A 72,089-nucleotide genomic window follows, 5' to 3' on the forward strand; every position below is an offset into this window, starting at 1 on the left:
TATTTTTTCTCTTCTCCTGCTGGGTTTAGGCTTTCTTTGCTGTTCTTTCTCCAGCTCCTTTGGGTGTAGGGTTAGGTTGTGTATTTGAGACCTTTCTTGTTTTTTGAGAAAGGATTTTATTGCTATATACTTTCCCCTCAAGACTACCTTTGCTGTGTCCCACAGATTTTTGAACCATTGTATTTTCATTATCATTTCTTTTCATGTATTTTTTTTCAATTCTCCTTTAATTTCCTGGCTGACCCATTCATTCCTTAGTCGGGTGCTCTTTTGCTGCCATGTATTTGGGTTCTTTCCAAATTTCCTCTCGTGACTGAGTTCTAGATTCAGAGCATTGTGGTCTGAAAATATGCATGGAATGATCCCAATCTTTTGGTACCAGTGAAACCTGACTTGTGACCCAGAATGTGATCTATTCTGGAGATTGCTCCATGTGCACTAGAAAAGAATGTGTATTCTATTGCACCGGGATAGAATATTCTGAATATATCTGTGATGTCCATCTGGTCCAGTGTGCCATTTAAGAACTTTATTTCCTTGTTGATCTTTTGATTGGATGATCTGCCCATTTCAGTGAGGGGGGTGTTAAATTTCCCTACTATTATTGTATTATTGTTGATGTGTTTCTTTACTTTTGTTATTAATTGGTTTATACAGTTGGGTGCTCCCACGTTAGGGGCAAAGATATTTAAAATTGTTAGATCTTCTTTTGGACAGACCCTTTTACTATGATATAATATCCTTCATCATATCTTATTATAGATTTTGGCTTAAAATCTAATTGATCTGATATAAGGATTGACACCCCAGCTTTCTTTTGATGTCTATTAGCATGGTAAATGATTTTCCACCCCCTCACTTTAAATATGGAGGTGAATTTGTGTCTAAAATGAGTTTCTGTAGACAGCATATTGATGGATTTTGTTTTTTTATCCATTCTCATACTCTGTGTCTTTTGATTGGGGCATTTAGGCCATTTATATTCAGGGTAACTATTGAGAGATATGGATTTAGTGCCATTGTATTGCCTGTAATGTGACTATTACTGTATATTGTCTCTGTTCCTTTCTGGTCTACTGCTTTTAGGCTCTCTCTTTGCTTAGAGGACCCCTTTCAATATTTTCTGTAGAGCTGGTTTGGTATTTACAAATTCTTTCAGTTTTTGTTTGTCCTGGAAGCTTTTTCTCTCTCCTTCTATTTTCAATGATAGCCTAGCTGGATATAGTATTCTTGTCTGCATGTTTTTCTCATTTAGTGCTCTGAATATATCATGCCAGCTCTTTCTGGCCTGCCAGGTCTCTGTGGATAAATCTTCTGCCAATCTAATATTTTTACCATTGTATGTTACAGACATCTTGTCCTGGCCTGATTTCAGGATTTCCTCTTTATCACTAAGACTTGTATATTTTACTCTTAGGGTGTGAACCTATTCTTATTGATCTTAAGGGAGGTTCGCTGTGCTTCCCGGATTATAATGTTTGTTCCCTTTGCCACATTACAGAAATTCTCTACAAAAATTAACTCCAATATACATTCTGCCCCCCCTTTCTCTTATTTCTTCTTCCAGAATCCCAATTATTCTAATATTGTTTCATCTTATGGTTTCACTTATCTCTTGAATTCTCCCCTCATGGTCCAGTAATTGTTTGTCTCTATTTTGGTCAACTTCTTTATTCTTCATCATTTGGTCTATATCACTAATTCTCTCTTTTGTCTCATTTATCCTAACAGTAAGAGTGTCCATTTTTTAATTTTACCTCATTAATAGCTTTTTTGATTTCAGCTTGGTTAGATTTTAGCTCTTTTATTTCTCCAGAAAGAGCTTTTATTTCTCCAGACAGGGTGTCTCTAATATCTTTCATGCCTTTTTTTGAACCCAGATAGCAACTTGGGAATAGTCATTCTGAACTCTAGATCTGACATATTACCAATGTCTGTACTGATTAGGTCCTTAGCCTTTGGTACTGTCTTATGTTCTTTTTTTTTTTTTTTTTTGGTGAGTTTTCCTCCTTGTTATTTTATCCAGATAAGAGTATATGAACAAGAGAATAAAATACTAAAAGGGTGGCAAAAAAAAAAAAAAAAAGTGCACTAACCAAATGAGAAGAGACCCCAAATCATGGGGAGAAGAATGGGGATAAAAAGAAGTTCCAAAAAAATTTTTTTAATTAAAAAAAAACTATATATGACTGGTGAATAGAACAGAGTCACCCACTTGATCACTTGATTTTGGGTTTATTTTGGTTTCTTAGGAAAAACTACTAAAGAAAAACATATATATATATATGTTTTTCTTTAAAAACTATATATATTTATATATAATATAAATATATAAATAATATATATTACATATATACACAAAAATAAGGCTACACATGATGAAGTGATGGAATATGACTGTAAAGCTGAAAATTTTTAAAAATAAATCTAAAAAAGGAGTTGATAAGTTGGATGGGACAAGAAAGAAAAAGTAGAGAGAATTTTCTCAGGCTGGAGACTACAACAAAGCCCTGTGCTAGTTCTAGGGTACATTTTGATCTAATAGAAGAAGTTGTATTCCAAAATTTTTTTGAGGAACAAACCCTAAGTGTATACAAAAAAAAAGTTAGATACAATGGAGGATAAAATATGACTATAATAATGAAGGTACAAAAGATTTTTTTTAAGAAAGGTATTGTTAAGATAAACTAATTAAAAAATGTTAAAAGAAGAAAGAGGAAAAGTTAACAAAAATTAGAATAGGAAAAAAATAAAATTAAAAAAATTTAACTTTGCAAGACTAAAGTGTCATGCGGTGAAAGCCGTAAATTCCATGCTTTGCTTTCCGTTCCTCTGGAATTCCGCTGTTCTCCCTGACTAGTGAACTTGGTCCTGTCTGAATGTTCCTGCTGATCTTCTGGGGGAGGGGCCATTAGTAGGGATTCTCAAGTGTTTTTGCCTGAGGGAGAATTGCACCGCCCTCACCAGGGGCCAGGCTAAGTACTCTGCTCAGGTTTGCTCTCGGAGCTTTTTTTCTCTGAATGCTTTCCATAGAGCTCTGGAGGATGGGAATGAAAATGGCAGCCTCCTAATCTCCAGCCCAGAGGAGCCAAAAGCTCAGGGCCCCACTCCTCAGTGCACCCTAAGAGAAAAGCACTCAATCACTCCCTTCTCTCTGGTCTCTGCTGCTCTCCAAGCTCATCCAGCCTGTGACCAAGCGTTTCTGTCTCTGACACACAGCCCAGTTTAGAGTCTCCAAACCGAGCAGATTTCTGCTGCTCTGCTCTTCCAGGGGCATCTCCACAGATTTACCACTTCTGGGGTCCATGCTCAAAGGGCAGTGGACTGACTGTGTCATGGATCACAGTATAAGGTAACCCTAAGCTCTGAGCTCACTCCTTGGCTCTGTCTCTGTAGCCAGCTTCCCCGCTCTAATACCTGTGAGCTATGCTACACTCAGACACCCCTGATCCTTCTGTGACGCCATGGGACCTGAGGCCACACTGTCCCCACAAGGGCTCAACCCTGCTTAGTGTCTGGAGTGATGTCCCTCAGTGGGGCAGACTTTTAAAAGTTCTGATTTTGTGCTTCTTTGCTCTGCTGCTTAACCAGGATCCAGCCCCTCCCTCTGCAGTCTATCTTCCTGTCACTTCAAATTCACTTCTCTACACGTCCTACCTTTCAGAAAGTGGTCAATTTTCTATTTCTAGAATTGCTGCTCTTCTTCTCTTCAAATCTCCTGTTGGATTTATAGGTGTTCAGAATGGTTTGATAATTATCTAACTGAACTCCTGCAACCTGATGTCATCTCAGCCTGCTACTCCTCCACCATCTTGACCAGATGCTGTATTTTCTAAATACTTTTTTTTTTGCATTGATTGAGAGGATCATATGGTTCTTGTCATTTCTTTTATTAATGTGATGTATGATGCTGATTGATTTGCAAATGTTAAACCGCCCTTGCAGCCCAGGAATAAATTTCTCTTGGTCATGGTGAATTGTCCTTTTAATATACTGTTGGATCCTATTAGCTAATAACTTTGTGAGAATTTTGGCACCCATGTTCATCAGAGATATTTGTCTATGATTCTCCTTTTTTGGTCTTTTTCTGGTTTTGCATCTAAATAATGCTGACCTCATAGAATGAGGTTGGAAGGTTTTCTTCCAATTCCTTTTTTTTTTTTTTTTAATAGCTTCAGAAAAATATGTATTCATTCTTCCTTAAATATTTGGTAGAAATCCCTTGGGAAGCAATCTGGCCCCAAACTCTCTATTTTGGGGGGTGTTTGTGGGGTAGGTTTTTGATTACTGCTTCAATTTTCTTGTTGGTCATGGGTCTGGTGTGGTTTTCTCTTTCTTCCTGTTTCAGTTTTGGTACTCTCTAAGTTTCCAGGAATGCATCCACTTTTTCCAGATGGCCTAACTTGTTGGCATATAGTTTCTCGTAATATGTTCTTAAAATTATTTGTATTTCATTCGTGTTGGTTGTGATCTCTCCTCTTTCATTCATGATTTTATTAATTTAGTTTCTTTCTAATTTTGAGAAGTTTGGTTTTGGGATCTAAATAATGCTGACCTCATAGAATGAGGTTGGAAGGTTTTCTTCCAATTCTTTTTTATTTTTCTTTTTTAAATTTTTTTTCTTTTTTTTTAATGAGTTCATTGATCTTACTAATTATTTCAAAGAACTACCTTCTGGTTTCATTGACCTGTTTAACTGTTTGGGTTTCTATTACATTGATTTGTGCTCTAATGTTTATTTTTTCTCTGCACCTTTTTCATTTAGTCTTTATTTGCTGTTCTTTCCCCAGCTCCTTTAGATGTAATGGTAGCTTGTGTATTTGAGATTTTTCTAATTTTTGGAGAAATATTTGTATTGCAGTGTACTTCCCTCAGAGGATCTCCTCCTCCTTTGAGCAGGCATATTTTCATTTTCATTTGTTTCCATGAATTGTTTAAATATTTCTTCATTTCCTGGATGACCCATTTATTCTTTGGTAGGATGCTCTTTAGCCTCCAAGTGTTTGTGTTACTTTCAACTTTCCTCTTCTGATTGAGTTCAAGTTTCAAAGCATTGTGCTCTGGAAATATGCAGGGATTAATCCTTGTCTTTTGGTAGTGGTTGAAACCTGATTTGTGACCTAGTATATGATCGATTCTGGAGAATACTCCATGTCCACTTGTGAAGAATGTGTATTCTCTTGCATTTGGATAAATACTCTGTCTGTATCTAGGAGTCTATCTGGTCCAGCGTATCATTCAAAGCCCATGTTTCCTTGTTGATCTGCTTTGATGATCTGTCCATTGCTGTGAGTGGAGTGATAAAGTCCCCTACTATTATAGTATTATTATCAATGTTTTCTATATATGGTTATTCATAGGTTTTTATCATTGGATTCTCCCAAGATAGGAGTGTAAATGCTTAAAACTTTTAGATTTTTTTGTTAGAAAGACCCTGAAGTATTACATCATGTTCTTCTTCGTCCCTTGCTATAGTCTTACTATAGTGTTCAGTTTAAAATCCAATTTGTCTGATAAGAGGATTGCTTCCCAAGATTACTTTGAGGTCCATTAGCATGGTAAATAGTTTGCCACCCCCTCACTTTGAATCTGGAGTTGTCTTTGTGTCTAAAGTGAATCTTTCATACACAGCATATGGGTAGGTCTTGTTTTTTTAACGAGTTTGATAAGTTGGTTGAAAAAGGAAAGAAGAAAATTATTTTTTAATTTTTTAAAAAATGAAATAAGAAGATTAAAGTTAAAAGACTAAAGAATCATGTGGGAAAGGCCATGAATTCTATGTGCTATATTCCTCTAGGGCTGGAGTTTTGCAGTTCTTGTTGATTGGTAAACTTGGTCTTGGCTGGAAGTTCTTATTGATTTTCTGGGGGAGGGGCCTGTTGCATTGATTCTCAAATGTCTTTGCACAAAGCTGAATTGCACTGCCCTTGCCAGGGACCAAGCTAAGTAATCTGCTCAGGTTTTCTCTCAGTAGCTTTTGTTTCCTGAAATCTTTCCACCTAGCTTTAGAGCATGGGAATGAAAATGACAGCCTCCCAATCTCTGGCCCCAGAGGACCTGAGAGTTTGGGGCCTCACTGGTCAGAGTAAAGCAGTCACTCCTGTCTCTCTGGTCTCTGGCTGCACTCTGTGCTTCCCAGGCCTGTTATCAAGCCTTCTATCATGGCCCCATTTGGAGTCTCAGTACCCACCAGATTCCTGCAGTGCACTCCCACACCACTCCTCCTGGGGAGGAAAGGGAGTCTCCCATCTCCCTGGACCTGATGCTTGTTAAGTTTCTGCTCAAAGAGCAGTGGCCTCACTGTGTCACGGATCACAGTTTATGGCATCCCTGAGCTGAGATCCCACTCTTCAGCTCACTCTTTGCAGGCAGTATCCCTTCTCCAATACCTGGAAGCTCTGCCACATTCAGGCACCCCTGGCCTTTCTGTGACCCTGAGGATTCTGAACCATACTGTCCTAGCTGGGGTTTCACCTCCTGCTCAGCCACCAGAATGATGTCCTTCAGTGGAGCAGACTTCTAAAAGGTCTGATTTTTGTGCTCCTCTGCTCTATCACCTCCTCCCCGCCCCTGCAATCTATCTTCCCATATATCACCTCAGATTCACTTTTCTGCATATGCTACCTTCCAGAAAGACCTCGCTCTTCTGTTCATAGAGTTGCTGCCATTCTTTTCTTTGCTCTCCATTTGAGTTTACAGGTGTTCAGAATGGTTTGATAGTTATTTAGCCGAATTCCTGGGGCCAGACCAAAATCATATCTCTTATCCCACTGCCATCTTGGGCCTAGTAGTATGTTATCTAACTTCCATGTATTTGTGGTCTTTCCAAATGTTTTTCTTTTAATTGACTTCAAGATTCATACTGTTGTGGTCTGAATATATGCATGGTATTATCTCAATACTGAGATCTGCCTTATGACCTACTATGTGATCTATTCTGGAGAATATCCCATATGCACTTGAAAAGAATGTGTATTTTGCTGCTATACGATGAAATCTTCTAAATATGTATCTCTTAAGTCTGTTGGTCCAGTGTGTCATTCAAAGCCATTGTTGCCTTATTGATTTTCTGCTTAGATAATCTGTCCATTGATGGAAGATGGGTATTAAAGTTCCCGCATATTATTGTGTTATTACCAGTGAGATCCTTTATGTTTGTTCTTAATTGTTTTATATATTTGGGTGCACCCATGTTCGGGGCATAAATATTTACAATTGATAGATCCTCTTTTGGGAAAGTCCCCTTTATTATGATACATTGCCATTCTTCATGCCATATATGCAGTCTTTGATTTAAAGTCTCGTTTGTCTGATATTAGTATTGCTACTCCTGCTTTCTTTTGATATCCATTCACATTATAAAAATTTCTTCATCACCTCACTTTCCTTCCGTAGGTGTCTTTACGTCTAAAATTAGTTTTTTAAAGGCACCACATAAATGGACCTTATTTTTTTATTACATTTTTGATTAGAGCATTTAGTCCCATTTATATTCACAGTAATTATTGGTAGATATGTATTTAGTTCCATTTTATTGTTCTGTTACTGTTTCTGGAGATTTTCTGTTTCTTCCTGGTCTTTGTGACTTTGATCTTTCCTTTCCACTTGAAGAGTTCCCTTTAATAATTTTTGCAGGGGTGGCTTGGTGGTCACGAACTCCTTTAGTTTTTTTTTTTTTTTTTTTTTTAATTTGTTTGGAATATTTTTTATCTCTCCTTTTCTGAATGACCGAATGAAGGTCTTGCTGGATAAAGTATTCTTGGCTACATATTTTTCCCATTCAGCACTTTGAAAATGTCATGCCACGTTCTTCTGGCTTGCCAAGTTTCTGTTGAGAAATCTCCAGCTAGCTTTATGGGTCTTCTCTTGTAAGTTAGGGACTTCTTTTGTCTCGCTGGTTTTAAGATGTTTTTATCACTGTATTTTTCAAATTTAACAACATGTCTTGGTGTTGGCCTGCTTTTGCTAATTTTGATGGGAGCTCCTGTGCTTCCTAAATCTGGAAGTCTGTTTCCTTTCCCAGATTAGGGAAGTTTCAAGCTATTATTTCTTCAAATAAATTTTCTGCCCCCTTTCCTCCCTCTTCTTCCTCTGGGACTCCTAGAATACAAATGTTACTGTATTTGATAGAGTCACTGAGTTCAGTTCCCTAAGTCTGTTTTTGTGTTCTATAATTCTTCCTCTCTTTTGTTCAGCTTTATTATTGTCCATTCTTTTGTCTTTTATATAGAAGTGATATCATTTATTCATTCCTCTGCTTCTTCCAGCCTTGTGTTCATTGCATCAAACCTGTTTCCAATCTCATTTTTTCCACTTTTTATTCCTGTTTCTTAATTATTTTTATCTCTATAGTAAGGCCCTCCCTTAACTCTTACATTTTTTTCTCAAGCCCAGTGAGTATCCTTATGATTGTTGCTTTAAATTCTCCATCCACCATGTTATATCTGTTTCACTGAGATCTCTGGCCATGGCCTTATCTTACTATTTCATTCGGGATGAAAGTTTCCATCTCGGCATTTTGTCTAAGTCTCTGCCTTCCTCTCTGTGTTAGAAAAGCCTGTTATGTTTCCTGCTCTGAGAATAGTGGCTGTATAAAGAAGAGATCATATAGTGTCCAGGAACTGGTGCTTCAGTGAATGTCTCTTATGTGTGCTATATGTGCTTTGCTGTTGTGTTGCAACTGTTCTGTACTTCAGGCCAGTAGTCTAAAGAGGCTCTTCTTGCCTGCTCTGGGAAATGTTGGCCATTGGCCAGAATATGGCAAGTTTTAATGAAGTATGCTCTGGTCTGCTTGTTATCTGAGACTTAATACTACTTCCACTAGAAATGAAGCCCTTCAGAACTCTCTGATCCAGACACATGATGTGGGCAGAGGTTCTGCTGGTCCTATGGGGAAGGAGTAACTGCAGTGGAATTGAGGCAGGCTTCACTGAGAAGGGCAATACGGCCAGAGTACAGGGTGTGCAACCTGGTGTAAAGTAGGTTAGGAAGCCAATTTGGGCTCTCTGTTGCTAACTGCAGCGGAGTCTGTGTCTATTCTGAGGGGCAGGGGAGAGGAATGGTGCTGGGCAGCTCTTTTGTTCAGAGAGATATTTACATGAATGCTGCCTCTCAGGAATACACTCTAAGAGCAAATAATCTCCCTTTTGTGTGCCCTAGGCACTCTTTAAATCGCTATTTCCATACTGTTTCACTGTCTACTCCTGGGTTGTTTGCCTTCTTTCTTTCCATGAGCAGTACAGTACCCACCTGGTTCTATCCCAACCAAGCCTGTTGACTTTTAAAACTCCAGGCTTTAGGGACATGGTTGGGCAGGAACCTGTACTGGTCCTCTGGTGGAGGGTCCTGCTGCACTGGGACTGAAGCAAACTTCATTGAAATTGGCAGTTGTGGCAGAGTGCAAGGGCGTGGGACTGGGTGCAAGTGGGCTGGGCAGCTGGTTTTGGGTCTGAGCTTCCCTGTTCACATGGCTCTGCATTTATGCTGAGGGGCAGGGAAGGAAATGGCACATGGTGGTTCCATTGGTCCCAGAGAGGCATCTCCCTGCATGGTGCCACTCAGGGACACACTCCTAGAAGAGTGAATAATCTCCTATGTGCTCCAGGTGTTCTTCAGATCCCTGTTTCCACACCATCTGCCTCCAGGTCATTTGCCTGCCTTCTTTCTAGGAGTTGGGGAGTGTCCTCAGGGCTCTATCCCAGCCACGCCGATACACATTTAAAACTCTAGTCTCCAAGCTCCACTGGTTGAAAGAACTCACAAAATTTCGTTTTTCCTCAAGTCTCCGCACTTCCTACCTTCTTCAGGGTAGCTTCTCTCCCTTTAGTTATGGAGTCTCTTCTCCCTTTTAGGTTGATCTGTGGTCTGTTTAGGATGATTTGATAGATATTTAGTTATGTTTGTGGGAGGAGCTGAGCCTAGGATCCTTATACTCCTCCACCATCTTCTCTCCCTGCAGTTCTTTATATGTTTTTCAGTATCAACCCCTTATCAGATATATCATTTGAAAATATCTTCTCTCCCTCAGTATTTTTGTGTATGGTATAAGAAGGTGGTCCAGTTTTAATAAAAAAAAAAAAAAAAAAAAAAAAGGTGGTCCAGTTTCATTTGCATGCATGTAGCTGTCCAGTTTTCCCAATACCATTTTTTGAAGAGACTGTCTTGTTTCCATTGTACATTCTTCTCCTTTGTCAAAGATTAATTGACCACATAAGTATGAGTTTATTCCCAGGTTCTCTATTTTGTGCTATTAGTCTATATGTCTATTTCTGTGCCAGTACCATACTGTTTTGATTACTACAGCTTTATAGTATGTCTTTAAATCTGGGATTGTGATACCTCCAGTCTTGTTCTTCTTTTTCAATGCTTTGGCTATTTGGGGTCTTTAGTGGTTTCATAGAAATTATAGGCTCATTTCTTCTACTTCTGTGAAAAAATGATGTTGGTCATTTGATAAGGGTTGCATTAAATATGTGGATTGCTTTGAGTAGTATAGACATTTTAACAATATTTGTTCTTCCAACCCATGAATGTGTAATGTCTTTCCACTTCTTTGTGTTGTCTTCAGTGTCTATCATCAGTGTTTTATAGCTTTCATAGTACAGGTCTTTCACCTGTGTGGTTAAGTTTATTCCTAAGTATTTTATTTTGGGGGGTTCAATTATAAATGGGACTCGTTTCTTAATTTCTCTTTCTGTTGCTTCATTATTATGTATAGGGATGCTAAAGATTTCTGTACATAGCTTTGTATCATTTAACCTTACTGAATTTATTTATCAGTTTTAGTAGTTTTGTTTTGGTTTGGTTTGGTTTTGGTGCCTTTCAGGTTTTCTATATATAATTACCAGGTAATCTGCAAATAGTTAAAGTTTTACTTCTTCCTTACCAGTTTGGGTGCCTTTTATTTCTTTTCCTTATCTGATTGCTGGGGTTAGGACTTCCTCTGTCATGTTGAATAAAAGTGGTGAGTGTGGACATTCCTGTCATGTTTCTGACTATAGAGAAAAAACTCTCAGTGTTTCCCCATTGCGGGGTTTTCATATATGATGTTTATGATGTTGAGCTATATTCTCTCCAACCCTACTTTTTTGAGCATTTCTGTAATGAATGAATGTTGTACCTTGTCAATGCATTATTGATTTGTGAATATTAAACCATACTTATTGTGATGGTTTAAACCTCACATCATATTGTGAATATTAAACATCACAGGAATAAATCCCACTTGATTGTGGTGAATCTTTTTTTAATGCATTGTTGCATTTGGTTTGTTAATATTTTATTGAGAATTTCTGCATCTAACTTCATCAGGGATATTGATCTTAGTTCTTTTTCTGGTGGGGGAACTTTATCTGATTTTAGTAATCCTAGCTCATAGAATCAATATGGACGGTTTGCTTTCTCTTTTGTTTTTTGAATGTTTTGAGGAGAATAGGTATTAACTCTTTTTAAATGTTTGGTAAAATTCACCTGTGAATCCATCTGGTCCTGGACCTTTGTTTTTTGTGAGTTTTTAAATTACTGATTCAATTTCATTGCTAGTAATTGGTCTGTTCAGAATTTCTTTTTTTTTTTTTTCCTGATTCAGTTTTGAGAGGTTATATGTTTCTAAGAATTTGCATGTTTCATCTGGGTGGTCCAGTTTTTTGGCATATAATTTTTCATAATATTCTTTTATAATCCTTTGTCTGTAGTGTCATTTCTGATCTGTCATTTCTGATCTTATTTATGTGGGTTCTCCCTCCCCTTCCCTCTGTGTCTCTCTGTCTCTCTGTCTCTTTTCAGAATGAGTCTGACTAATACTTTACCAATTTGATTGACCTCTTCAGAAAACTAGTTCCTGCCTTTATTTACTAATCCTATTTTTTTTTTGTCTTTGTTTTACTTATTTCTGTTTTAACCTTTCCTTCCTTCTACTCTTTGGGCTTTGTTCTTCTTTTTCTAACTCCTCTAGATGTATATATCCTCTAGATATATACATCCTCTAGATGTATAGTTAGCTTGTTTATTTGAGACTTTTCTTGCTTTTTGAAGTAGGCTTCTATTGCTATAATCTTCCCTTTTAGAACAGCTTTTGCTGCATCCCAATGATATTGGACCATTGTGGTTTGATTTTTATTTTTCTCCATGTCTTTTCTGATATCCCCTTTGATTTTCTGTTTTATCCATTCATTGTTTAGTATCATGTTTTTTAACCTTCATGTATTTGTGTTCTCTCCATATTTTTTCTTATGATTGATTTCTAGTTTCAAAGGTTGTGGTCACAAAATATCCACGATATGAGTTCACTCATTTTTAATTTTTTTGAGGCTTGTTTTGTGGCTTAATATGTGATCTTCTGGAGGCTGTTCTCTGTGCACTTGAAAAGAATACATATTTCACTGTTTTTGGATGGAATGTTCTGAATATTTCTATTAGATCCATTTGGTCCAAGGTGGCATTCAAAGTCCATTGTTTCATTATTGATTTTCTGTCTGGATGATGTAAATGGGGTTTTGAAGTGCCGTGTTATTATTGTATTACTACTGATTTCTTCCTTTATGTCTGTTAATAATTGCTTTATGTATTTGGGTGCTCCCATGTTTGATGCATAAATATTCACAATTGCATCTTCTTCTTGGGTTGTTCTGTTATGATTCTGTAGTGTTCTTCCTTGTCTCATTACATTCTTTGTTTTAGTCTATTTTGTTCAATGTAAATTTTCTTCTTGGTTTCATTTGCAAGTGTGTTTTTATATCCCTTCACTTTCTGTATGCATGTCTCTTTAAATTGTAGATGAATCTTTCATAAGCAACACATACATATGTGTTTTCCTTTTTTAATTATTCAGTCCCCTTGTCTTTTGATTTGAATATTTAGTCCATTATATTCCAAATGACTATTGAAAGATGTATACTTATTTCCATTTCATAACTTATTTTTGCAATTGTTTTTGTAGCTCTTCTCTGTTCCTTTCTTCTTTTGCTCTTTTTCCTTGTGGTGTGCTGGCTTTCTTTAGTGATCTACTTGGATTCATTTGTCTTTATTTTTTTGCATATTTGTTAGAGGTTTTGATTTGTACTTAGCATGAGGCTGATATATAACATCCTATGTCTATAATAGTCTGTATTAGGGTCAAGTTTTGCTTAAATTCAAATCTTTTCTGAAAGTACTAAATTTTATTCCCATGCCATGTTTTATATATATGACATCATACTTTACATCCTTTTATTTTATCAATTCATTGACTGACTTTTTTAGATATAGTTGATTTTATAACTTTCATGCTTTAACCTCTGTATTAGTTTTATAGTGATTAATCTACCACTTTTGTTATATTTTATATGTACTTGTGAAATTGTTTTCCTTTTCTTATGTTCTTACTCAAGATTATGGCTTTTTCTTTCCTCCCCTAGGATTAAATTTAATGTTTCTTGTAAGACTGAGACATTCCTTTAACTTGTGTTTGTCTGGGAAACTGTATCTCTCCTATTCTGAATGACAGCCTTACTAAATAGAATATTCTCGGTTCCAAGGTGGGTTTGTTTTTGTTTTTGTTTTTTGTTTGCTTTTGTTGTTGTTGTTGTTGTTTTCTTTTCACTACTTTGAATTTGTTATGCCACTGCCTCTGGCCTTCAAAGTTTTTGCTGGAAAATCAGCTGATAGCTTTATGGGAATTATCTTCTATGTAACTGTTTTCTTTTCTTTACTGCTTTTCAAATTCTCTCTTTATCAGTATTTTTTGTTATTTTAAGTATTATGTGTCTTGATGTGGACCTCCTTGGGTTGATTTTGTTATGGGTTCTCTGTACCTCTTGGATGGATGTCTGTTCTTTCTGTGGATTAGGAAGTTTTCAGCTATCATTTCTTCAAACAAATTTTCTTCCCCCTTTGCTCTCTCTTTTTCTGGAATCTCTGTAACGTGAATGTTATTAATTTTGACGACATCATTGAGTTCTCTTAATCTTATTTTTTACTTTTTCTTGTTGAGCTTGGTTGCTTACCATTACTCTGTCCTCTAGCTCACCTCTTCTACTTCTTCTAGTTTACTGTTTATTCCTTCCAGTATATTTCTGATTTCAGTTATTGAGTTCTTTATCTCTAGCTGGTTCTTTTTAGATATATTCTATCTCTTTGTTGAAGGTCTTGCTAAAATCCTTCACTTTTTCCTCAAGTCTAGTAAGTAGCTTTACATCAGGCATATCACTTATCTCTGTTTAATTTAGTTCCTATGCTGTGGTTTTGTTCTTGTCTTTCATTTTGGACATATTTCTTCCTCTTTCTTCTCCTTTTGTCTCACTCTCTGCATTAGGAAAATGTACTCTGTATTAGAAAAATCAACTATATTTCCTAATATTCAGCATAGTGGCCTTAGTAGAAGTCGTAGAGTGCCCTATAGTCCATTGTATCCTGTTCACCAGAACCTGGCCCTTCAGGTTTGCCTACTATGTGTTTTGTATGCTATGCTTTCCTATTGTGGTTTAGCCACATTTGCCTTTAGTCCCATTGACTACAATGATCCAGTTTGCCTGTTATGGCCTGGATTTCTTTCTGTGCTGTTAAGGGACCAGTCTGAGGCTGCCTTGGGCTTGCAGTTGGGTCAGACCAGGTGCCTTCCTTCAGCCCCTTTGTGGAACTGTGGTAGCATTCAACTGCAGGGCACTCTACCTATGTTATCCCCTGAGAAGCTTTCATTGGTCGATGGGGTCTGCAGTCAGGACCAATGTCTGCCCCTATTTTGTCTGTTGGGGCTACAGTAACCCCTAACTGTAGAGCTCTCTTCTAATGCTACTTCCTGTGAGATTTTTCTTGGTGGATGAGACTGGCAGATCAAATATCTTCTCCAAGCCCATTCCTGGGCCAGCAGTCAAGCTTGTGTCTATGGTTATTTTCCCCTCTTCCCAAGGCCTGAGTCACTTTGGAGTGGTCCTGGCCATTGCTGGGGTTGCTCACAGAGCCATAAGGGGCCACTTTGGATGGACTCCTGCTGAACAGAATGAGTTCAAAGGGCCACTTATAGGAGACAATGGGAGTTCAGTTCTCAATGTCAGCAAGGTATGTGCCATTGCCTAATAGGGCTGCTTGAAGGATTAGGGCTGGCCAGAGCCACTTGCAGGGGCTCCTGTGAGTGGGTGTGTTAGATGGGGTGGAACTGCAAAAGAACAAGAAGGTGGGGCACATGGTATTAACAAGTTTCATGGGAAGTGTTTTTTCTAATCTCAGCAGGTGTCTGGATCTAGGCTGGGGGAATGGGAAAGAGAAATGGTACCCTTTAGCTCTTTTCTTCTTGGAGAAGATGTCTAAAGATCCCTGCCCCTCTAGCATGCTTTCTGAGATTAGTAAAAAAATAACCTTCCCTATATCCCAGGTACTTTTCAAACTACTACTTCTATGCTGTACCTTGGAGGCATTGTTTGGTATATACTGACTCTTTAAGGACATGGACATAGTTTCCTGTCATCCTCTGGCTCTCCCAGAGGCAGGCGTACTGATTTTTAAAGTTCTTTCTGTTAAGCCCTACTGATTGTAGTAACGTGCAAAGTTAAGCCTCTGGTTTTCAAAGCCAAAAGTTATGGGGACTAGTCTTCTCAGTGCAGGTCACCCAAGTCTAGGGTGCTTGGTGTTGAGTCTTTCCCTCTCTCTTCTCTATCCTTGTGGTGTCCCTCTCTCTCATGGTTAGTGTCACTGTTCAGTTTTGTTCCTGACCAGGGCTCTGCCCTTCCTAGCATATTTAGATGTGACCACCTCTCTGTGAACTGTGAAGAGTCTATTCTAGCAGTCTTCAGTTCATTTCCTGGATTAGTTACACTGATGTGGCTGCTACGTAGGTGTATCTCTGGGAGAAGGTAAGCTTAGGATCCTCTTATTCTGCCATTTCCCCAGGATCCTCCCTGTAACTTGTTCTTCGAGTGACATTGGACTAAATTTTCCCTTATTATATCATACTTGTAAAATTCTGGAAATGAGGTTATTCTGGCTCCATTGAATGAGTGGAGGAATGTTCTTCCAATAAGGGTAAAAGGAGCTGACTCTGTTTTCAGATGGCACTCTTATGCATGAGAGGAGTAACAAATTATCTACTTATTTATGACTTGCCTTAACAAAGTCTTCATGGGGATTCTATTTCCTAGAGTTCATGATGCCCAACATAAACATGTCAAATTGTGTGCTTGAGAATAAGGAGATAAATTACTCAAGAGAAGGACCCCCTAGAAGTAAAACTACTGGATCTTGAATATAAGCATATTTTGGTAAAGATACCAAATTGCTTTCTAAAAATTGTTCAGTAATTTTTGACCAAATAGAACTTCTATATTTCCAAATTTTCAGTACTATTTAGTATTATTCTTTTACCCTTACAGTGTAATAGGGGATATGGCACATCTCTCTAGTCTTAATTCATATTTTATTACCTGTTAGATTGAGTATTTTTTCTGTTTATGTTTGCCATTTGTATATTTTTCTTTTTTAAAAGATTGTTATTTATTTATTTGAGAGAGAAAGAGAGCATGAGTGGGGGGACTGGGACAGAGGGGGAGAGAGAAAATCAGACTCCCCACTGAGCAAGGAGCCTGATGGAGGGCTTGATCCCAGGATCATGACCTGAGCCAAAAGCAGACACTTAACTGACTGAGCCACCCAGGCATCCCTGTGTATTTTTCTTTAAATTTGCTTGTGATATTTGACTCTTAACCTTTTAGATAATGAAATAAGGTTGTCATTTGAGAGTTAAGTTCTCTAAGCACACATAATGGATAGGAAAACATATGCCAGCTCTTGATTAGAATGATTCCTGGAATGGTATGTCTTAATTTTAAACTGGTGAGAAACAAACACACCTACAAAAAGATTGTATGTAGTCCTGAATGTATAGATAAATAAGAGGAGCCACTAAGACAATTCATTAAGTTAATGTCAATTGTGAGGTGTTTTCGTGACTGGCCAGCTAAATCTCCTATCCTAGCTGTATCATTCTATAACCCTTATACAGAATAAGTCCTTTGTCATTCAAAACTTCTGTGGACCTCTGCTTTGTTAATATTCAGTCATTTCCATGAGGCTGGAAATGTTCCTTAATCTTTATGTGTCCATAATACCTGGCATACTTAATTTAAAAAATTGCAGGGGGATGCTTTAAGTTATACAAAACTGAACTGAACTTTAACACACTGAGATTAACTCAGTATATTTTTATGTCTGTTATATCCTACTTGCCTTTATTACCTAATTGCTAACAAACATTTTTATAGCTATCTTGATTGATCTGAAAGCTTTTATTGAACATGGGATTATGACTTTTGCCTCTTTTGTAATACCTGTAACCACTTATTTTAATATTCTTACAAACTGTTTTTGATTAGTGTCAGTTTATTTAGGTAACATCCAATGAAGTAACCTCAAACATGGAAAACTAAATATGAAAACTACAGAGTACAAGGACTCATAAAAATCTGAGACCTAGATCTGGACCATCTAGTTTTCCACTGGCTTCCTATTCTATCCTCCAAATTGCCTTCTTTGTATGAAACAACAGTAGAATTTACCTGGAGATTAATGCTCTGTGTGCTTGTATTCTCCTTAGGGCACTTACTGCATATGCTAGCCTGTTAAATTTTTGGCAAATGGACACATATGGTAAGAACTAGAACAATAATGGTCTGTTACAATCTGTTCTAACTCGTAAAAACAAAACCATAATCATATCTTCACTTCAAAAACCACAGATTTGAACTTAAAGCTGACATAAATTGAGTAAACTCCTCATGGCATGGAATCAGTGATGCAGTGATGATTCTGTGACTAATAATGGACTGAATCAATCATGCTCACCTTCTTTCTCCTATTCTTTCCATGATATGGTAGGATCCTCCTCAAGTTGCATTTAAAATTTGAGGAAAAATAAGTGCTACAGGATGCTTTTTAAAATAATGCCTAAATAAGGGGGAAAAAACTACTTAGGAATTTTAATATATATAGTTGATTGTTTCAGGGAAGAAGAGATGAGCCTTAGAGTATTAGAACTAGTATCATATGAGATTTTGCACTGCATTTACCAGCTTTAGATCACCACATGAAGGTCCTCTAGTAGCAAAAGACTAATTGTGACAGAAACACAATAATAAAAGCATACACGCTTTGCAAAGGACATTAAGTATGGATTTGTGTTACAGCTTCACAGTTGTCTAAAAGACTTCCTTGGAACCCACATGTCAGTTCCTTAGCTTTTTCATGGCTTCCTTTACATCTTTATTCCTCAATGTGTAGATCATGGGGTTAAGGATAGGAGTAAAGACAATAAAAAAACACAGAAATAAATTTATCAGTTGGGAAGCTTTCAAAGGGCCAAATATAAATGAAGATTAATGGACCAAAGAACAGAACCAAAACAGTAATGTGGGCAGACAGGATGGAAAACGCCTTGGACATGCCACCAGAGGCTTGGTGGTGGACAGTAGCAAGGATAATAATGTAAGAAATGAGCAAAAGGAGGAAGCAGATAAGCGAGAGCAGGCCACTATTGGTGAGCACCAGGATCTCTAAAACATATGTGTCTAAGCAGGCAAGCTTGATCACAAGGGGAAGGTCACAAAAGAAATTATCTACCTTATTGGGTGCACAGAAAGGAAGATTGACAGTGAATGCCAGTGGTCCAGGAGACCCCCATTAAAATAGTGCACACCCTTGGGCTCATGATGGTCATGTAGTGCAGAGGTTTGCATATAGCAATGTATCTATCACAGGCCATGGCAACAAGAAGCACCATCTCACTACCCCCAAAAATATGCAAGAAAAATATTTGTGACATGCATCCCTGGAAGGTGATGGTCTTGTGTTCATTGAGGAAGTCTGCAATCATTTTGGGAGTGGCAAATGTAGCCGCATCAATAAAGGAGAGATTGCTAAGAAGAAAATACATTGGCCGGTGTGGGGGGGTGGCGCCTGGGTGGTTCAGTGGGTTAAGCCCCTGCCTTCAGCTCACATCGTGATCTCTGGGTTCTGGGATCGAGACCCACATCGGGCTCTCTGCTTGGAAGCCTGCTTCCCCCTCTCTCTCTGCCTGCCTCTCTGCCTACTTGTGATCTCTGTCTGTCAAATAAATAAATAAAATCTTTTACAAAAAAATACATTGGGGAATGTAAGCGAGAGTCTATAATTACTGTGAGGATGATAAGGATGTTTCCCAACACTGCAGCTCCATAAAACACCGAAAAGTTAAAGAAAAGGAAGAGTTGGATGTCCCGAGAACTAGAAAGCCTCAACAAAATGAATTCAGTAACCACTGATTTATTGCTCCATCCATTAACTGACTCTGGGCTGCTGAAATTATCTGCAAGAAACACAGATAATTAAAAAGGATAAGGAAACATGAAGATTCACAGACCTGTACCCCTGGGGCAAAAAATACATTATGTGTTTATTAAAAAATTTTTAAAAATTAAAAAAAGGATAAGGATAAGCATTTTACAACTTTGCAAATGGAGTAGATGCTTCAGTTCTAATAATTATAAAAATAATATAGTGAGACTATAGGACAATGATTATTCACATTACTATTAGGAATTGTTATTTTCCCTGTGGTCATTTACATAAGTATATGAATTGTTCTTTACTTTTGCACTTAATGAACTGGCATGAGGGGGAGAGAGAGAGGAAGAAGGAGGGAGGATAAAACAGAGATAGTTATCTAACACATAAGTCAAGATGGAAGGAAGGAGGAAGTTGAATATTTTCCTTTGTGTTGTAAAGTGTTTTTGTAGAAGTGTGCAAGATCCCCGTAATACCTTTAAAGACACAAACATTTTACTTATGCATTCAGATTATAAATTGCAGAAAATGAGCCTGGTGTCCTTTACAGAATCGTGAAGGGAGAGAAAAGGTAGGCCAAGTTACTTTAGTAAATGATAACAGAGAAAGGAGTGTGATGTGGCCATGTATTTGAGATATCTGCAGTTATAAGAGAGAAAAAAGTTAATTTGTAACAAGTCAAATTAGTGTGAGCAACAGATTGCATTCACTATTCTATATTAAAACAATTAAGTTTTATAGCAATGAACTTTGTAATTTAGCAGTGAAAAATTATCTTCCCAGAACCTCAGAAGCATAAATTCTTTTAAATCAAAAATAATTATTATTTTTAAAATGGGAAATTGATGCAAACAAGTATCACAGAAGGAGAACTACAAATAGCCAATAACCATTTGAAGAAATGATCAACCTCACTGATAACCAAATAAATAAAATTTCAGTGAAAAAATTATCCATCAACAGAAGAATTGATAAAGAAGATGGTACACACACACACACACACACACACACCACACACAATGGAATATTACTCAACCACAAATAGGATGAAATCATGCCATTTGTGACAATATGCATGGGCATAAGAGGGAATTATGCTATGTGAAATAAATCAGACTGAGAAATAAAAAACAAATGGATAAACAGGCAAACCAATAGTCTTTTAGTATCACAGCTGTACAATTTACTTTTTTCAATGTGATTTTTCTTTTAGAATAGTTTAATTCAGTACTAAAAATAGTCTGACTAGCTACCTGTTCATCAAATATGAGACTGAAAGCAATTTTAATTAGCATGCTTGCTGATTAAATTTATATTTGTACTAATTATGTTTGCTGCTGAATTTATAACCTCTTCTTTCTCTAATGATGTTACTATCACAATAACAAAAGTATTTTTCCAAAGCCTATCTAATAGAGTAATTGATGTAATTAATTCATTCAACAAATACTATAGGTTGCCTTCTCTGTACCGTGAGCTTTTATAGACTCTGGAGACAAAGCAATGAAAAAAGAAAAGAAAAGAAAAAGTGTTCAACCTTCATGTAGCTGGTGTTCTAAAGGGGGTAGAAGGGATGAGAGAAGCTATTAAAAATAAATAACATATACATGTATGTCAGTTAGTGACAAGTGCTATGGAAAAAACTAAGCAGAACAAAGATATATGGAATAACCAGGTGGTCAGAAAAAAGCTTCACTAGGTAGGTTATATTTTCTCAAAGATTGTGGGAAACTAAGAGCAAGCCTTGATACTAAGAGCAGGATAGCAAGAATGTGCAAGAACTTATTTAGATGAAATAAGCATTCTCTTGGGAAATGTCAGTATAATTTTGTCAGTTTTATTAGAAATTAAATGAATGGGACATTGGCTTTTAACTTTATTATGGAATTGACAAATGCATAATTATCTTTTCTACACAATATTCTACTTCATAGGCTTAAATACATCTACAGTTTTCAGGAACTATAAATTCAGTCTTACAATAAGGACATGCATTTTAAACTAAACTTTTTATTTTCTAGAATGAAATGTGGATATTACAAAAATTGCTTTACAAATTTTATATCTTCATATATATGTAATCTATAAGCAGATTTGAAAGGCAGTTTTATATAGTCTTGAATGAATATACTAATTTTATCATTCAAAATAAAATTGAAATGGTCTGTGCTTTCCAGGACAAATCCTTTCAAATGAAGCTCATACCCAAATATCAAGCTGGGAAGACCTCCCTGTGTAACATTTAGTGACAACTAGTCAGATTATTTATTTATTTATTTATGGCATGACTTTCAAATATTGAGTCCATTTAAAATATAAATATAAAAAATAATATAAAACTTGTTAATTACTGTTTTAATAATACCCCCATAGACTCGTATGCCTATTGAAACTTTTCTGTATCATTTCTCTGTGTATAAACACCTGACAAGAGGTTGCCAAGTGAGAAATGTATTAAAATAAAGGGATGCCTGAGTGGCTCAGTTGATTAAGTGGCTGCCTTTTGCTCAGGTCGTGATCCCAGGGTCCTGGGATCAAGCCCTGCATCATGTTCTCTGCTTGGCGGGGAACCTCCTTCTCTCTCTGCCTCTGCCTGCCACTCTGCCTGCTTGTGCGCTCGCTCGCTCTCTCTCTCTCTCTCTCCCTGACAAATAAATAAATAAAATCTTTAAAAATGTATTAAAACAAAGTTTTCTGATCTTAAGCCATCCCTGTTTATGTCTCGTTAGTTGTATTGAATTGACTTGGTTTAGTTCTAGATTTATAGGCAGAATTTCTCTAAAACCATCCTAAAAGGATTTTTTCCATATTAAGAGATAATCATATTTTTATTCACAGTTATGATATCAGCCAGTCTTCATAGGAAGACAGAGTGTGAAAATTTCTACAGTAAAATATTAATAGCACTTGTTTGAGATCAGAAAATCTGGACTTAGTTCCTGGCTCCACACTAACTCTTTGTAATAGTGTTTGTTCATTAATTCTCAATTATTGAGCATGTCAAGCATTGATACATATCAAGCATTCTATAGGCCTGCAGATATAATAATGATCACAACAGAGAGGATTCATGCCTTTGTGCCGTTCACCACAACTCTGAACTTTGTTGCAGCATACATTTAAAAGAGATATGTAAACTATGAAGTGGTAACTTAGTGTTGAGTGGGCATAATATTGTATTAAAAATCAGATAATAAAGTTTTACCTCTACTTGGTAAAGTCAATCTAAACAGAAAAATACCTGGTTCTGAGCAGATTAATAATCTAGGAGATTTTAAAAGACCAAAAAATAATGAGGCATATATCATCATGTGAGATACAAAAGAGCTGATGAAAGACATGGAGGAGAAAGAAGATAACTTCACAATAAATATAACCATATTTATACAAGGAAATTATCTTCTTGTCTCTGTATATAAGTAATTAAATTGGATAAAGGTTTTTGGATATGTCGGAATTGATTTAGTTGCCTTACATTATTACATGACTAATAATTCCATAAATATATACCGTACAAGAGAGTGCAAAAGAATAGAAGCTGGAAAATGTTCTCTCTCTCTCTCTCTCTCTCTCTCTCTCTCTCTATATATATATATATATATATATATATATATATATGGCATTCTGTACTTGTAAAATGCTGGGAAGAAAGAGCATCTGTTAATCATATCAACCAGAATTTTCTTAGTCAACTTCATACAAAGCACCATGCTAAGCACTTCATCCATTATCTCATTTCTTCTTACAACAGTGCTCCAAAGGAAATACTATTATTACCCTACACAGTAGAAACAGCTAAATCCTAGCAGTAAAGTTAGTGTCACAGGGCATAGCCAGACAGCAGGGGTTTGTGTATTCAAAACACACCTGTATGTCACTTAATTAGAGGCCTGATCACTGAGAATCTATCAGAGGAAGTCTGCCTGGTCATTAGAGTGACAGTTTTGTGTCCATTCTATTCTCTATCCTCATCTCTATTCTTTCAGATTTATGTATCAGTATGCTCACCTTACCTGGGCATCCCAATCCATCACCTGTGTTAGTAGTAAAAATAATCAGACGGTTCGATACTGTGTTTGATTTAGAATCTCATAAACAGACTCCAAATTCTTATGCTCAAGAGCCCATGTTCTCTTAATTCTAGTGATCACTTTAACCCAGAATCCCTTTAACTTTCTGAATGATGTCATGTGAACTAAATTTTTTACCTAATGTGATTATCTTCCACATACCAATTATGAGAGAAATTCTAGGGGAGTAATAACAGGTTGAAGAAGGGAAACCTCCAAACATTTTTATAAAGACTGAGTCACAAAGCCTCCAAAACCAAATATTTAAGTATCATACCACACACGCATACATCTTGGATAACCAGTACCATGAATTGCAATAGCTAATTAAAGAACTTCCTTTGTGAAGTGAAATCATCTTGCAGTGGGAGTTATTAACACAATTTCAGTTGCTTTTCCCAAAAACAAAATGGAACGGATTTTTAAAGTGTTGCCCATAATTACACATGAGGCATATATCACAAGGGGGACATTTAGTGATCCAGAAGCTTGCAGCAGCTACATTCACTCTCATTTAATAATCTTTCTCCCTCCATGTGGCTTCCTTTTTCTATACATTTTTTTTTTTCCAGGAAAGAGGGGGTGGGGGTGGGGCAGAGGAAGAAGGAGAGGGAAAGAAAGAATCAAGAGCAGAATCCATGCCAGCATGGAGCCCCCAACATAGCTTGACAGTCATGACCTGACCTGAAACCAGGAGTTGGACACTTAACCAACTGAGCCACCTAGGATCCCCTTTCCATGTGGCTTTCCACTGTTTAGAGTGACTGTGCCCATAAGTACTAGGTCACAAGTTCTGGAAAATGTAAATCTGACAATGGGCCTAAGAGAATTGAAATTTTGTTTTCTCTAATCCTTCACTTCTTTCTTTTCACAGAAATATTTATGATAAAGTTTTTTTTTTAACTCCATGCTATACAGTATGCCACCAAAACCCCCAAATTTTTCAGTTGTCATTGATCAGTATCTAACCATACAATAGAATCAGAAAGAAAGCTTAGTTGGACATAAGTGGGTAGAACTGTACACCTGTCTTCCTTTTGGACACTGTGGAAAGATACCTAAGAGCAGTTAGAAGGGCTGAAAAGGTCTACAGAGAAGAGCAGGTGACAGAAAGAAAATAGTTAATGTTGAGAAACAGAATAAATGCCCAGAAACTTTGATGAGTCTGAAGAGCCTTGACTTCTCTGAGTTCTTGACTAGTAGATTAAATTCCTTCTTGACAGCTTCTCTTTAATGTCTCATAGGTATTTCAGTTTTCTGTTTCCAAACCTATTTGTCCTTTACTCTGCCTCATGCCAGCTAATGGCAATTATGTCCTGTGATTATAGTCAAATATTTAGCTCCTTCCTTTTCCTTATTCCCTTTCTAAACCCTGCTTTACCTTCCCCCCAAATATTCCCAATTTATCGAATTATTTCCATCTTAACTCCCTGTCTAAATCTTTATTTTCTTTTCCCATTAAGTGTCTCAAAGGGCTTCTAATAGTCTCTGCCTTGTACTATTGACATTTTCCAGTCATTCCTCTAGAATGATCTTTAAAAATAAAAACAGAACTGGTCATACAACTTTAAAATGGTGAATGCATTCCATTGCTCTAGAAATAAAATCAGTGCCCTTGCCGAGTGCGTGTCATTTTACATTTCACATGTTAACCTCACCTCATGTTTTCTCACTCTGCTCAGTCACTAAACCTATGCTTTCATTTCCTGGAATACTCCTTTTCATATCAGTGAGTTTTGCTTTCTCTTTCTTCTATCTGAATATTTTTTCTCTGGCTCTTCATGTTCTATATCCTCATTTTTTAAAAAATGTGTATTAATTAGAGAACGTGAGCAAGAGAGCACAAGTGGGGGGCAGCAGAGGGAGAGGGGGAAGCAGGCTCCCCACTGAGCAGGGAGCCCAATATGAGACTCAGTTTCAGGACCCTGAGATCATGATCTGAGTTGAACGCAGACACTTAGCCAACTGAGCCACCCAGGTACCGCTGTGTCCTCATTTTTAAAGTATCAGATGAAATATCATTCTACAGAGCAGATTTATCTGCATACCCTTCCCTCTCTATATACTCCTCCTAATTTTGATTTTTTTTCATCTTGCAACATTATTTGCTACCCTCATAACACTCATTACAGTTTTAATTTTCACTTACGTTTGTTTGTGTACATGTTGCTATTTGTTTGTCCTCTCGACCCCAAGATTATAGGCTCCATGTGTGCAAGAACCAAATCTCTCAGACCACTGTTAAACTTGGCACATAACTTAGCAAATGGTAAATGCCCAAATAATCGTATTGATTCAGTGAGTAGCTGAATAGGTAATTGCCCGTGAGATGGTTACTTTTTATTTTTAAGAACTGCTATAAAGCTTTGTTGTTTTGAGAATATCACATAAATGGGATCATATGTGTTTCCTCTATATGCTGTTTTTTTTTTTAAACCAACATAATGCCTTTGAGATTCATTCCTAAGTCAATAGTTGCTTCCTTTTTATTCTGAGTACTATTCTAAACCAATTCTGGACTTGGCCATGTGTCTTGTTCTGTCCAGGAGGCTGCATTGCATCTCACAAATGAAAGGCCATGTAGAGAAAACTGAGGTGCCTTTGGCTGATAGTCAGATAGCTCCTACTGCCAACTTGCCAACCACCAAATGTGTGAGTGAGGTCATTGTTGATCTTCCAATTTCCAGACTTACCAGACAACATAGCAGAGATTATATATGCTGACCCACACCAGAGAAAGAACCCACTGGGTTTGTGAGCTAATATAAAATGCTTGCTGTTTTATTTGTTTATTTTTAAAATGCTTGTTATTTTCAATCAATAAATTTTGGAACGGTTTGATACCATTTTCTTCTAATTCTTCTTGCCACATCACTAAAATTCTAGCAGTAGTTAGATCCTTGGCTACTCAGTATCCTATTGTCCCCTTTATGGCTCCAGCTCTTACTAGTTTCATCCCCCTCTTTTGTGCTTCAGGCTAAGGGTGGCAAAAGTTCCTGCTGCTAGTTCCTGAATTCCTCATTGAATTCTGCCAGGACTTCTCTATATTGTATGTTATATTAAAAATCTCTGTCAAGTGTGCTTTCTATTTACTTTTGTGACCTTAATTTGTATACTTCTTGACGTATTCTAAAATTATCTCGGATTTCTTCATTCCATTAAAACTATTCCCATTTATCTTTTATTTTAGCTGCCTGCTCAAAACTTAGAAAAACTTGCAGAAAAGTGGCCTGCCAAGGTACTTCACTAAATAAAAGGCCTTTGGTAATTATATCATCCCAATGTGAGAAGAAGGTGCTGGAAATAGTTATGATATTAAATAGGATGTTTTCTCTGTATTGCATATCTGATTACATACTGAGTATATCCACTTCAAGTCCATTATGTACAATACTTAATCGTCATCTTCCCCATATTTTATATATAATGAATATTTTAAAAATTAGTGAATAAACTCCTCTTGAAGTGTATATCTTCCTGCTAGTTCCCTAAGCAAGAAATCTGAGAGTCAATGTTGATTCTCCCTTACCTTCAAATGCCGCCAATCGATAGGCTTATCTTTAAATACCTCTGAATCTGTTCAGTTATATCTGTCCAACCCTCATATCCCATTGCAGGGAATCCATTTTCTCTCTTAAAAAGCAGCATCCTTTACGAGTTTCATTGATATTTCCAAAGGTAATTATAGATAGATAGAGATAATTTATAAAAAACATAAATATATAACATCTCCTACATTTATATCATTAAACACAAATGGTAACACTCTTTGTACATGACTCTACATGCTGATTTTTCTGATAAATAATACTTTGTGGAGATATTTCCTATTTGTACATATATAATGCTGTAGTACTTTCTTTGAAAAAAAATATTGCCATTTGCAACAACATGGATGGATGTAGAGGGTATTGTGCTAAGTGCAATAAAAGAAAGACAAATACTATATGATTTCACTTACAAGTGGAGTCTATAAAAGTAAATGATTAAACAAAAAGCAGAAACATATTAATGAATACAAAGAACAAACTGATGGTTGCCGGAGGCGGATGAGGTGAGGCGATATGCATAATGAGTGAAGGGGTGTAGGAGGTACAGGATTCTGGTTATGGAATGAGTAAGTCATGGGGATAAAAGGTACAGCATCTGTAGTATAGTAAATAGTATTGTAATAGCACTGTATGGTTATAGGGGGTAGCTACACTACTAGTGAGCATACCATAACAGAGTTGTTGACCATGTTGTACACCTGAAGCTAATGTAATATTTTTTGCCAGTTACATTTCAATTAAAAAAATACTTATTATCTTTTATGGTTTCTGTGTGCTAAGAATTCAGTAATGGTTTGACTGGGCAGTTCCAGCTTAGGGTGACTCATTTTCATAAATTTACAATGAAAGGCTTGGCTGGGACTGAATGATACACTTCTCTGGCTGGGAGTTGGTGCTGGAGCTTGGAAAGAGGCCTCCATTCCTCTCCATAGACTTACTTGAGTGTCCCCATGATATAGTAAGTGACTTCATCCAGAGTAAGCAGTGTAAAGACAAAAAAGTTTTCTGTGATCAGATCTCAGAAATACCTCCTTGTGGTTAGTTTTACCATATTCTGTGGGACACACAAGTTGGCTCTAACTTGGTATGGAATGGACAAAAGAAAACATGAAAGCCAGGATATTCAGATCATTGGAGATTGGTTATCACAATTGCAGTATTTAATTTTGGCAGGAATGGGAGGCAATGGGTGCCTTAATATGCTACTGCTGGGTGTATAAATTGGTGTACTTCATTGAGGGGGTGATTTGATAGTGGCTAATAAGATTTAAAATGCACATATCTTTGCATATATTCTATGTCCACTGTAGCAGTGCTTTCAATGACAAAAAGAAAAGGAAAAAATAAATGTCTGTAAATAAGGGAGTAGATCAATAAATTATAGAATACTTTGGAGGATTTAAAAAGATGTGTGCAGATCTATAATTGGCCATAGAAAGATTTCTAAGGCACATTGTTAAGCCACAAACAGAAAGAAAATACTCTTCCATTTACACAAGAAGGAAAAAACACAAAAGCTGATTTTGTATGTTGCATATAAATGAATGGACACAAAAATCCATGGTAAACCTCTTGAAGGATAGTGTAAAAATTTTGGCAGTTACTTCTGAAAATGGTATGGAGTGGAGTGGAGGCAGTACCTTTACTTTGTAATATTTTGTCTTACTTGAATTTTTAACAAAATGTCTTTAACAATTTAAATATTTAAACTTGGTAACAGACTGACAACTTAAGATACCTCTTCTAGTAAAGAATATAGTGTTTAGACTTTACGATATCTATTTTAGCTTTCAGAGCCCCTTTCTGGTTTATAGATTTCTAATTGCTGCTACAATTTTGTTGATCTCAGATCAAGTCTTTAGAAATAATTAAGGGAAGAGGGCAAGGTCTCAACTTCAAGCCTTTTACTTATGTTGTTATAATGCATAGGAAGTGGCTGTTAGGTATACAGATATTAAAATATTGCCTCCCACTTAGCCTCAGTTTTATCATCTATAAAGTATAGATAAAATATAACACTGCCTACCATATAATACTACTGTGATCAAATGTGACACTGACAGTTGTTGGCACTTACTAGACATGCAAAACGTAGCCACTGTTAGTTTAGATCTATTCTACATTTCTTATCAAAACTAAAGCATTGTTTTGGTCAATATGAAGGATGTGACTGAATATATGCTAAGGAGAATGAAACCAATCATGATGGGTGTTGGTTGACTCTTATTCTTCCCCCAAGAGTATTTAAGGGAGGAATACCACCTGGATCAGAGCTATATTAGCTTTTGAGAGTGTATTTTTCTTGGACTATACAATCTAAGCACAAAACACAATCTATTGCATTACAAGGGGAAAAAGTCATTAAACAATCATTACATAAATACTTATGCACCCATATCTAGATATCTGTTATTAAATTGTTTGGAGGTCATTTATATTCTCTGGGCTTGAATTTCCTTAGTGAAAAATAGAGTCTGGGTTAAATTATATCTAACAACACTTCCTATGCCAAAAGTCCATGATGAAGTGCTCTCTAGCCCTCCTTTAATCTGGGCCACTCCTTCCTTTTCCTTATAACTAGAATACAGCATAAGATGGTCTCTAGTTATTTTTAATAGCTGGGCAGCATTCTATTTTATTGATATACCAATAATATATTTTAGAAGTCTAGATTGATTGACATTTAGATTTTTATATTTAGATTTTTAAAATATTTTGTTCTTGGGGCACCTGGGTGGCTCAGCGGGTTAAGCCTCTGCCTTCTGCTCAGGTCATGATCCCGAGGTTCTGGGATCGAGTCCTGCATTGGGCTCTCTGCTCAGCAGGGAGGCTGCTTCCCCCTCTCTCTCTCTGCCTGCATCTCTGCCTGCTTGTGATCTCTCTCTGTCAAATAAATAAATAAAACCTAAAAAATAAATAAAAAATAAAATCTTTTGTTCTTAAAATCAGTGCTTGTAATACATACTAAGTCCATATTTGCTTTTACATGTGTGTGTGTATATCTGTAAGATAAAATGCTAGAAGTATAATTACCAATTCAAAGTTTTAAATTTTAATAGATATTTATATTTTACTTCATATATTTTACCAATTTAGAGATTTAATAACAATACTTGAGGTTTCTTTTTTCTTGGGAGCGTTTGAGATTTGAGGTTTATGTTTTATTGGTCTTGTCTATGTTATACTATCAGACTCTTGGATCTTTGCCAATCACATAGGTAAACAAAAGAATTTTGCTATACTTACACTTGTATTTTTTCATAAGATAGTTTTACTGTTTATTTGTTTATTAATATGTCCAAGAATCATTTTCATTACATTAGTAATTAATTCCCTATTCATATACTTTGCTAATTTCTCACCTGCCTTGTGGGCATGCACTTACTGGCTTCAAAGAGTTCTTTACAAATTAAAAATATAACCCCTACAAGTAATCCTGCTTTTCACATAGTTTTATTTTTAACTTTATAATAGGCTTTTAAAACAACAACAACAAAACAAAACCTCTGTGGAAAATTATGTTGTCAGATTTATCAATCTTTTTTTTGAACTTTATGACTTTAGGGTTTTTTGGTCAAACTTGATGTGATAGGTTATGCCTGATCACCCAAAACCCAAGTAGATCTAATAGCGAAGATTCTGAAAGTGGAAAAATGTGTCTCTGGCAGTACAAAGAATTGAGCAAGTCAAATAGTCACTCATTAAATTCTAATTTCCCTCCTCCTGCTGCTGCTGTTCTTATTCCTCCTCTTCTCCATTTTCCCCTTGTGCCATAACCTTTCTCCCCAGTTGATGATCAGAGCAGCAAAATGACTTGATTTTTTAAGAGTGCTATCAGTACCCCCCATTTTCACCAGCAAGGTAGAGTTAAAAAGAAAAAGATGGTATCAAAAACATCATGACTGCATTAATGTTTATTGTGTATTTTTAAAATTTTTGACACTGTGTAAAAATATACAAAAAGTACTCAAGTATAAAAGATCATTATCATATTTGACATTGTATGAATGAACCAAAAAGTCTGAATTTCTAAGAAACCTAAAGTTTATAAGCATTATCATGGTCTAAAAAGACTGTGTGTCTATATCTGAAACTCTGCACTAGGATTTAGCATGCAGAGTTAAATTCTATGCATATAGCCACTAACTTATGTATTACAAGTGAAATACTGAATCCAGAATGAAGACAATTACGAAATTTCTTTTTTATGTTAAGCAATTATTTTCTTCAGTGTTAGAATACATTTAGTCTTCCTGTTACAAGGCCTTTTTCATGATGTAAATCACAGGGAGACGTACATAAGAAAAATTTGGCTAATGAATGAAATACTAATAAGAGATTTTTAAATATTTATTATTAGATATACACAAATTTTACTTTCCCTCTTCTGGGTTTAAAAAATATGAAAGGATAGATTTCAAATTTGGTCATCAAATAATTTTGGTCACTTTGCGTATCGGCATACTTTAGGTACACATGGAACTTTTAAACTTTTTCTGTGAATAATGAAGAATTCATTATAACCAATTATTTCTACTTAAAATAAGTAAACTTGGAAAAAAGATACATAGACATTTCTCAACTTATGATGGTATGACTTACAACTTTTTTGACTTTTTGATGATGTGAAAGTGATAAGCATTCAGTAGAATCTGTACTTTGAATTTTGATCATGTTCTGGGCTAATGATATGTATGATAATGGTATGATACTGTTGCATGATGCTGGGCACCCACAGTTCCCAGTCAGCCAAATAATATGAGGATAAACAACCAATATACTTACTACCATTTGATATCCATACAAGAATTCTATTGTTCACTTTCAGTAGAGTATTCAATAAATTACTTGAGATTTGAATACTTTATTATGAAATGGGCTTTGTGTTAGATGATTTTTCCCAGTTGTAGGCTAATCCTAAAATGGGCTTTCTGTTAAATGGTTTTTCACAGTTATAGGCTAATGTAAGTGTTCTAAGAATATTTAAGGTAGTCTAGGCTAAGCTATGATGTTCAATAGGTTAGATGTATTAAATGCATTTTCAGCTTACAGTGGGTTTGTCAGGAGGCAACTCCATCGTACTTCAAGAAAGGTCTGCAGATGCTGCTGATAACGATAAATATCTAGAAAATGCTTTATAATGAGTATAAATGCATATTAAATCATCTAGAGGAAAATAGAAAAATTGAGATGAGAAGGATGATACATAACCAAATACACTTGATCCTTGAACAATGCAGATGTTAGAGATACCAACTCTCCACAAAGTAGAAAATAGAAGTATAACTTTCAGCTGTCCCCAAATTTAGCTACTAATAGCCTACTGTTGATTGGAAGCCTTACTGAGAACATGAACAATCAATTAGCACATATTTTATATGTTATATATATATTATATAATATATTCTTAAAGGTCAAGAAAAATATTAAGAAAATCGTTAGGAAGAGAAAAATACACTTACAGTATTATACTGTATTTATTTAAAAAAATCCACATATAAGTGGACCTATAGTTCAAACCCATGTTGTTCAGGCATCAACTATATATATAACCAAATTATAAATTACCAAAATATTCAATACAGAAAGAAAAGATAAGCTAACAAATATATATTAATGAGGTAAAATCTGTGTTGCAAAACACATTTCTTTTTACTATGTCAATATATGGAAAAGTATAATTAAGTTGAAAGTATCAAAAGCTCAGTTTGCTTATACATTTTGAGTGCAAGGTATAAAAATGTCATGTGTTCAGTTGAAGAGAATCACAAGTTTAATAAAATGAGGAGCATTTTATATAGATTAGAATATCATTAGCAAAAGTAATTGGCATGGTGTTATGATCCAGTAGAGGCTCTTTATTCCCATTCAGGATTACCTCATGGTGATCTCTAGATTTTCCAGGAGTTCACATGATGGTTTCTCAGTTTTCGCATGGCTGATTTAACATCTTCATTCCTTAGAGAGTAGATGATCGGATTCAGCAGAGGTGTACAAACAGTGTAGAACACAGAAAGGAACTTATCCACAGAGAGTCTGCTAAAAGGCCATATATAGAAGTAAATGCAAGGCCCAAAGAAAAGAATCACTACTGTAATGTGAGCAGTTAATGTAGAAAGTGCCTTGGATGACCTGCTGGAGGACCGGCGACGAACTGTGATCAAAATGATGGTGTAGGAAATAATTAAAGCCAGAAAACAACCCAGTGATATCAGGCCACTGTTAGTTAGGGTCATAATTTCCATTTCATAAGTATCCATACAAGCCAGCTCTATCACCAGGGGAAGGTCACAAAAGAAGCTGTCTACCTCATTGGGGCCACAGAATGGCAGATCCACTGTAAAAGCCAAGTGACTCACAGAATGAAGAATACCCACAGACCAGGAAATAAACACAAAAATTATACATAGTCTCCGATTCATAATTGTGCTATAGTGTAGGGGCTTACAGATAGCTATAAATCTGTCATATGCCATAGCTACAAGCAACATCATCTCACTCCCAACAAAACTATGAAGAAGGAATATCTGGGCCATGCAGCCTTCAAAGGAGATAGTCTTGTGTTCAACAAAGAAGTCCAAAAGCATCTTGGGAGTGGCAAAATTAGATTGGCAGATATCAATGAAGGAAAGGTTACTGAGCAAGAAGTACATAGGTGAGTTCAAATGGGAGTCAGAGGAAATTATAACAATAATCATGATGTTGCCCAGAACTGATGTCACATATACTAAAGAGAAGATGGCAAAAAAGAAAAGCTGAAGTTCCCAAGATTTAGAAAGTCCCAGAAGCACAAACTCAGATACCACTGATTCATTTGTGTTAGCCATGAAGCCACTCTCCCGTTACCTAAATAAAGGCAAATCAGGAAAGATCACAATGGTGGTACTATATCCAGTATATATACAAAATAAATATGATAAGATTTCAATTAAAAGTCAATTTAGTTTAATGAAATTATATAAGTAATCAATTGTCTAACATCTGTGACTGCAATGAAAAGTAGAAATATGGAAAAAAGGGTATGATATGGATGGTTTCATAATTTAGTAGATATACATACTAAAAAATAAAATATATATATATATATATATTAAATACCAAAAAAGAAAATGTGATACATTAACACCACAAATATTAGTAAGATGAAAGAAATTATGCCAAAATGGTGAGGTAAGGTGTCATGGGATAGCTATTACTTAAGTTAAAACTTCTTAAAAGTTTTGAATTTGCCAGCCAAAACTGAATAGAAATGTCTGATTCAAGCAAAGGGAATAATGGGAAGAAAGATATAAAGGTAGAATGGAAAGATATTTTCACAAAGCCATGGAAGACATTTTCACAAAGCCATTAATTGAAAGGCCTGGCTGGAGGAGGGTATACTAAGGAACAATAAAAATGAAGATGGTAATGACAGATCAGAAGCAAAGCATGGAATAGTTATTAATGCCTTGAAAAAGAAGGCTAAGTAGATTAATATTATTGGAATTGACAATCATAAATTGCTTGACATTGTTTTAAGAGGCTTAATGGAAGCAATTTGCCATATTATGAAAAGAAGAGCCAATGTTGATGCTCTGAAGTTTCTTTAAAGATCAAAAATGTTTCTTTTATCCATGTAACAGTCGTTTACCAGAGTCCACCATCTGTCACATAAAGATTAATTTTGAATGAACCACCCATGTATTTTCAGTGTATTCTCTCTATCTTTTATCTCTTCCTAAACACATCTGATGCACCAGTATTTATCAAAATCTGTGACACCTTTCAGATATGATCCTTTTGGAAATACTCCATATAATTGGTGCATTTGAGTGCATGACAGATTTTCAGAAGAGTGAAGCTTAGTGCTTAAATTGCCTCTTGAATGTTTTTGTTTGTTTGTTTTGTCACTGTGACCATTTGATCCCAGAAAAAAAATCCTACATGACCTCTGGTTGTTCAGGAATCATTTTTGCCTCTAGTCCTAGATACCCACAACATACAGTAGGAATTTATCATTATACTGATTGATTCTGTATGCTGTATTTGGCCATGATTAATATAACTAATATAATAAATATTTAAAACTTTTAAGGTAAAATTGTACAGGTAAACATAAATCAATTAAAAAATGTTATAAGCTTTCATTGTGCTTGTTGAAGCACTAAGTCCTACTCTTTCAAGGGTTCCCATCTTTGCATGTGAATTATGATATCTAGTTTTAAGAAGAGTGCCAAAACTTAAGTGACTTAAGAATATAAACAGATCAGTAAGGCATGAACTGACCTCCATATAAACTTCTATTATGGAATTCTTATCTCCATGAGGAAGAGTTGAGCCAATGCTCGAATGTCTGATCACATATTTACAATGCAAAGGGGAGAGGAGGCAGCAAATAAACATTGAAAAGGAAGATGATTTCTATTTCTAAGATCTAAAGTGCTAAAGGACTACAGTTATGAATTTTTAAAAAGATAAGATTAAACTTTCAAATTTAAGAAGATGCCATGAGGGACTACTTACAGTGTTCAATTTATTGTAAAGCCTGCCAACTGTGGTCACCTAGTAAGATAACACTGAAGAGTGAGAGGAGAAGAGAAGGAGGAAGAGAAGGGGAAGCATAATGGTTAAAACATGTTAGATAAAGTTAGGAGTACTAATACAATTTCAAACAATCATTTTATCTTTGAAAAAAGGATACCCTAAAAATAAAATTTTCTACAAATTCCATCTTTCTAATACCTAATGAATGTTAAGGTTTGTCAGTTTCATTTTTCAAAATACGTGAAGTTAACTAGAAAATCCTTTCCACACTGAATTTCCTGTAATCTCTTAATCCAAGGAGAGTATACCAGGTTCGGTGTTAGATCTCATTTTTTTTTTTAATAATTAAGGTAGGTACCCAATAGAAGAGATACATAATATATACCATTTAGCAGTTATGTGACTGACCTTGGGAGATAGGACTACATTATTTCCAAGGCTGTTTTCATCTCTAAAATTCTAAATGCAGAGGCTGTTATATTATGGAAACATGTGAAGTTTATACAAGTCACTCAATTCCTTGGGCTATGCACAGAACACCCAGAAGTTTCTCCATTAATGGGTCATTTGTGTGTTCATCACTAGACTACTTAGAGATAACAAATGTTTTCAGATCAGAAAATATACTGTAAGAAAATATCCTCTTCCCAATGTAAGACCAAGTCTGATATGTAAAAGTTGATGTTATATCAGTACCCATCTAAAGTATTGCAATAGAACTCTGAAACCATAAACATGCATATTTTTTTCTTTTCATTATTTCATCTTATAATAGTTGATTACCTATAAACCTAGCAATAAAAAGCAAAGATAACCTTTATGACCTACTTGGTGTAGCTACTCCTTCTTTATTCCAGGGAAATAAATGGTCAACAAATATTTGCTTAACAAATGGCTAAATATTCTCGAATAGAAAGCATGAAGGAAGCAAAGAAGGGACAGATGATGGTTCTAGCATACTTCCCTTTGTTTATCAGATGCTGATCCTATTATATCAGAGCCGCCCTAAGCCAGTATAGTGGGAAATCAACAGAGAAGAAGAGAGCCAATTATTTGCCTCTTTTAGGTAGAGCTTCCAGCTTGACTTAGACAACAGTGGCTTTTCCTTTTCGATCTTCTAGTTGCTGATTTTGCATCTAGAGGACAGTTTACAAATTATCTAGTCCAAACACAGTGGTCAAATGCATGTATGTTTACACTTTTAATGATTCCTTCCAGTCCTTCAGTTCTTCCTTATTTTCTCCAAATACGGTGTCCCACAGTTAGTTTCTAAACTCCCCGCTTTTGCTGTGAGTCTTCATGCCTAAAATATTTGTGATATATTCTTGACTTGATGCATTTTAAGTTGGTCTCTGCACGAAGCTGTGCAGAAGCAAGCACCTCAGGTAGTGAGACTCCTCCTTTCCTCCTTACTATACTATCCTAAGGTAAGGTAAGGCAATATAAAGCCTTCATCCTTGTTCTATGGAACAGATTTCACTGGGGAAGTGAGAATTCACTCGGAGATCTGATGTCACCCTACAGTGGGAGTAATTATGTTTTACAGAATTTTCTTTCCAGGAATGGAAAAGAAAAAAGTTTTTTTACCAACTAGTTGGTACATAGGAAAGCAAAATATTACTAGATTTTCACTGACTTCCACTCAGAAAATACTTTTTCAACCACTAACTTTTTATTAAAATAATGAAACCATTCTAAAAATGATCACCTAGCCTCAGGATGGTTTCCTCCATTTGCAAGGAGCTCAGAACTTCCCAAGATAGTTACGTCTATTGTTAAATTGCACAACGGATTCTACCATTAATAGTTTAGTAGAACAAATGTGTTCTCACTTCAGCATGATAGGTTTTCAAACACTTGAAGGTGCTCTTCATTTCTTTTCCATGAAAAATCTTTTATTTCTCTAAACATGTGTCAGCAGTTCTTCCAATACATTATACATAGTAAGTTTTCTGTATTTCCAAAGCTGGTGATGTAGATGTGGGTTTCAAATGATGATCTTTAAAAAAGCAAATTGAAAGTAAGTTTCCTTGTATATGCTCTGTATGTCTGTGTGTGTATATATACTGTAGTAAAATGTTCACATACCCAGCAATGCATGAACATTGATATTGCAGCATTGATTGAAAGAGAGAGCTAATACTGGAAAAACACCTACATATCTATGAATTTGAGAGTGAAGCAATATAATTTTTTAACATGATAGAGTATATTCAATGATTTAAATTATTTTTGTATATTAATTTTTTTTTTAATTTTTATTTTTTATAAACATATATTTTTATCCCCAGGGGTACAGGTCTGTGAATCACCAGGTTTACACACTTCACAGCACTCACCAAAGCACATACCCTCCCCAATGTCCATAATCCCACCCTCTTCTCCCAAACCCCCTCCCCCCAGCAACCCTCAGTTTGTTTTGTGAGATTAAGAGTCACTTATGGTTTGTCTCCCTCCCAATCCCATCTTGTTTCATTTATTCTTCTCCTACCCACTTAAGCCTCCATGTTGCATCACCACTTCATCATATCAGGGAGATCATATGATAGTTGTCTTTCTCTGCTTGACTTATTTCGCTAAGCATGATTCGCTCTAGTTCCATCCATGTTGTCGCAAATGGCAAGATTTCATTTCTTTTGATGGCTGCATAGTATTCCATTGTGTATATATACCACATCTTCTTGATCCATTCATCTGTTGATGGACATCTAGGTTCTTTCCATAGTTTGGCTATTGTATATTAATTTTTTATATGAATTTATGTGTCATTATAAAACATGTCAGGAGAAAGTAATCAGAGACTGATAAAATTATTATGTGTATAGTTTTATAAGCCAAAAAAATGAACAAACTTATGAAAATAATTTTAAAATACCCAGTAATACAGATTCTAAACTGAAATGTAAACAAAAGAAATGGTGTGAAGAAATGTATAAAAGGGACTTAAAGTGAATCTGTAAATATTTTTAGGAGTTTAAGCTACAGCCAAATATACTATATGCATAATTGTAGTAAGTTTAGTAAATAATTTTAATATTTTACTTTCTATATTTTTAATATCTTGACTATTTGGCAAAAGTGTGATCCTCAAAAAAGTTAGAAAAATATATTAAATGAGAAAAACTTTATTAATTTATTTAGGTTTATTTATTTAGCGGGCTCCATGCCCACAGTGGGGCTTGAACTCATGACCTTGAGATGGAGACTTACATACTCTACCGACTAAGCCAATCAGATGCCCCTAATGAGCAACAGTTTATAAAATTACAAAGAAAATACAGTGAAGGACAGTTTCCATTCACAAAGATAAAATATAAAGTATCTGGAAAAAGTTAATCATAAATATACAGGTTGTACATGGAAAATTTTTAAAACAGTGGAAATATGAAAGGAATAAAAAATACAGGGAGGTATTTTTTTTATTTATTTATTTTCAGAAAAACAGCATTCATTATTTTTTCACCACACCCAGTGCTCCATGCTATCGGTGCAATTGGTGCCCTCTATAATACCCACCACCTGGTACCCCACCTCCCACACCCCCGCCACTTCAAACCTCTCAGATTGTTTTTCAAATAGTCTCTCATGATTTAACTCCGCTTCCAATTTCCCTCAACTCCCTTCTCCTCTCTAATACCTCTTGTCCTCCATGATATTTGTTATGCTCCACAAATAAGTGAAACCATATGATAATTGACTCTCTGTGCTTGACTTATTTCACTCAGCATAATCTCTTCCTAGTCCTGTCCATGTTGCTACAAAAGTTGGGTATTCATCCTTTCTGATGGAGGCATAATACTCCATAGTGTATATGGACCACATCTTCCTTATCCATTCATCCGTTGAAGGGCATCTTGGTTCTTTCCACAGTTTGGCCATTGCTGCTATAAACATTGGGGTACAGATGGCCCTTCTTTTCACGACATCTGTATCTTTGGGGTAAATACCCAGGAGTGCAATTGCAGGGTCATAGGGAAGCTCTATTTTTAATTTCTTGAGTAATCTCCACACTGTTCTCCAAAGAGGCTGCACCAACTTGCATTCCCACCAATAGTGGAAGATGGTTCCCTTTTCTCCACATCCTCTCCAACACATGTTGTTCCTGTTTTGTTAATTTTGGCCATTCTAACTGGTGTAAGGTGATATCTCAATGTGGTTTTAATTTGAATCTCCCTGAAGGCTAATGATAATGAACATTTTTTCATGTGTCTGATAGCCATTTGTACGTCTTCATTGGAGAAGTGTCTGTTCATATCTTCTGCCCGTTTTTTGATATGTTTGCCTGTTTCGTGTGTGTTGAGTTTGAGTAGTTCATTACAAATCCTGGATATCAACCTTTTGTTGTACTGTCATTTGCAAATATCTTCTCCCATTCCATGGGTTGCCTCTTTGTTTTCTTGACTGTTTCCTTGGCTGTGCAGAAGCTTTTGGTTTTGATGAAGTCCCAAAAGTTTATTTTCACTTTTGTTTCCTTTGCCTTTGGAGACATATCTTGAAAGAAGTTGCTGTGGCTGATATCGAAGAGATTACTGCCTATGTTCTCCTCTAGGATTCTGATGGATTCCTGTCTCACGTTGAGGTCTTTTATCCATTTTGAGTTTATCTTTGTGTACGGTGTAAGAGAATGGTCGAGTTTCATTCTTCTGCATATAGCTGTCCAGTTTTCCCAGCATCATTTATTGAAGAGACTGTCTTTTTTCCACTGTATATTTTTTCCTGTTTTGTCGAAGATTAATTGACCATAGAGTTCAGGGTCCATATCTGGGCTCTCTATTTCTTTTTTTGATTAGAAAGACTTGGTTTTGCCAAAAATTTAATATCTATAAATCTACGTATAATATAAATTTAATGTAAATTGTTTCAGAAAATATTTATTTTGAGGATACCTGGGTGGCTTAGTCTGTTAAGGGCCTGCCTTTGGCGTAGGTCATGATCCCAGGGTACCAGATGGAGTCCTGCATCAGGCTCCTTACTCAGCAGGGAGCCTGCTTCTTTCTCTGACTGTGCCCTCCCTGATTGTTCATGCTCTTTCTCGCTCACTCTCTGCCTATCTGACCAATAAATAAGTAAAATATTTTTTAAAAGAAAATACTGTTTTTTAAGAAAATATTTATTATTTATTTTTAAGAAGATGTCAAATCTAGAGGCCTAGGATAATGGAGGGGGACAGCAGGCAAGGAAGGAAAACCCATATCTGGAGTAGGAGTCCATCCCAATAAGGATAAATCACTGCCCCCCACATGGAAGAAGGGGTGTGATATATTTGACATGCCACTGAATGGATGTGGTCTCACTGCGGATTAGCATCATATCAGCTTTTCAGGTGCAGTTCCTTCTGCTGATCAAGTGTTCATCAGGAGAAGTAACCAGAACTTAGGAGACTAATCTTAACAAAAGGGATTACATGGCTTTGGTCTCAGATGGACACTGATGTGAGGTATAAAAATCCACACACTTTGTGCCTACCCACATAGACCTGTCCTCATTTTTCTCTGCCACATATTCCAATTTTGATCTTTTAAGACATCTACTAAACTAATAAAAACTGTTTTTCACTGTCCAGGAATTCATATTTACTTCCACATAGGACCAATTTTCCATCCCAAATTTGATAACTGAGTGAAATATTTATGGCTTTTCCCAGTAATAGAATTTTCCCTCACCAGTTCCAATTAGTCATCTGAATGGACAAGAATGCAGCAGTTGTCCATTTTGTGCTTGCATCAAGACAATCAGATCATTTATAGAAACCTTTCTATGAGACCATAAAATTGATCTGAAGTAAGGGTATTAATGCAACAAAAGTAGGTAATATAGAATTCTGGACTACTTAAGGGTGCTGATTACTTGTGATTTTATACCCCTGCTTCAGCCTGGTCCCAGAGAAATCAGGTAATACATATTGGCTTACTGCTGTGACAGCTAGAAATTGTGACTTGTTGATACTTGGTTCATAATGATAAGTGCTAGTCACATAGTCACTTGAAAACCCACTTTCTTTCTGACACTAGAAAACTCAGTCTCTGGTAGGGCCCTGCAGCATCCTAGGATTTGCTTTTCAACCACAGTATAGTTCTCTGCTGCAGGATGCAGGGCTTCTTTTCTAGGATCCGAGGAGTTAGCATGGTCATTCTTCTAAGTGGCTTTGCTAAAGAATCTGCACAGTATTATTAGTTATCATTCCTACCTCTATTTGACTGATTTTCCTGGTTTGTATAGCATGAGTAGTAAGGGCAGCTTGCACTCAAGACTGGACTAGATACAAAAGATTCATTGGAAATTGGAAATCCTGTGTGACTTAACCCAAAATGGCATCAAAGCCATGTTTGCAAGGCAGCTTTATGCTGCTTCCAAGATTCAGTGAGCCTGTAAGCACTGTGTCTCTTTCTCAGTGGTAAGAAGTACAAAACAAAATTACATTTTTGTATGTTCTGAGGGGATTCGGTATCATACCCCACAATATTCAAACCTTTAAAACTTGAATGACTTAACAGATCCCTGAAATGTTAGGGATTATCTCTTACCTCTTTTATGTAATTTCTGCTCAAAGGTCCAATCACTATGTGCTTTCAATGTAGTGGACTAGTATGATGATGTATAGATTACCAGAACCATTAAGTTTACTAAGGACTATATTGTGACAAAGTAGGAGAACCAATATAGAAATGGGTCAACAGCAAATGTTTCAGAGGTGAGGGAGTGACTGATGTGTTTTTTTTTCTTTCTTTAATTGTGAAAACTCTGTCACAAAGTAGAGTTGAGAGATTTTCTTCATTGGTGTTTCAGTTACTTTGTGGCATCCTTCATGTATTTAGTTCTGATATAGTCTGGAATTTCAAGATACTGGAAATACAGCATATTATATGTCCAGATTCTTCTCTAAAGGGGAGTATTTATAATGAAATACAATTTTGTCAAAAAAAAAAGTAAAAATACCTATGATGAAATACTGAATCTTGATGTTATCAGATTCTTCTCTTCAGATGGTCTTCTAAAGACCATCATGATGTGCCTTGTATTCAATGTGTTTCTCCTGGAGGTTTCGGTTACTGTGCACTTTTGGAAATTATACTGCTAATGCTTTGCTTTTACCCTATGGTGAACATGAATCAAATTATTTCCAGTAAGTTTTATTTTAATGGAACTAAAGCTTCGCTTTTTACCCTGAGCTAGCAGCTTGAGGTTACCACTGGCCATATTGTCTCATCTCTCTAGAGTCTGTTCCATCACTTCAGCTCTTCTATTCTCTGAGCTATGCATTGAGTTTCTATTCCTTGTCTGAAGTGTTACTCGTCCACTTAGCTCATACACATAGCAGAAGTAGTTTACATTCTGAGAGCAGAAGGAACAAACAAGTCTGCCCTGGCTTTTGGCTCCATATTTTCTACAAAAAGTCACATTATGAAAAACACTTTCAGGATATGTTCACCTGCCATAGACAAAGTCCCTGTTCTTGTGGAGTTTACTTCCATGAGGGAGAACCATATTACTTAAACGAGGATGTGGGTTAGCGTTGTGATATGAATAGAGAGCCAAGGGCCTTATTAATCAGATTAATGAGGATTGCTTTTCTTTTGCCCTAAAAGGAATGCATTAGGAATTGGAAGATTTTAGGGAGGGGACCTGATCAAAAGCAAGTAATCTGCTCAAGAGCACATAATAATAATATTGTCTGAGCTTGGATTTGACAAGTCTTACAAGAAGCAGTGCAAAAGTTATTTTCAGATTTCTAAAATGTACTTTTATTTCCCCATTTTTCTGCAGTTAAATTTATGTCTCTATAAGTTTCTCAGGGGTTTGAGAAAAGTCCACAGAGATCTGTAAACTGGACAGAAAAAAAAAAGGAATATTTCAAATTATCATTTTAAAATACCTCCATGAAAAAAATGTATTACCAAATTATATTAAGATTTGTTTTAAACAAAATATAACATGGGATTCTACTGCTCTTAGTGTCTCAATTCCAGGTGAAATGTATTGCTAGTTACCTTGAATAGCTGACAGTAAATTAAAATAGCGTTTGTTTTAGTATTATGAATGTCTCTTTGTCTTACTGGAACTAAAGTAATTTGAAATATTTTATGAAAAAGTTTGTTAAAGTCTATGAACTCTTGGCTTTATATTTTGTTTGTTTTTATCATTGCATGTATGACACAAAAATGCATTAACACAGAGTGGTGCTGCTTCAGTCTTGGCGATCGTCTTGACCTGCAGTGTAAAGATAACAAGCAGATTTATCTTTTCAAATGGAAAGCTCTTCAGTAAGGTCTTCTCAGGAAAAGCAGACTGATGATTAAAACTTTAATACAAACTTTAAGGATTCAGTGTTACATACACTTGAATGCTCCATTTTCCCTCATTAAAGCGCACTATACAAGGTTTCCTATCACATTAAAATGAAATCCATGAATGACTGGGGAAAAACGAATGAGCAAAAACCACACCTTTGCTATGGAAATAGTCACACTGGCTTGGAGCAGAGAGTGAAATTTTATTTTTTTTATGTTAGTAAATACCTCATTTGTTGTCTTAGGAGAAAATAAAATACTTGACAAAGGATATCATACACTATGAGTATATAAATAGATGAAAACGCTAACATTTTTTGGTTCAGCCAGCTCTTGAGTTTCCTCATTACGTGTCATATTTTATGAATCACTTTTAGATGCTTCTGGCTTTTCAATATCTTGTAAATACTTAAAAGTTTCGGTATCTGTCAGAGTGCCATCAGGAGACAAAAACTACACTGGTATTTTGAACAAGGAATGTTGAACATGGAGACTTAGGAACTGGTAGTAGTACAAAAAAGGGATGAAAGAGAACTCCAAATAATGTTCTAGGGCTGAAGGACAGAACCAGGGAAGCAATAGACTTTGAAGGGGGACCCCCTCCCCAAGGGTGAGTTTCAGAACTCTCCGGAGAGCTTATGAGTAGGCCTCTGGACAAAGCTGGTCCCCAAATGGAGGGATGAGGAGCAGGAAATGAAAGGCTGAGACTGGCAACAAAACTTGCTGGAGGGTGAGTGCCACTGGGTAGCCCATGGCAGCTGCAGTGTAGAAGAAAGAAATTAAGGACACTGGAAGCGGGAAGAAAGGCCTCTCTTTTCTGTAGTGTTCATCCAACATCCTTTCATGACAAAGGTGAAAGGTTTGAGTCCAGGTCAGATACCACAAACATGCCAATGAAGGGTGGACTTCATGTCAAGAGACAACAAATTGATAATTTATAGAGCTTCCTTGTCAAGAAATACACAAAGGAAAAAAAAAACGTGATTCTTCTCTATTAAATGAAGTATTTTATTTTCAGCAGCTTACCTGCTTTTGTTACTCTTTTGATGAGAGGAAATTCCACACATTATTTTAATTATTGCTCTCTTCCCTGCCATGCATTAGAAGAAATTCTTCTAACAGCTCTGACATTGTGTCTAAGAAAGCTGTCAACTTTGTCAACATTCAAAATGAAGGACTTTGAATATCCAGCTTGTCAAGGGATTATACCAATAATTGAGAATAAAATGTGTGTGTATATGTGTTTTTTATTTCTTTTCAGCGTAACAGAATTCATTGTTTTTGTACCACACCCAATGCTCCATGCAATACATGCCCTCATAATACCCACCACCTGGCTCCCCCCAACCTTCCACCCCCGCCCCTTCAAAAAAAAAAATGTGTGTTTTTCTCTATTACGAGAAAACTTGCTGGCTTTCCAGGCATTCTTTGGAAGAACTTCACTGAAATATAAATACCACTTCATCTTTTCTTGAATGAGAACTTGCAAAAATAGTTTGTAAGGAACATAATCATGCCATGTGGGAAAAAAAAATCCAAAGAATTTGGGAAAATTTGAAGTTCTTTCACTCAAGCATTTCCTCTTCTGTAAATATTAGCTATGAAAGTTCAGACTCCATTTTCTTAACAGATTTATTTATATGAGAGAAGGGGAGAGAGAAAAAAAGCACATGTGATTAGGGAGAGGGAGAGAAACAGACTCCAGGCTGAGTTGGATCTCAGCACTCTGAGATGATGACCTGAGCCAAAATCAAGAAACATGTTATGCTTAACCAGCTGAGCTACCCAAATCCTGCCAGACTCCTTAATACTTACTTTATTTCAAGGATTCCAGTAAAAGTTTAAGATTAATTCAGTATCATAGACAGCATATACTTCCTCTGTTAAAGATCACTCTACAGTCATTTTTTTTTAACTGAAAACCAGAAATCAGTTACTAAAGTAAAATATTAATGTATATCCAGTCTTATGTTTAAGTGTTTATGCTGTTGTTTGGGAAGGATAGCTATGATGTTTATCATATTTTCAAAAGAATCTCATAGTCACAAAATGTTATGAGTGCCTGATTAGCTAATGACTGGTCAAGTTAAGCAGATTACATACATTCTGAATTTCTTAACACATTTATTCTCATTGTTTACCATGGTTAACAAAACATTTTTATAAAATACCTAACAAGAAGGATCTGTTTCATATAATCTAGCATCAAATCATCTATCATGGAATAAAAGAATGAAATTAACAAGCTTTCTAATGAGTTCTGCCACCCTAATACTTTGGTACTATAGGCTGATTAAAAGAAAATCATACAGTACATATAGTCTTTTATTCAAGAAGAAGGGGAATCATAAGGCTGGACCTCATTCCCTGAGTAGAAAAACAAAGCAGCCTGCATGGTTTAGAGTCAGGAAACATTGGTAAGATCTCTTCTTTCTGCTACTGTTTCAGATCTAAGCTGCTGACTTTCCCCTCTCACTACTGATGGAATGATATCCTAAAATTAGAAAGAAATCAATGTGTACACATTCCTGGAAGAAGTAGCTGATGTATTTAAATTTACACTGAAGTGTAAATTACTTTTAAACTACCCTTACTGGAAGGTAAGCTTTGAGAGTAGAAAAGAGCAAAGAATATCAGTTCTCAGAAGAACTAGAAAGCTATGGAGAGAGTAAAAATTGAGTGAGATGGGAGAAGAGGAAATTCCCAAGGTTTTTTCAATATTTTACTTAATGATGCTTTATTACAGTTGGGTTCAGAAAAGATGAGATGGAATTGGGAAGATAAGTAGGCAAACAACAAAAAGCAAAACTCATGTTTTCATCTTTGGAGAGACTAATATTTATGTTTGTCTAATTACCTTTTATGAATTGAGGAGTGTTGGGGGGGAAAGCTTAAAAACTACTAATGAATCATTGAACACTGCATCAAAAACTAATGATGTTCTATCTGTTGGATAATTTAAAAGATAAAAATAAAATAAACTTTGAGAAGCATCCAAAAAAGCCCTTAAAAACAATTATCAACATTAATAAATCTGATAATGGTCCTGAGAGGTTCAGAGTAAAGATCCAGAGGTCTTTCAGGATCCAGGTTGCAGTTAGATTGTATGTTTATCATTTTTTCAGTGTCACTAAGAACTCTGTATTTTGTCTAAATGTAAAGACTCTTGCATAGCTACTTATAGCATAGACAAAAACGTCAGTGTTTTCAGAGGAAACTGAAATTATCTTAACTGATTATAGAAAGACCTTTAATCAAAAAATTTGAAATGCAAGCTCCTGATTCATTTTAAAGCATTGTTATTGGAAAACAATATGGGATAGGCATACTTGATGTTAGGGGAGGGGTTTCATAATTTAAAAATCTCCACTTAAGTTTACACACTTGAATCAGTGGAAAGGCTATCTTCTGGTTGGGAAAATTGACTTTCACATTTTTAAAAACATTATTCATATACATAGATTTTTCAGCATACAAATTAGGAAACTGCTAGGACCATGAAAAATGCCTGAATTTATGCCCACCAAAGAATCAGGTACTCCCTTTTTCCCCCTATCATATTCATGCTGCAACTAAAGCAGCGAAAGCATTAATACTATCCACATATTGTCATTCTGTTCATTTGCAGAACAAGTAATCATGATATACCTTCTCCTATTTTTTTTATATTTAGCTTTTGCTTAGGTGATACTTGGGAAGGGACTAGTTAATAACTATTAGATACTCTCTATATCATCTTCCTCATCACTTCCACCGTAACTGAGATATGCCCCAAGAACACATTGAAAATATTTATAGACAGAGTATCAATTTGAGGAAGTTGAAGGAATTGTGTCTTAATAAAGGGAATTCCTTGCTACTAGTGGAATTTCAGAAATTTTCTTGGGCCTCAGGTAATAGGTCATAATCTTCCTCATGGCAGCCTTCATATCCCTGTTTCTTAGTGTGTAAATAATGGGGTTTAGAATGGGGGTGAAAACGGTGTAAAATATGGCAAGAAGTTTATCCACAGGGTAAGTTGTAAAGGGCCATACATAGATAAAGATGCAAGGTCCAAAGAACAATATTACTACAGTGATATGGGCAGCCAGTGTAGAAAAGGCCTTGGCCATTGCAGCAGAAGACTTAAACCAGACAGTGACAAGAATAATAATGTAAGAGCTAACCAAGAAAGAGAAAGTACTTAGGGAAAGGATTCCACTATTGATTACAATTAGTATTTCAATTATGTAAGAGTCCAGGCAGGCAAGTTTGGTCACTCGAGGAAGGTCACAAAAAAAGCTGTCTACTACATTGGGTCCACAAAAAGGCAGGTTCACGGTAAATGATAACTGGCTTAATGTGTGCACCAAGCCCACAGCCCAGGAGACCATTACCAGGACAGTGCACGTCCTTCGACTCATGATAACTACATAGTGTAGGGGTTTGCATATGGCTACGTATCTGTCATATGCCATGGAGACAAGTAGTACCATCTCTCCTCCAGTAAAAAGGTGGATGAAGAATATCTGTGCAATGCAGCCACTGAAGGAGATGGTCTTATGTTCACTCAGAAAGTCAGCAATCATTTTAGGGGTAGCAAAAGAAGCCTGACAGATGTCCACAAAGGAGAGATTTCCCAGGAGGAAGTACATGGGGGAGTGCAGTCTGTTATCAGAAGTTACTGTGATGATAATGAGAAGGTTTCCCAGCACAATGACCGCATATAACACAGAGAAGAAAACAAAAAAGAAAAGCTGGAGCTCCTGAGAACTAGAGAGTCCCAACAATACAAATTCAGACACCACTGAAGAATTGACCTTATCCATGGATCCAGGCTGCAGATGGTCTCTGCAACAATCCTAGAGGAGGGGAAATAGTAAGGGATCAGAATTCTGAACCACAGACTTTCAAAGCAAAGGATTCTGAGATCCCAGATATAATGTGTACTTGCTGAATAAGAAATGTGGAAGAGATCATGATAATATATGTGGAGGGTAGGAAGGGGCTTAGAACAATATCTAAATAAATAATTTTATCTTCTCATTAGAACCCCTTGAGTTTTGGATAGTCTTAATAATCTATTACATAGTAGTAAACAGGCTTATCCATGAACTTACTTATGATCACAAGGCAAGAGGAATGACTTAAAGCCAGCTCCACAGGCTTTGTAGATTGACAAAAATAATTTACATCTGTTGTTCTTCTGGTCATTTTCCATCATTGATTGTAATATATCTTGAAGTGTAACATTCTCTTTAACTCTCCAAGTGATATACATGGCTTAATATGTGATGTCAAGTCACACTGACTGTTTGACTTTAGACTACTTTTTCTGAGCTTTAATTCCACATTTCAAAAAAGATGGGAAGTGAAAAATGCCTACTTATAGAAGGCTTTGAAGTTTAAAAAAGTTGATGAAATTCTTCTATCAAAGTAATTCTAACACAATAAATGTTCTTAATATATTAAATATTCCCATATTAACAAAACTTTACCTTACTGCTTTTGGAGGAATCCTACACAATTTAGACAATCCCTACTAAAGAGATACTGTTATATATTATCTGGGTCTATAGTCAGACAACCCAGTTTGTCAATTATTCATCTGTATAATTTCTTAAAATATATATTATAACTTTAATTATCTAAAAGTCATTTCTGCTTGATTATTTAGGAAGAGTACCTAAATTTTCTTTATGCATTTTGTTTGCAGATCACATTTAGTTTTAGGCTGTAAAATTGTTTAGAGAATAGATCCTAAAAGTTCTCATCACAAAATGAATTTTTTTCTTTTTATTGTATCTGTATAAGATGTTGGTATAAACTAAACCTATAGTGATAATTATTCAAAATATATTTAAATCAAACCATCGTGCTGTAAAATTACACAGTGATACATGTCAGTTATTTCTCAGTAAAACTGGAAAAAATTATATTTATTAATTTAATTAAATTATATTTAGGCCGATTTATGCTTCCCTGCTTTACTATTATCAATGGCCTTATTAATACACCTTTATAATTGATGAAAGAATAGTTGTTATAGGGGTTTTTGCATAAATAAATAAAAATGATGAGTTATAAATGCCTCATGCTCCTAAAATTATTTTTCAGGGGAACCAGAATAATCTTAATAATCCTAAAAAATAATCCAGCATCAGGGCATCTGGGTGGCTCTGTGGTTTAAAGCTTCTGCCTTCAGCTCAGGTCATGATCCCAGGGTCCTGGGATCAAGCCCTGCATTGGCTCTCTGCTCAGTGGGGAGTCTGCTTCCTCCTCTCTCTCTCTCTCTCTCTCTCTCTCTGCCTGCCTCTCTGCCTACTTGTGATCTCTGTCTGTCAAATAAATAAATAAAATATTTTAAAAATAAATTAATTAAAAAATTAAAAAATAATCTGGCATCTCATTTTTTCCTATAAGGATGCAGTCCTGCTTTATAAGTCTAATTTGATTGAACTAGAAAAGCTTTCAAGAAGTTCTATTTTAGGAAATCATACTATATCTGACAGTTAATTTGAACACAGTTTTAGTAAGGAAACTGAATGTGATGTAATTTTAACCCCATGTTAAGAGCACAGATATATCTTTCATTGCCTGTTTATTTCATACATGAAGCCAGTCTTCCCAACTCCCTAGGGTACACCCCCTAGTCTTTCATTTTCTCCTACCAGTTTTATTGAGTTATAACTGAAAAATAAATCAATGTGATGTTTTGATATACATATACATTGTGCAATGATTATGGTAGTCAAGCTAAGTAACCTATTACCTCACATAGTTTCCTTCCTTCCTCCCTTCCTGCCTGCCTGTCTTCCTTTCTTGCTTCCAGTAAGAACAACTAAGATCCACTCTCTTAGCAAATTTCAAGTATATCATATGGTATTATTAGCTAGTCACCATGCTGTACACGGTCTGCAGAACTTACTCATCTTACATCTGAAACTTTATATCCTTTGATCAACACAGCCGTTCATTTAAATTGATGTTGAAGGGGAGCAGAAAATACTATCCCCAAATATACCACTTTGGCATATTGGTTATTTTGAATTAAAGCTACTTAAAAAACAGTGCAATAAGAATACTCTGAGCATCCTTTGTGCCCCTGAAAGCGGGAGGTAAATCTCCCAGGTGGAAGGTACCCTCCGTGTACCAAGAGGGAGGAAGGCATCCTTATCACCAGATATAAAGAGTTTGGGAGTTTATAGAAGACTATATAAGCAATATTATTATTTCTTCACTAATTTAATACCTCAAGCACAAACCCCTCTATTTTGTCAGTTCTTCACAAACTTACTGTTTCTTTGTCTAAAAGGTACAAAAACTTCCTGTTTTGGTCACTTCTTTGAGTCTCATTTTTTTATGGGATTCCTGTGCAAACAAAATGAAATTCCTCTTTCTCTTATTAATCTGTCATATGTCAATTTAACTACTAGATTAACTAAAGAACCCATAAGGGAAGAAGAGAAAACTAGAAAGTTTCTACCAAGACAACGTGATTAAATTCCATACAGTAAAGCCCTCAAGTACAGAATCATTTCATGTACTCATTAAAATATTCAGAGAAATACATTTAGTCCACATTTCAGATATACTTTTTATGGACTCTGGAGTCAGAGCGAAAAATGAAGATGATTCATAAAAATTAAGTGAATTCATTAGCAATAATGAATCAGTATTTATTATAATAGAGAATAATAATTGAGCAATAATTGAGAAGATTCTGAAATATACTGTAGGTTATATTATCTCTTTATTCTGTGTGATTCTTTTTGTCTCCCCATTTCTAAAATAAAGTTGTTCTTCCTCAGGTTTATGGATTTGTTATGTAAAATGAACTCTACCTAATGAAAATGTTTATTGTATAGATATAATGTCTATAAATTAACAAATGAGATAGATTTTTTAGTGAGTGATAAATAATAATTTTAAAATATAGAAAAGAAAACTTTCCAGGCAGCATCAGTTGAGTTAGATGTTTCTGTTTATGTTGCATCAAGTGATGTGTACAACAGACCTGAGGGGAAGGTATTATTCCAGAGCTATAGAGGAGAAAACCAAGGATCAGGTAAATTTAGTAATCTCCAAGCAATTTATGTAAATTATTTGACTTTTCCCATAATATTACATGGTAAACACAGTCCCATTTTGCAGTAATAAATCAGAGTAACAGAGATGATAAGTAACTTCACTGGAGTTATATACCTGGAAAGTCAGTGAACTAGAACTTGAACTCAGACCTTTAAGTTCAGGGCTAGCTCTCTCTGAGGCTACATTCTCATTTTAGATCTGAATGATGTGAAACCCATACCACTTATACTGGGCTACACTTGAATAGTTCCTCAATATATGCTCTTGGTTCTTCTCTTTCCACCAACTATGAAGTATTAGTTCTTCATTTAAGCCATGTTTCTCAACCTGGGCACTATTGACATTTGGGGTTGGACAATTCTTTGTTAGGAAGAAGTCTTGTGTACTGTAAAATGTTCAGTGGCATCCCTGTTCTTGCCTACTAGATGCCAATAGCACTTACCTCCCTCTTGTGATAATCAAAATGTTTCTAAGACACTGCAGAGTATCAGGGATTACCTTGACTTTAAAATCTCTAAGTTAAGCTATCTTTAGCTTGCATTTTTAGTCTCTCCCACAGTCATTTAAACTTTGCATCTACTGAAAACGGACATAGTCTGACTCATTCAAGAAAGAAGCCAAAAAAAAAAAAAAAACCACGAAAAACAAACAAAAAACTCTTAATTCTTCTACCTTCTTAAGTTGCTTTCCTACTACTCAGACCTTACCATACTCAATTATGCCCTTTGCCATCACAATAAGGAAAACTTTTTTGATCAAAAGTTTTCAAAGACCTGGTTATGATAGGTAATTTTGTTTTAAGTGAAACAACTCCTGGTATACCTCCTTGAAATTTTTATGTTATCTATTTTAATTAATATTATTTAATTATTTATATTATTATTCTTTCACCCACACACTGGCCCTTACGAATAGATTTCCACTGAGGACCTAGCCTAGGTTTCCAGATGTGTCCCTTCCCCTTCTGCATACCTTATACTCTTTCCCTCTGACTTTATGTTCTCATTAGTCTCTCTTCTTCTCTTTGTTCCCTTTCTTCCTTTGGGCATTCCATTCAGCACTGTGTGATGACCTCGAATTTTGCAGCACTACACTCCAGTAATCAAACATTCCATTCAGCACTGTGTGATGACCTCGAATTTTGCAGCACTACACTCCAGTAATCAAACATTCCATTCAGCACTGTGTGATGACCTCGAATTTTCTCACTACACTACAGTAATCAAACATGTTTCTGACAGTTTACTGGATGTGAATATTACACAGCCATCTTATCACATCATCATCTCATCACAATTTCTCTCCTCAGTTCAGCTCCTTTTTGTTTCCCTTTAAACTTTTCTTCACTGTGTAACTTTCCCTCTTATTCTTCCAGATTATATACTTACTTTTTCCTGGATCTCATTCTCCCACTTGTAACATCTCATCCCTCCTTGAAGTAAAATAGTAAAATTTAAAGTCCTTAGCATGATAGCCAAGCATATAATCTTTTTATGGCTTTAATTATACCCCTTGCTATGCTCTAGACAAAACCAGACTATTCAACATTTTATTAAGTTGGGAGACCTTTTCTATTCATTTTCTGATGCCCTTCACAGATAATATATTCCAGTGCAAATGCCATCTCTTCTAAAAGCCTTCCTAGAAGCTTAAGTTGATATTTCTCTTTCCTATTGCCACTGTATCACTTTGCTTGTATGTAGATTATGTGTTCTCCCAAAGTAAGAGTTTTTGTGTATAACTTCTTCCCCTGCCATGTTCGGTGCTCCTTGTATTCTCATGCTTTTATGTACCTTTCATAGGATTTAGTATATAGATGTACATGAGATATTTTTCACAAATGTGTTTCAGTGTTAACTGAAGTATATTCCACTTCATATATGTCATTTATTCAACTTTTCATATTATAATCTAACTATGCACAGAGATCTTCCTAGTGATAGACCTCAAACTCTGCAAACCATAAGCCACTTGCGTAAACTTCATTTCTACATGGAACAAGAATATTTTATCTCATTAATAATACAGGCTAATACTTAAGTCATCAAAATCAGTGCCAGTAATCAAACCAGCCACAGCAAAGGGGACAAAATAATCCTTTTGAATCATAGCATAGAGAAAATGTATTATTTGTTGTATTAAAAGTAAACCATATTTTGTTTACCAGCTTTTTAAAGAGCAATGGAAATTTTCACTCTAATTTTATAAAATTAAGTAAATTTTATCTAATCTACTTTAAATGCAGAGTAAGTAAAATAAACCATTAATGCAAAGATATACGACTACAAGCCTATGACCTGAGCTTGGTATTTAACATTCCCATGAATTTTTAAAATAGCTTTACTGCATAGCCATATGTCCACAAAGAAATATAGAGCCTTGATTTGCATTTTTATTTAGTTTCTTTAGGTGGTAGATAAGCATGTCAAAATGCATTTTATTTTAAAGTACAGAGTTTGTAATAATCTCTAAAGGTAACTCCACCTCTGTACATAATTTCTCACAAATTCTCTAAATCATGCTAAGACGCATGGACATCCTCACCTTGGTTTACTTCCTTTGACTTCTAATACCTTTTTTTCTCCCATTTATAGATCTTCTCTAAGGCTCAGTATAATAATTGAATTGATAGACTGGACACAGTCTATGTCTAATGTATATCTTTTTCAGATATAGCCTACCTGATATGATGCATGTCAGAGATGTAAATTGAATTCTCCAGTTTTTCTGTTGTGGGGTTAATTTCTTTCAAGTAGTGATATTTATAGATGCTTTTTTCTTTTGTCAAATTGGAGTAGTACCATGGTTTTATCTAATTGATCAGTTGAAGCTTTGGTTAGCTAGTAATAGATGTCCAAATTTTATCTTCCAATGGGGATTATTATTAGTCTCCACTACATATTCCTAATGGAACAAAGTAAGTAACATCCACATTATTGACAATTACAAAAAGGACCATAGGGGGAAAAGGCAGGATCATTTAACACTTGGGTGTGTGTAGAGTAAAATATGTTCTGTGTGTGTGGCGCCTGAGTGGCTCAGGTCATGATCTGAGGGTCCTGGGATCGAACCCCACATCAGGCTTTCAAAAGCTCAGCAGGGAGCCTGCTTCCCCGCTCTCTCTGCCTGCCTCTCTGCCTACTTGTGCTCTCTGTCTAATAAATGAATAAAAAATTAAAAAAAATATGTTCTGTGAATTCCATACAGTTGAACTAGCTACACTAAAGGGAATGTATGCGAAAGTACATTCTTCTTGTCTATATGAGAAATGCTTTGGCTTTAATGGAAGAACATGCTGTATCCTTGCTATTTGAACATGTGGTTGATACAGAGGAAAGGGTGACTAATTAGAACTTAGAGGACATGGATTCTTGTTCTCAGTTTTGTCAAAAACTAAGAATAAGGGGACGCCTGGGTGGCTTGGTTGGTTGGGCAGCTGCCTTCGGCTTGGGTCATGGTCCCGGCTTACTGGGATCGAGTCCCACATCTGGCCCCTTGCTCGACAGGGAGCCTGCTTCTCCCTCTGCTTCTGCCTGCCATTCTGTACGCCTGTGCTCGCTCTCTCTCCCTCTCTCTCTGACAAATAAATAAATAAAATCTTTGAAAAAAAAAAAACTAAGAATAAGTTATTTGGACAAAGACTTAACTCTCTGATCTCAGCTTACCCATGTGTAAAATGATTTTAAATATTTCAAGTATATTGAAAATAAAGGAAACTACTAATTTAATGCCTTTGTTTATGGTTCAACTTTGTAAAATTTTAATGTTTTCCCATATTTCCTTTATTTTTGTTAGGAATAAAACACTGTGAAAGGTATTAGAATATGCTACCCCAAAATATGCCACTTTGTTATATGAATCATTTGGGCTGAAGGCAACTGAGAAGAAGCAGATACAAGAAGAGTTCTCTAACTTCTACCTATTAGCCTAAGAGCAGGACATAAATTTATAACAGTGTACCCCCTTGTCCCCTCTCCACCAGGAAGGACAGAAGTTAATCACCAGAGACAAGTTTAGATCCTTTTCAGTCCAGAGAGGGCACCAAAGGAATCAGTAAAACAAAACTTATTAAAAGGCTAGTGACTTCATCTTTTATTAGTTCCTCCAAATATCTGCCTTTCCACAGTTTTCTTGCCCGAGGAACTCAGAGACCTTTCTTTTGTCTTGTCAGTTCTTTAAAATTTATAGTTCTAAACTGAGTGTTGATAGAGGCAGGTGGGCGGGAAATGGACTAAATGAGTGATGAGCATTAAGGAGGACATTTGTTGTGCTGAGCATAGGTATTGTACATAAGTGACAAATCACAGAATTCTACTCCTGAAAACAATATTACACTAGAATTTAAATAAAAATTTGACAAAAAATAGAATATATAGACCTTTTAAAATGCTTTTTAAGACCAAGTTCTAATGACCCTTTTATTTTTTATTTTTTTTAAAGATTTTATTTATTTATTTGACCGAGAGAAATCACAAGTAGATGGAGAGGCAGGCAGAGAGAGAGAGAGAGAGGGAAGCAGGCTCCCCGCTGAGCAGAGAGCCCGGACTCGATCCCAGGACCCTGAGATCATGACCTGAGCCGAAGGCAGCAGTTTAACCCACTGAGCCACCCAGGCGCCCTCTAATGACCCTTTTGAGTTACTTCTTGTGTATGTGCAATGCATATGCTAATAATTCTTACATTATTTTTTTTATCTGTCTCTTGTTAGTTTAATGTACAGGACCCTAGCTAATAAACCTAGAATGGGGGGAGGGAAAATTATTTTTTCCTCTTCTACAGTTGTTAGTTGAAGTATCTTATACAGCAGCACATCCCAGTTTTTCTTTTCTTTTCTTTTTTTTTTAAAGATTTTATTTATTTATTTATTTGACAGAGAGAGAAAGAGAGAGAGCGAGCATAGGCAGGCAGAGTGGCAGCAGAGGCAGAGGGAGAAACAGGCTCCCCGCCAAGCAAGGAGCCCGATATGGGACTCGATTCCAGGACGCTGGGATCCTGACCTGAGCCAAAGGCAGCCGCTTAACCAACTGAGCCACCCACACGTCCCCATCCCAGATTTTCTTAACCTGAGTTTGATATTTAACCTTCCCATGACTTTTTTTAAATAGTTTTACTCACAAGGTTGTATCCACAAAGAAATACATAATAACCTATATTTGCATGTTTATTTAATTCTTTTGCAACTTGTTATTTTCCACTAACTAAGTTATTTGGGACAGTTTATCAATAGTTATGCATATTGTTTTAGTTCATTTTAATGCTATACTTTTCTTACTGTATAATACATTGCTTATCTGTCCTTTTTTGTGTGTGAATAAACACACAACTTGTTTCCAGTTCTTGGTATTATAAACAACGTTAAAATGAACATTTGTGTGAATAAGTACATTCTAGAGGTTTTCCAGAATGTATTTCTAGCAGAATAATTGCTAAATCATAAAGGATACAATTTTCAACATTAATAGATGTTTCCAAATTATCCTACAAAATGGTTTTTCACATTTGCACTTAGTATTATTTTTTTCCATTTATAATGTGTGTTTTATTTTTTTTATAATTTTTTATTTTTTATTAACATATATTTTTATCCCCAGGGGTACAGGTCTGTGTGCTTTGGTGAGAGCTGTGAAGTGTGCACTTAGTATTATTTATCTGTATATTGCTTCTCACCTTTCAATTCATTCTTTTTTATATGTCCCATCATGAGAATTCCTTTAAGTATTTCTCCTTTAAAGGGATCATGACATTAACGTTTCTCAGAGGAGGACCTAGAGACACATTATAAGATGAAAGGGACTCTCCTACCAGTTCAGGCATGGGCTGGGGTCAGTGGTGTGTGAGGACATCCAGTGAAAATCCCAGACACTGACCCAAAATACAGTCCCTCTCTGACCTTGCAGACCCCATTCTGGTGATAACCTTTCCACAGCACTCTCCACACAGAAACCAGGCTCTCCACTCTGAAAGGATTTTGCCCATGCCAGAACTTAAGAGGCCTTGTGTACACACACCCTACCAGTTACTGATTACCTGTTTCCCTGCTAGCACAATGGGTGGAATAGCTTTGCCCAGCAGTTGAATCACCTCTCACCTGGCGAAACCAGTGAACTTCTTTACTAAGCTGTGAGAGAAACCAAACTTTCTCCTTGAGTTTGAGCCCTTTACAGATTGTTCTTCTTTGGGCATACATAAAATATATTAATTTTTCTCCAATTTGGTACATGTTCACAGGTGTATATTTGTGGGTATTTTTGGATTTTCTGTGGTTATTAATGAGTTCTAACTTGTTTCACAAAATAATAATACATGTAGTTTTCTTCAGTGAAATGCCTATATTTTTATTTTATATAATTTTTTAAAAATTTTTATTTCATTAACAGTATTCATTGTTTTTGCACCACACCCAGTGCTCCATGAAATCCGTGCCCTTTCTAATACCCACCACCTGGTTCCCCCAACCTTCCACCCCTCACCCCTTCAAAACTATCAGGCTGTTTTTCAGAGTCCATAGTCTCTCATGGTTTACCTCCCCTTCCAATTACCCTCAACTCCCTTCTCTTCTCCATCTCCCCTTGTCCTCCATGCTATTTGTTATGCTCCACAATAAAGTGAAACCATATGATAAATGACTCTCTCAGCTTGACTTATTTCACTCAGCATAATCTCTTTCAGTCCCCTCCATGTTGCTACAAAAGTTGGGTATTCGTCCTTTCTGATGGAGGCATAATACTCCATAGTGTATATGGACCACATCTTCCTTATTCATCCGTCCATTAAAAGGCATCTTGGTTCTTTCCACAGTTTGGCGACCATGGCCATTGCTGCTATAAACATTGGGTACAGATGGCCCTTCTTTTCACTACGTCTGTATCTTTGGGGTAAATACCCAGTAGTGTAATTGTAGGGTCATAGGGAAGCTCTATTTTTAATTTCTTGAGGAGTCTCCACACTGTTTTCCAATGTGGCTGCACCAACGTGGATTCCCACCAACAGTGTTAAGAGGGTTCCTTTTTCTCCACATCCTCTCCAACACACGTTGTTTCCTATCTTGCTAATGTTGGCTATTCTAACTGGTGTAAGGTGGTATCTCGATGTGGTTTTAATTTTAATCTCCCTGATGGCTAGTGATGATGAACATGTTTTCATGTGTCTGATAGCCATTTGTATGTCTTTATTGGAGAAGGGTCTGTCCATATCTTCTGCCCATTTTTTGATATGATTGTCTGTTTTGTGTGTGTTGAGTTTGAGGAGTTCATTATAGATCCCGGATATCAATCTTTTGTCTGTACTGTCATTTGCAAATATCTTCTCCAATTCCATGGGCTGCCTCTTTGTTTTGTTGACAGTTTCCTTTGCTGTGCAGAAGCTTTGGGTCTCGATGAAGTCCCAAAAGTTCATTTTTGCTTTTGTTTCCTTTGCCTTTGGAGACATATCTTGAAAGAAGTTGCTGTGGCTGATATCGAAGAGGTTACTGCCTATGTTCTCCTCTAGGATTCTGATGGATTCCTGTCTCACGTTGAGGTCTTTTATCCATTTTGAGTTTATCTTTGTGTATGGTGTAAGAGAATGGTCGAGCTTCATTATTCTACATATAGCTGTCCAGTTTTCTCAGCACCATTTGTTGAAGAGACTGTCTTTTTTCCACTGTATATTTTCTTCTGTTTTGTCAAATGTTATTTGACCATAGAGTTGAGGGTCCATATCTGGGCTTTCTACTCTGTTTCTACTCTATGTGTCTGTTTCTATGCCAGTACCATGCTGTCTTGGTAATCACAGCTTTGTAGTAAAGCTTGAAATCAGGTAACATGATGCGGCCAGTTTTATTTTTGTTTTTCAACATTTCCTTAGTGATTCGTGGTCTCTTCTGACTTTATACATATTTTAGGATTATTTGCTCCAGCTCTTTGAGAAATACCGGTAGAATTTTGATTGGAATGGCATTAAAAGTATAGATTGCTCTAGGCAGTATAGACATTTTAACAATGTTTATTCTTCCAATCCAAGAGCATGGAATGGTCTTCCATCTTTTTGTGTCTTCTTCAGTTTCTTTCATGAGTGTTCTGTAGTTCCTTGAGTACAGATCCTTTACCTCTTTGGTTAGGTTTATTCCCAGATATCTTATTGTTCTTGGTGCTACAGTAAATGGAATCGATTCTCTAATTTCCCTTTCTGTATTTTCATTGTTAGTGTATAAGAAAGCCACTGATTTCTGTACATTGACTTTGTATCCTGCCACGTTGCTGAATTGCTGTATGAGTTCTAGTAGTGGAGTCTTCTGGGTTTTCCAGATAAAGAATTGTTTCAACTGCGAGGAGAGAGTGTTTGACTTCTTCATTGCCAATTTGGATATATTTTATTTCTCTTTGTTGTCTGATTGCTCTCGCTAGGACTTCTAATACTATGTTGAACAAGAGTGGTGAGATTGGGCTTCCTTGTCGTGTTCCTGATCTCAAAGGGAAGGCTGCAAGCTTTTTCCCATTGAGGATGATATTGGTTGTGGGTCTTTCATAGATAGATTTTATGAAGTTCAGGAATGTTCCCTCTATCCCTATATTTTGAAGTATTTTATTTAGGAATGGATGCTGGATTTTGTCAAATGCTTTTTCTGCATCGATTGAGAAGACCATGTGGTTCTTCTCTCTTCTCATATAATTTGTTGTATCACATTGATTGATTTGCGAATGTTGAACAATCCTTGTAACCCAGGGATGAATCCCACCTGGTCATGGTGGATAATCTTTTTAATGTGCTGTTGGATCCTGTTTACTAGGATCGTGTTGAAAATCTTAGCATCCATATTCATCAGTGATAAGTCTGAAATTCTTCTTTTTGGTAGGGTCTTTGCCTGGTTTGGGCATCAGGGTAATACTGGCTTCATAGAAAGAGTCTGGAAGCTTTCATTCTGCTTCAATTTTTTGAAACAACTTCAGGAGTATAGGTGCTATTTCTTCTTTGAAAGTTTGATAGAATTCCCCAGGGAATCTGTCAGGTTCTGGGCTCTTGTTTTTTGGGAGGTTTTTGATCACTGCTTCAATCTTGTTACTAGATACCGATCTATACAGGTTGTCGTTTTCTTCCTGGTTCCATTTTGGGAGTTTATAGTTTTCCAGGAATGCATCCATTTCATCTAGGTTGCTAAGCTTATTGGCATATAACTGTTGATAATAACTTCTGATGATTGTTTCTACTTCCTTGGTGTTTGTTGTGATCTCTCCCTTTTCATTCATAATTTTATGAATTTGGGCTTTCTCTCTTTTCTTTTGAATTAGTGTGGCCAATGGTTTATTGATCTTATTGATCTGTTCAAAAAACCATCTTCTAGTTTCATTGATGCATTCTACTGTATCGCTGGTTTCTATTTCATTGATCTCTGCTCTAATTTTGATTATTTCCCTTCTTATGTGTGGAGTTGGTTTGATTTGTTGTTGATTCTCCAGTTCTTTAAGGTGTAGAGAGAGCTGCTGTGTTCTCGATTTCTCAAATTTTTTGAGGGAAGCTTGGATGGCTATTTGTTTCCCTCCTAGGACCACCTTTGCTGTATCCCATAGGTTTTGGACCCAAGTGTCTTCATTCTCATTGGTTTCCATGAATTGTTTCACTTCTTCTTTGATCTCCTGGTTGATCCAAGCATTCTTAAGCAAGGTGGTCTTTAGCTTCCAGGTAGTTGAGTTCCTTCCAAACTTTTCCTTGTGATTGCAGTCCAGTTTCAAAGCATTGTGATCTGAGAATGTGCAGGGAATAATCTCAGTCTTTTGGTATTGGTTGAGTCCTGATTTGTGACCCAGTATGTGGTCTATTCTGGAGAAGGTTCCATGTGCACTTGAGAGGAATGAGTATTCTGTTGCTTTAGGGAGGCATGTTCTGTATATATCTATGAAGTCCATCTGGTCCAATGTGTTATTCAATGCTCTTGTTTCTTTATTGATTTTCTGCTTCAATGATCTATTTCTGAGAGAGGCATGTTAAGATTTCCTCCTATTAATGTATTCATATCAATATGACTCTTTATCTTGATTAACAGTAATCTTGTGTAGTTGGCTACTCCCATATTGGGGGCATAGATATTTACAATTGTTAGATAATTTTGGTGGATAGTTCCTTTAAGAATTATGTAGTGTCCTTCTGTATCTCTGACTGCAGTCTTCAGTTTAAAATCTAATTTATCTGCTATGAGAATCGCTACCCTGGCCTTCTTTTGAGGCCCATTGACATGAAAGATGCTTCTCCATCCCTTCACTTTCAGTCTGGATGTATCTTTAGGTTCAAAATGGGTCTCTTGTAGACAACATATGGATGGGTCCTGTCGTTTTATCCAATCTGCAGCCCTGTGCCATTTGATGGGCGCATTTAGGCCATTCACATTGAGAGTGATTATTGATAGATACGCTTTTATTGACATCATGTTACCTTTGAAGTCTTTCTTTCTGTAGATTGTCTCTATATTTCTGTTCAATTCTATTCTTAAGATTTTTCCTCTTTTATAGAATCCCCCCTTAATATTTCCTGCAGTGTCGGCTTGCTGGTTGCATGGTCTTTTAAGCCTTGCTGGTCTTGGAAACTCTTTATCTCTCCATCCATTAAAGTATTATTGGCTGCGTATTCCTCTCTTTTAGTGCCCTGAGTATATCTTGCCAGCTCTTTCTGGCTTGCCAGGTCTCTGTGGACAGGTCTGACGTTATTCTGATGGGTTTTCTTCGGTAAGTAAGGAGCCTTTTTGTCCTTGCAGCTTTCAAGAGATTATATCTACAATTATGATTCCTCAATTTGACTATCAGGTGCCTTGATGTTTTTTTGGAATCTATAATCTTGGGTGGAGACCATTCAGCCTCTAGTACATGAACGCTGGTTCCATTCACGAGATTGGGAAAATTTTCATGGAGAACCTGCTCCACTATATCTTCTAGGTTTCTTTCTTTCTCTTCCCCTTCAGGGATTCCAATAATTCTGACATTGAAACATTTCATGGCATCATTTATTTCCCTGATTCTGTTTTCATGGCTTCTAAGCTGTTTGTTCCAGGCTTCCTCCTGATCCCTTCTCTCTATATGTTTGTCCTCCACATCACTAATTCTGTCTTCTCTCTCAGTTACCCTAGCTTTGAGAGAATTTAGATTAGATTGGAACTCATTGAGAGGATTGTGAAACTCAGCCCTGGTGGCTTTCAGTTCTACCCTAATCAATTCCATTTGGTCATCAGTGGCTTTCTCCAACCTAACTATTGCCTTGATAATTGTTAGTCTGGATTCTCTTTCCAACATATTGTCTATGTTGATAGTCGTTAGCTCTGTTGCCCATCCTCTGTATTTTTCTTCTGTTGGGCATTCCTCTTCCTAGTCATTTTGGTGAGAGATGACTGAACAGATGTAGCTGGATGTATTGACCATGGTGCAGTCAAGGTGCACCCTGGAGCATTTCTGAGGAATCGGGATTCCCCACCCAAACGAGATTAAAAAGAAAGAAAAAGAAAAAAAAGAGAGAGAGAGATAGAGAAAAAAGGGAAGATAAAAGAGAAGGTTCAGCACAAGTGGGCCCAAGGTAAGATTTATGAAGTATAAAAACAAAAACAGAGAAACAAAGACTGATAAAAGTATATGACAAGAGGGAAAAAAAAAAAAAAATATATATATATATATATATATATATATATATATATATATATATATATATGCAAATAAAGGAAGAAACTTGTCAAAAAGAATCCCAAGTATAAGATTTATATATATCAGGACAAACACAAAAACACAGAAACAGTGGTGGAAGAAAAAGAGGGGAGAGTGGTTATAAATTCTCAGTGTGGGTGAGAAATGTTGTTTTGATTCTTCCTGGATGTATCTTGATATCTTTTTTAAAGGACTCTACTTCCCTAAGATAAAGAGGGATTAAAAATTGGTTTATCTATAGGGGAAGCATTGATTGGGGAAAGGGTGTTACCTTGAAGTTTAACTCTATATAAATATTAGAAAATAAAAATAAAAAAGGAATAAACTAGACTAAACTAAACCAAAATTTAAAAAAAATAAAAAAGTAGAAATGCAAAAGAAAAACCCAGTTGTATGTATCAAAAAGTTCAGGTTAGAAGGTCATTATTAAATTTGATGTACTGGACATCTCACTGTAATGGTAAATAGGTTAAAAAATTATCTATATAAAAAAAAAATGATCCGGAATAGTGGGAACACATTCAAAATAAAAATTGTCCTATGAAATAGTGGTAGTGGTTCTCTTGTAGTCTTTTTTTTTTTTTTCTTTCCTGGTTGGTTTTCTGGGGGAAGGGCCTGCCACGTGGTTTTCAGTCAATGAGGTTCCCTGACTTAAGTCCTCCCGCCCCCCTCAAGGGGGTGGGCTCTGAGGAAACCGGTTTTTTCAGGCTTTTGTTCTCTGGAGGTTTTTATGTTTGTTCACTTTTTTTTTTCTCTGCCTTGACTGCTTTTGATGGTTTTTGTAGGTTTAGAGGGAAACAAACTGCACCTTGACCTTCCTCTCAGAGAGAAACCTCAGTCTGGTCCCCTGTGGGTGCTGCAGGGTCCATATAAATTCCCCCTTGGCCGCTGGCAGAGCAGGTTTTGAGTCGCATTCCCAGGGGATGCAAGATCTTCTGCTTGTACCCAAAACCAAGGCAGTTGTGGCTGTCTGGGCAGCTGCAGGCCGCCAGAGAGGTTCCAAGCAGCGATCGCACACTGAGATTTTCCTGCTGGCCCAGGCTGGGAGTGCCTGTTCTTTCTAGGTCTAAGAGTGCCGGACTTGCATGCAACTCTCTCAGGGGAGGATGTGGGTCGCGTACATGTCTCAGGCTCTGATAGCAGGTCACGGGTCTGAGAACACCAGGCTGGGCCTTCCCGCACCTCTCTCAGGGGAGAGTTTGAGGTCTGCATGCTTCTCAGGCTCTGGTAGAATGGCGCAGGTCTAAGAACACTGGGCTGCGTCTTCACACACCTCTCTCAGGGGAGGATGAGGGGCACGCATGTCTCATGCTCTGTTAGCACAGATGGGCATTCTGCTGTCTGGTGAGGCTCCCAGCCCCTCACAGGAGCCAGACCCCATGTGTTCTCCGGAGCACTGGTGGCTCAGGGACTAAGACCTGGTTTCTCTGCTGTACTCTCTCTGGCTCAGCACCCGGGGAGGCTGTCCTGGGTCTGGGACCTTAAGCCCCTTTCCCTAGTCACCCCGATTGCCACAATTTCCCTCCTGCACCACAATCCTTTGCTCTTTTTGAGTGCTTTCAACCAGTCATCAAGTTAATGCTGGTCCCCAGATGCAGGGCACTCTCGTATTAGGGGTATTACTTTCCAATCGGTCGCCTCTGGTGGCTCCCTCCCCCTTTTGTTTATCTTCCAATATCAGACCGACATTCCCACTCCGCTTTACTGCCCACTGGAGTCTTCTGCCCCTGCAGAGATCCAGACACATATAATTCTGATCTCAGGCTGACTTCATGGGTATTCAGAGTTCTTTGGTAGGTAATCAGCTCACTTAAGGGTACAGGTTGAAATGGTGCCTCCTCCTACCTCTCCACCATCTTGTCTCCCCCTGAAATGCCTATTTTTAAGAGTGGTGAAAAATGTCAGTAATTCTTTCTCATTCAGATGAACTCAGATGAACCCAGATGAACTTGGTTCAATCAGAAGTATGACCATCAAGGAACGTGAACTAGATAACACGTCTAAGGTAAATTAAGTCTCAATTCTCTCTCCTACTTGTGTTTATTTTCACTACTATGCTTTGTTTTTACTGTGTTTCTTTTCTATTTCATTATTGCCTTTTATTAAATTGAGTTTGGTCTCATTTTTGTTTCCTTCATTAGTTTGAAAATCATATATTTTATTTTTACTTCAGTGGCTGCCCTCACAATTTTAACATATATAGCAAGTCAATATTAATATCTTTTCCCCATTCATTAAAGTAAGAAGAACTATTTTCCATCTTGTTGAGAGTAGAATGATCTGTTTTATCTATTACCTCTCTATTCTTCAAAATGAGGAATTTTTATTCCCCATTTCAGTTCACTGATGCATTCTTTTGTCTCTTCCTTTCTGCTGGTGAGTCCATCCAATGAATTTGGATTGTTGTTATTGTTGTTGTTGTTTAATTTACATATGGCAATCATTAATAATCAATTATACTTTATTTAATTTACATTTTTTAAATTTACATTAGTTCTTTTTTGTATCTTCTATTTATTTGGTAAGACTTTGTATTCTGTTCTTTGCTGAGATGTCAAATTTTTTATCATTTATTTTAAATGTATTCATAATTGCTCATTTTTAGGATAGTTTCTTTAAAATCTGGATAATTATAACACCACTACCCCCTTCTTGTTAGCATCTATTGATTTTCTTTTTTTCATTCAAGTTGAGATTTTTCTACTCTGTATGATTAATGATTTTTAATTGAAATCTCAACATTATGTGTGTTATATTTCAAAACACCAAAACTTTTTCAATTTTTTTTGTTTTGCTTGGCTTATTTTTACATTTTCCTGACAAATGAAGACAGAGGAACACCACTTTGTTACTGCCAGGTTGGCGTACAAGTCCTGTTTTCCAACTCTGGTTCCATCAGCACCCAAAGGAAGGTAAGGACACTTCTTGTTACTGCTGGGAGGGAAGGAGAGCTCTAGACCCTTACTAGGCCTCCAGTGATTTCCCTGGCTGGGAGGGATAGGTTTGCCTAACCTATGTCACTGCTACTCATTTACACCATGGGAGGAAGTGCGGATTCCTGTCTGACAGAGATGAAAGTTCAGGTTTCATACTTGGCCTTCTCTGACACCTCCTCAGGCGTATGGGGGTGGCTGGGCTAGCTTGCTACATCTTGGCCAGCAGTAGGAGCCTTAGGCTACCCATTTGGCTTTTGCTGCTATAGGTGAGGTGGGACCAAAGATTCTTTTGTGGTGTTTGGCTGAAGTAGAGAAGATGTTGTATTAAATATTTCATCATGTTAGGCAGCCCCTTTCCTGATTGTTTGGCTAGAATGAACCGGCTTTTGTTGAGGCCTTCTTTGGTCTATTTTCCTTAGTATTCCTGAGTTGTTGGTGTCTTCTCTCATGTCATGTAATTTCTTGGGTCCCTATGCAGTCTGCCTTCTTCTCTCCAACTTTCAGAGTGTTACCATGTTTGTCTTATATATAAATCAGTTTATATCAATCAGTTTTTTGTAATTATATTGAGCAGGAAGAACATGGAAAATTGTGTCTACACCCCTTCCCAAGAACAGAAGTCACTGGCTTTTCTTTTATGATAGCATTATTTCTCCTTTTATATTTTGTTTTGTATGGTTAGTCATTTTGAATATATTTGCTTCATAATGTGCATCCAATATATTTATTACTGATTTGAGAGAGTGAGAAGTTAGTCTGCTGTTTGCTCAACTGACTGCCATCATTTTAGATAGTCTCTGGGTACGTTTGTAAGTTTGACTCAATTCACTCAAGTTCAGCTGAACTTTATGTATCTAAACCCTGTGTGGCCAGTTTCAAGGAAGCAGCCATTTATAAAGGTTTTTGGTCTGTGCTTTTGTAAATGACCGCCAAATTTCAATGACCCATTGGGTTCCAATAGCTAATATTGATTTTTCAGGTTAAAGTTCTTCTGATTGTGCAGAGATTATACATACAGACTCCAAACTCCCTATTTCCAAAAGGAATTAATTTTTCTATCCATAGGCTAGACCAGCGAGGATAATTTGGTCTTTTCCTTGTGCTTTGTAGTATCCTCTTCTGTATATCTTTTAAGAGTCCTGGATTGAAAAGATTCAATTCTACCTCACGCTCTTGCAATATTTTCCAATAACGGCCAAGTGTACTGCCCATCATTTTCATGACCTGCAATCACTTTCCACCAGTTTTCCTCTCTCAAAGCATCTGTTTAAGATGCCATGAGGTCATTTATTTATTTAAAGAATGCGTCTAGAATTCATAAGTATTTTTGTAATTGTTTGAGAACTACCTTTCAATATTGTCAGTAGTAAAGGTGTGATCTTATGTTTCTAATCTGCAGATATTTTGTGAGAATCAAATGAGATATAATGGTGCAATATACGTGTTACATTATGATAATTAAGTATGTTTGGCTTTCTCATTATCATCATCACCACCATCATATGACACAGTCCTATATTTATTTTTTTTTAATTCTATGTTTCACAAAGGAATCAACAGAGCATTGTGGAGTGGTAAAATCATGAAAGGAAAAAATGAGTCAAAAATTGTTTAACGCATACTTGGTACTAAATCTTATTCCATACTGCTGTTTCTTCTACACACTCTGTTTCAAAAACATAATTTGTCTTCAGGGGATGGCTTTCTTTTAAATATTAGAAGTCAGAAATTGAGGGTTTTTTTTTATCATTTCTTCTATTTGCTGATTATGATTGTGCTCGACTCACTTGTGTGATGCATGACTCTCAGTGTTCTAAGATTGATTGGTGAAAGAGGAGTTAGACTACAAGAATTAAATATTAAATTTAAGAATGATAATATAGTCTTCCTTTAAAAAGCCAAGATGATTCTCTGTTTTTAGAAAGCTTTAGAAAAATGTATTCTAAATTACATTTTGTTGGTTGGTATGGATTAGAGAGCATGAATGATGTAAGAAATATGTGAGACTATATAGAGCAGTGTTGATGAAAACTGTCTACTTATATAGGGAGGATATCCATTTTTATGTATAGTCATTGAACTTTGAATGTCAATTCTAAATTTTAATATACTGATATAGAAAAACCCTGTGACCTCAAGTTTTAATATTTGTAGCATGGTTAATGTAAATTTATGAATCTAACTTGGTTTCTGAGTTTGGATGATGAGTTCTGCAACATAATCTGTTTGCTCTTTGGTCCCTATGTTTGGATACTTTGTTGTGAGAGTTCACATTGCAAAAATACAATCTGTGCATACAAAAAAAAAGTTCTAATCTATTTAGTTTCTTAGTTCAGATGGCAATAGTTTGAATAGCAAAGAATATAAATGCGGTGTTTGTATATATTTACAAATGTATACATTTGTATACATTTATTTCTTACATCATTCATGCTCTCTAGAGAGAGAGAGACAGAATGATATATATAAGCAGAAATTATAAAAGCATGGTAAAATTTATGATAATACCTACCTCTCATTGGTGATACCAGGTAAATGATGACTGGGGAATAACTACAAATCAGTCACTATCCTGAAACTTAAAAATGATTTAAATATTTTACATTACTTTAGTATTTTGTACATTTTTCTATTAAGTTGATTGGAAAAAGCATTGATTTGAGAGATGCATTTTATAGTTAAAAGACTTACTATAAATAATTTTAGTCTGAAATAAAAATTATTTCATAAGTAAAAAATAGGAAGTCCAATTCTTTTATCTAAAATTGTTTACTATTAGAAAATGCTAGAAAGAGAAAGAAAATGGGTGCTATGATATTTCAGAACAGTAGTTGACAGAGTAAGGTGCACTAACCCAACTTTTATTATAGGTGTTATTTATCTCAAGGAATAGCTGGGAGACTTTCAGAAACACACTTGTCGACTCCTTAGCTTTTGCATTGCTGATATCACCTCCTTGTTTCTTAAGGTGTAGATCAGGGGGTTTAAAAGAGGGGTGAAAACAGTATAAAATATGGAGAGAACCTTATCCACTGGGAGACTGCTAAAAGGCCAGGCATAAATAAAGATGCAGGGTGCAAAGAAAAGGGTCACCACAGTGATATGGGCAGTCAGGGTGGCCCTTGCCTTGGCCATGCCTGCTGAGGAACGCCGCCGTACTGTAACCAGGATAACTGTGTAGGAGATCAGCAAGAGCACAAAGGAGCTCATGGCCATTAGACCACTGTCTGAAAGCATCAGTACCTCAAGAGTAAAGGTATTGGTGCAGGCAAGTTTGATAACCAAGGGAAGATCACAGAAAAAACTGTCCACTTTATTGGGGCCACAAAACGGAAGGTTTACTGTGAAGATTAACTGACTCACTGAGTGGAAAACCCCAATGAGCCAGGAGCCCACCACAAGGCTTGTGCACTTGCGCAGACTCATAATGGATGCATAGTACAGGGGTCGACAAATGGCGACATATCTATCATATGCCATGGCCACAAGGAGCATCATTTCACCACCAGCAAAGACATGCAGAAAGAATATCTGGGCCATGCAGCCCTCAAAAGAGATGGTCTTGTGCTCCATAAGGAAATCAATAATCATTTTGGGTGTGGCAAAGGTGGAGAGACACACATCAATGAAGGAGAGGTTACTAAGTAGGAAGTACATGGGTGTGTGTAGTGCAGGTTCGGAGATGACAGTGAGCACAATGAGGAGGTTCCCCAGCACAATGGAGAAATAGAAAAGTGTAAAAAACACAAAATAGAACAGTTGTAGCTCTTGAGAACCCGAAAGACCGTGCAATATAAATTCAGTCACTCCTGATTTATTTCCTTGGTCCATGATTTCAAACTTCTGAGATGGGATCAGAAATGTTCCTGTCAAGTGAAATGGAGAAAACATCATCATATTGTGCCAGTGAATGAGCAAAGCTAAGCCTGGGCTATCAGATTCCATTCAGCATACTTATCTATTTAGATCCTTGTAAGCACACAGATAAATGTTATATGCAGTCATTTATTTTGTAATGTCTCTCTAACCTTGGCTTTCATCTCTGAATCCCAACCTGATAGTCAAGTTTCAAAACACAACTTTACGTGTCACTTCCATAACTAAAGGCATACTGATAATAGTGTCCTCTCCCTTCCATAGCTTCTATCTCATTTTAAATCACTCCCTATAGGTAATAAAATCAACTTATTTCTGTTTTTTCCCTCCTATTTGTATTTTTGAAAAAATAAACATGTACTTATTAAATAATTAAACAAATAAGTAAAATTCCTGATAAATGGGAAACTTACAGTCTGAGTCATACTGACAGGTTTCAAATGCTATTTCTTATGATTCCTAGTGCTATGACCTTGAGGAAGTTAATTAAACTCTCTATGCTTTAGTTTTTGCCTCTGTGAATTAGGAGAAATAATAGTATATGCCTCAAAGGATTATTATAAGGGTGAAGAAAACTATAATAGATGAACTACTTAGGACAGTACCTGGCACATAAGAGATGTTCGGTACTATGCCTTTGTTCCCTCAATGATGAAAATGTTTTTAGGTATAAACTAACATACTATATAAATTATTAATGTATGTACTTGTCCTACTTAAAAGAACAACTACTTCATGCATGTTGATGGTATTTACATGGAAGTGTGTGAATATTTGAGTTAATAATTAATATCATATTTTTAGCTTTTTAATTAGTTCCTAATTTAGATTCTTTGTAAATGTGTAATGGCTTTTTTCTACCCAGTGACTCTGAATTTCTGTGAATTTAATATGTGATCCTCAGCATCAAATACAGAAAAGGATACTGTATTTGCTGATATTATCAATCTATATCTTCTCTCTCAATTTATATAAACACATTTTATGATTCTGAAGGAACACATTTTATTAATTCTTTGATTTTTTTACAGTACATTACTCATAGATAGTATTCAATAATACTTGTTGATCCTACTATACAAAAAATAAAATTTTTAGTTTCACATCAGTTAAAAGAGAACTGCTTTTATTTTCTTCTGTAGGCTAATTATGCCTGTGTGGTTTGTATGAAACTGAAAAAAACTTCTTTTTAAGAGGCTCTGATTCTTGGGCCATCTGGGTGGCTCCGTCCATTAAGCATCTGGCTCTTGATGTCAGCTCACGTCATGATCTCAGGGTCACAAGATTAAACCCTGTCTCAGGCTCCCTGCTCAGTCCAGAGTCTGCTTGAGATTCTCTCTCTCCCTCTCACCCTACCCCTAACTCATGCTCACTCTCTCTTTTTGTCTCTCTCTCAAATAAATACTTTTAAAATTAATTTGATTATTTTCTTTGAAAAATAGCTCTATTCTGTTTCTCAGAGTCCACAGCATCTCATGGTTCAGGTGGGAGGTTGGGTGAGCCTGGGTGTGGGTATTAAGGAGGGCACATATTGCAGGAAGCACTGGGTATGGTGTATAAACAATGAATTCTGGAACACTGAAAGGCAATTTAAAAAAAAACTGCTATTAAATATATAAACCACACATACAAAAAAATAAAAATAGCTCTATTTTGATAACTTATGAAGTTGGAATGATGATGGAGGGAAGGGAAGTGAGGGGGTAGGTGAGCCTGGCGGTGGGTATTAAGGAGGGCACATATTGCATGGCGCACTGGGTGTGGTGCATAAACAATGAATCTTGGAACAGGAAAAAAAATAAAATTAAGGTGTTAAAAAATGTTATTTATTAAA

General features: G+C 36.2%; 3 protein-coding genes and 1 pseudogene across 5 annotated transcripts in view; all 4 read right to left on the reverse strand.

Moving 5' to 3' along the window:
* Positions 1–18,188: 18,188 nt before the first annotated feature.
* On the reverse strand, positions 18,189–25,519 carry LOC309866632 (olfactory receptor 4K3-like; annotated as a pseudogene). The gene is made up of 3 exons: positions 25,504–25,519; positions 19,095–19,306; positions 18,189–18,883 (listed from the first exon to the last, which is right to left on the reverse strand). The product of its transcript is annotated as an olfactory receptor 4K3-like (transcript).
* A 7,277-nt stretch (positions 25,520–32,796) lies between these two features.
* LOC309867750 (olfactory receptor 4K1) lies at positions 32,797–33,732 on the reverse strand (the record flags this gene model as incomplete). Its single annotated transcript, XM_082736820.1, has 1 exon — positions 32,797–33,732. The coding sequence occupies one exon, from the start codon at positions 33,730–33,732 to the stop codon at positions 32,797–32,799; it is 936 nt and encodes a 311-aa protein (XP_082592946.1).
* A 13,820-nt stretch (positions 33,733–47,552) lies between these two features.
* Positions 47,553–48,524, reverse strand: LOC309867714 (olfactory receptor 4K5; the record flags this gene model as incomplete). The annotated part of the gene is made up of 1 exon (XM_082736782.1): positions 47,553–48,524. One exon carries the CDS (start codon positions 48,522–48,524, stop codon positions 47,553–47,555), a length of 972 nt encoding a protein of 323 aa, XP_082592908.1.
* A 20,608-nt stretch (positions 48,525–69,132) lies between these two features.
* Positions 69,133–72,089, reverse strand: part of LOC309867756 (olfactory receptor 4K15-like) — an 8,179-nt gene continuing 5,222 nt past the window's right edge. For both annotated transcript variants that reach the window (XM_082736825.1, XM_082736826.1), the window contains one exon: positions 69,133–70,245. In XM_082736825.1, the coding sequence (XP_082592951.1) occupies positions 69,284–70,210 (927 nt within the window). In that variant the 5' untranslated portion in view covers positions 70,211–70,245 and the 3' untranslated portion in view covers positions 69,133–69,283. The remainder of the gene's footprint in view (positions 70,246–72,089) is intronic.

Source organism: Mustela nivalis (genome assembly GCF_964662115.1).
Source record: "Mustela nivalis genome assembly, chromosome: 6".
Classification (NCBI taxonomy): domain Eukaryota; kingdom Metazoa; phylum Chordata; class Mammalia; order Carnivora; family Mustelidae; genus Mustela; species Mustela nivalis.